The 60,948-nt window shown below is 42.2% G+C and overlaps 1 protein-coding gene across 1 annotated transcript; it reads right to left on the minus strand.

The window, feature by feature from the left end:
- Positions 1 to 22,405: 22,405 nt before the first annotated feature.
- On the minus strand, positions 22,406 to 60,745 carry LOC139223517 (E3 ubiquitin-protein ligase Midline-1-like). Its single transcript, XM_070855448.1, has 10 exons — positions 60,558 to 60,745; positions 45,659 to 46,452; positions 36,702 to 36,797; positions 31,526 to 31,633; positions 29,617 to 29,765; positions 28,900 to 29,027; positions 27,637 to 27,780; positions 24,809 to 24,970; positions 24,382 to 24,589; positions 22,406 to 24,272 (listed from the first exon to the last, which is right to left on the minus strand). The coding sequence occupies exons 2-10, from the start codon at positions 46,382 to 46,384 to the stop codon at positions 23,924 to 23,926; spliced, it is 2,070 nt and encodes a 689-aa protein (XP_070711549.1). The 5' UTR covers positions 46,385 to 46,452; positions 60,558 to 60,745; the 3' UTR covers positions 22,406 to 23,923.
- Between the last annotated feature and the right edge of the window lie 203 nt (positions 60,746 to 60,948).

Here is a 60,948-nt window from a genome sequence, read left to right on the forward strand (position 1 = left end):
GAGACAAGGTTTTCAGCTTTTGACAGCTACGAATGAGACTGGTCTCCTCTTTTCTCTCACCTCTGCTATTCATTCCTCTTATTGGGCTTTCCTTTCTGATCTGTCTCTTCCCGCCATCTCCTTTCTTCTTCGCCCGGCACAAATGACCCCGGAGGGTTGGCAGGCTGTGAGCAGAAGCTAGTCAATCAAGATTTGAGAAGAGAGGGAGAAGATCCAAGACATCATGCCGGATTTCAGACGGCGAGCGGGCAAGCGTGCGCCGGCGTGCACGTGGCCGTGTGTGCGGGTGTGCGTTGCAGCAGGGGGTTGTCAGCACAGGTTGGCCTGACACAGGAGTCGGTTTCAGAGGTTGCCTCGGAAATGAGGCAGAAACGATTCCGCTAACTCCGTTCTTAAGACAGACAGGGAAAGTGACTTTGGGGAGTTAACAACCACTCTCACAAAAGGACAGGCTGAGCCAAGTTAAAAAAGGACGTTTTATTTATTTATATACATATATTTTTTTTTTTGTTTTGTTTTTTTTTTCTTCTTCTATGAGAGTTTGGAGGAATGACCTAGACTTGGATAAAGAATTTGTAATTACCTCTGGAGCATGACGTTTATCTCATTTCGACACCTTGCCTCCATTATACATCCTGGAGACAAAGCAAATTAAAAATGCATGGTGGTCTGGCAGCTACTTAGAGTTCAGGAAGGTGCTGTTACACAAAGCACAGTTAGCAGTAAGTGAAGAAATGCAGCTTGGAATGCAGAGGCGTCCCGGTTTCTAGTTTTCGAGTGTTTTTTTTTTGTTTATGACTTCATTTCTCAGCTGATGAATGATGTTCACAGTCTGGTTTGACAATCTTATTCGGAGTCTTTACATTATTCACACGACTGATCTAAATGGAGGGTCGGATTTTTACCTGAGGTCCGAAGAGTGTCATTGGAAACGACAGGCATTCGTCTTCAAGTTAAGGAGAAATTCGGGTTTATTCCGCAGAAGCGAAAGAGGTTGAATCAAAATATGATTAAAAGCTAATTAAACACACCATTAAATCTGCAATGAATGTGGTTGCCTGTAGTGTGCAATGAGGTTCATGTATCACGCCCAGCTGTCCGGCTAAGCGTGGGCTGCTTCATTCCTCAAAGACGTGCAGCAACAGCATTCACAGAAATAGTTCCTCTTTTGATCTACTTTTTACACACATGCAAAACTGTCTTTTCTTCATCTTGTTTTTTTTTTTTTTTTGCATCACAAAGAGACAAAGAAAAGCAGTTTAACCAATTCTGTAATATCCCGGCATGTGCTGAAGTATGTTCACATTGTATTCCCTGATGATTTCCTTTTGATCATCTGCTTTATATATTATATATACGATGTATAACCTCACTTGATTCCTACTGGAATGAATCAAATAAAAATTTCGTCAGTTTATATTAGCAAAAATACATAACTAAACATTGTGTGTGCGCTCAACAGCCGCCCAGAGTGCAATTTCTCCTTGCCTCTGTCCATACCCTGTGTAGATCTATGCAGGATGTTCTGTTCTTTTGAAAAAATCATCAGATGCAGTGCAAGCTATAGTACAACTCTCCTGCTATGGAAGATGGTTACTTTTAACCCCTTGAAGGTCCTCAGAAATAATCACGTTAAAGATCCTTACACACATAAATGTGTATGCATAAAAACAAGCCATAAAAATGTTAAAAATCTTTCTTTTTTTTAAATTTTTTTTAAATAGTTTTTTAGACCAGCATCAGCCCTAATCATACATATCAAATTTTAATTAGTTTTTTAAAAAATTAACCCTTAAATTGCCATGTTTTTGTCATGATGCGCATCATTTTATGGTCTAAAATACACAAAAAATACATGAAAAAAATTGAGAACTCTGAAAAATGCACCATCTTGCAAAATTATAAGCAATATGCATGAAAAACTGATAAAATATGCTAAAAATAAAAATCATAACACACTAGAAAGTGCTGAAGACCCTCAAAGGGTTAAATGATGTACTCTTTGATTGTGCCATATTTATCTTAAATGGGTAATTCACAAACCATGCATCAAGTGTCAAAATGTAATGTCCCCAAACATATGCCAATGAGAGTCTGAATATTTGTACAGTGGGGAGTGTAGTTCCTCTTTAATTATTTTCCCCCGGAAGCACCGACACATCTGTAATTACTCTAAAGTGGCGAGAAAAATATTCTATACCTGTGAATGTAGACAGTTTGTGCTGACCGCGTTCTGATCCTCGCACAACCACAAAGTTTCCATCCCCGCACAGCCACAGCCGTCTGTCGCAGCGCCACACTCACACCGGCCAGACTTCTTGTCTTTCTATGCTGCGAGACAGTTGAAGTGAAGTGAACAAAGCGAACAAACAGTGCACGGAGAATCGCTGCAGGGTTTGCCTCAAAAGTCTTGTTCCTCCAGATCAGGAGGGATGGCTAAATCTTTCCCTAAATTCTGATCTATCGCTTTGCTCAAGTTATTTCCACGCTGACATGCTATGAGCTCTACTTTTTGTTTATAAAAGTATAAAAGTAAGCAATAAAAGCATCTATGGTGCTGACACACACATTTATGCAATAACAGCCTTTCAACATATAACATATTGCAGGCACGTTGCATTTATTAACCCTTTGAGGGTCTTCAGCACTTTCTAGTGTGTTATGATTTTTATTTTTAGCATATTTTATCAGTTTTTCATGCATATTGCTTATAATTTTGCAAGATGGTGAATTTTTCAGAGTTCTCAATTTTTTTCATGTATTTTTTGTGTATTTTAGACCATAAAATGATGCGCATCATGACAAAAACATGGCAATTTAAGGGTTAATTTTTTAAAAAACTAATTAAAATTTGATATGTATGATTAAGGCTGATGCTGGTCTAAAAAACTATTTAAAAAAAATTAAAAAAAAAGAAAGATTTTTAACATTTTTATGGCTTGTTTTTATGCATACACATTTATGTGTGTAAGGATCTTTAACGTGATTATTTCTGAGGACCTTCAAGGGGTTAAATATGAAGTCAAAACAAGAGTAAGAATCTACAGCTAAATGTTAATATCAGCATGCTAACACACACACACACACACACAGTTCAGCAGCTCCGATGTGCACCAGTGGTGCATCAGTTTGAAATTCCTTTTCAACACATTTAATGCAATGATGTGCCAGAGTCGTCCATCCGTGACCGCAAACACATTTCCACACGTCAGCCACGGCCGACGTCGTCCGTCGTGATGGACGACCTCTGCGTCGCGACCCCACGGCACGAAGACGGATATGATGCAGCTCCACTCTTTGGGTGTTTCCTGTGTTCGTGGAATGAAGCGTCGGAAGTCCACCTGGAGCATTAATGTACCATGGAAACACCTGCTAATTGGCTAAGTAAGCATAGAAATCTAAATTAATCACTTTGGAGCGCCTAATTTTGTCTAATTTCTTTTGTTAATACAAGACTAACTCATGGTTTTAACAGACATTGCAGGTTTAGTATAACATGTTCAGATAGAAACCTACCGCATATTAACTCGACGCAATTAGAACAATCTTCTAAAGTTATGCATTTGATCTATGGACTCTTTTTCCTTTGTGTGAAAGGGTTACAGCGAGCTCGCTACTCATTAGAGCTGTGGAAAAATCCTTTGGTAAACATGATGCGCTTTGTCCAGTTACCGTGCCCTTCCGTCATGGCAGCCCCTCTGGGGGAAGAAAGTTAACACGTGTAGTTTTCAAGTAGAGTAGAGGGTTCACGCACGAGGATGTATAATTACTGTCGGCATTTGGAGGCGTATTTTTGAAACACCATCTATTCTTTTGTTCTATATTGGAAAAGATACATAATGTATAAGGCCAGCTAAAGCTAATTAACTGTTATGATGGCCTTTACAGAATGTATGAATAAAATCAATAATAATGCTAAATCTTTACTTACATATTCTTCTTGTACGCATTGTGAATGTTATTAGCTGGTATATTTTGTGCGTGGCTCAGAGGGATCTTTTTAATTCACAGCACTGAATAACAAGTTCCCTGGCTCTTCCTGATTGTGTGCAACGTCTGTTTTTTTTTTGTTTTTTTTACTGCAGTTTTGCTGTAAAAGATATGAAAGAAGATGGAGGAGGTGGAGGGAGGGAGGGAGGAAATATTGCGAAACTATAAAGAGCTTTTTTAGCTTCTCAAGCAAATAATGTTGGTGTCAGCGTAATTCTAGAAACACTTCCTAAACCCATCCCAAAAGATAATGACCTGGACACACCTCTCTGTCAAGCAAAATAAAAGTACTGCTTCATCAGCCTGTTCTTTTTATTATCTGTTTTTGGCATCAAGGCGTGTTTACAAGACAGCTCCTTATTGTATTTCCTGATCTTATCCTTTGCCCCCTTTCATTTCCGTCTGGCGCCTTTCATTTAGACGCCACGACGCAGCACCTCTCTTTGCCAAGCCTCGTCAAAGCCCGGTGCTAAATATGCAGTGGACTCAAAGGTGCTCTTTACCTCCCTCTCCCCATCCCTCCATCGCTACCTCTCTCATTCTCACTCACTCGTTTCCCCCCCCTCCCCCATCTCTCCTTTCTCATCGCCTTTTCACTCAAAGCTCAAGAGCAACCGGTGCTCTCTGAGGAAATACAGGCCCTGCCAAAGAATTCATTGAATTTGTTGTACAATTGATCCCTTGGAGGCAAGCTGGGGTTGAGAGAGGGATGAGGGGATGGAGGGCTGGAGGTATGGAAGGGTCAGGAGAACAGGGAGGGTGGGTTAATGTGAAGGGCTGGTGACTGCATCAGGGGAGTCTGATTGAAAATAACACGGCAAAGTCTCAATTGGAGCAGATCCTGTTCAAATTTACTTCCCTCACCTCACCAACGCTGTGAAGTGAGCAAAATGGAAGACTGCAACAATAGAGACATTTCTTCGCTTTCCTTTTTTTTTTTTTATTTATTTCATTGCAGAGGCAAAATTAAATCTTCCACAATGATTGAAGACACAATACAGAAATAAATTAGCAACAATTGGGTAATCAAGCATGTCTTCAACCCTTTCTGACATGCTGACATTCTCAAAATAACTTAAATGTGCGAAGTGTGTTGCTAGTTCTCTGTTGTGCATTATTCCTACAACTGTGGACTGAAATGTGCAGGTGTGTAGGATAACCAGCTGGGTCCTGCACAGCGTCATGGAACGGCGATATGCTCCGTGACCCCCCCCTCTGACACTTAACCACAGGCTTTCAAGTCTGTGAACAAGAAATTAAGCAATTCTGACACGAGCGCTTTTGACATTTACAGCTGAAATCTCTGCGTTCGTGTTGGAGTAAGCGAGTATCAACAGCAGCTGAGTGTGTCTCCCATGCTCGCTCAGACACCTGCACTTCAACAGGTCTGGGATCTGCGGTGTTTGATTTTGGCACTGCCGTGTAGTCCACCTTGCATGCACAGTCATTACTTGCCAGGTATTTTTAGCCACACGAGCAGCATGGGTCTAGGGCGGCCATGTTGGTTGCTCGGTCAAGTGAAGGTTGCTCCCGCCTGCCTGAAATACCTTAACAATTACTTAATGGATAGCCATGAACTTTATCATAGAAAATCATGGTCACCAGATGATAGCTCCTACTGACTTTGGTGATGATGAGCCATGAGCCACCTTAACTAGTGGATGGATTGCCATGAAATTTGGCGTCAAGACATTTATGATTCAGATGATGAAGCAAATATTCTACCTGCTAAAAATCAGAATTTTAGCTCTGCATGCTGATGATGTAATGTAATCCACACATGTATGGTGGCAAGCACTGTTTTCCTGCATCAAGCTCTTTCTATTCACTGAAAACTCAAAATATGAGGCCTTTAAATCCTCCTTTGAGATTTGAAATCGATTTCTACTATAAGCATCAGCGACCGAAATCCAGCCTTTTGTTATAATGGAAGGGATGTGGCGACAACCTTCATGTATCTCATGCTTATCAGCGTGTCCATTGGTTAAATTCTGTACAGCTTTGTGATCGTTAGACAGTCAAAGTTGTATGTACATCCCACCATCACACACACACACACACACACACACACACTGAGAGAGAGAGAGATTCAGTGTTATTACAGTATTCAACACACAGTAATTGAAATCATAATATTCAGGTGCCTCTGACAGGATTTTTGATGGAGTTTCAGAGAATAGCAGGCTAATGGCTTCCACATAGATCTGATCATTAGAGCGAATGAAAGCTATCTTTTGTGGGGCACTGGTGATTATCCACCTGCTCCATTTTGAGCCGAAGGGAAAAAATTGAACCTCCACTTTGAATGCGCATGGCTTGTATTCATTTCGAGGTCCAGGATGTCATCAAAGAGTGCGGAGTGGTGCTTGTTCTCTTGTGGCGAGACACAAGAAAGCCAATCATATTAGCACACAAAGCATAATGGTGGCAGCTGATGAGCAATTTATACAAACACAAGTTTTTCAATACGCCACCCATCTTGGGCATGAAATTAGTTGCTTTTATGTTTTTTGTGGGGTTTTTTTCAGTGTTGCTACCATATGGACCGATGATTCACCATCATTATTATGAATGTTATTGTCACAAAGCTTCTGTAATGTTGTTACGAAAGAAAAGCCTTGAACTTATACTTGGCATTTTTTCTTAACTTCTTGCTCCTTCCCTCATCCACTATTCTTCTGGGGACCAAAGCTAATATATATATATTTTTTTTTTTTTACACTTTTTCAACATTCCTCAAGTCTGGTTTTAAAAAAAAAAAAAAAGCAAACATATCAGGGGAGATAACAAGAAGGATAGATGATCCCAACAAGAAGTGGATTTCAAAACTGAAGTTCTGAGCCTTCCAAACTCACAGCAGTCTGTGTTTGGAGAATTACCAAGACCAGCGGCTAGCAGCTTCGCTTCAAAGGCATCGAACCAGAAGGGGAGATGGTGAATAAACCTAAATTTAAGCAATGTCTTTGGCATGAAAGGGTTTTTTTTTGGGGCTTTTTTTCCCCCTTAATTGTTATAGTCTGTGCTTATTATGCTTCATGGGTATTCTAAAGGTAGCTAACTCTGGCAGGTTTTATAAGCTGCGAGGTATCCGTGGTATCCAGAGGCTGAAATCCCTCCATTTTTTTTTGGCCCTGTAGAGAGGAATATCGCAGGGCTCACGAGCTGCGCCTTCCCCATCCGCTGGGTTGATTGGAGTAGAGGAGCTGATTCCCCCTGTTTCACTCTCAGGCTGACTAGTTCTCAAAGCGCTTTGAAGTATCTCACCCAGAGCTCTGGCAATCTGCAGGAGACAGATCTCCAGACATGCTGGAAGAGGAGGAGCCGGCTGGCTGAGACGCACGCTCGGCACGCGCTCACACATGGCGACGTGCCTCGCCGTGCTTTTCTACATGAGCTCAATGACACGCGAACACACTTTTAAACCTTTTCACATGCACTTCCTCGGTCCTGAAATAATACCCGTGACTGCAGGCAGCACTTCCTACACTGAATTCACTCTCAATGAATGTGGGTGGAACTCGCAGTTCATTATGATAATAATCATCATAATGATTCAGTGTTGCATTTTTCATTTCAGCTTATTTAGAGTTTGAAAAGTTCCCGAATCACCTGAAATGACTTTTAATTGACTCCAATATGTTGCCACAGTTCAAAATCTACACTGATTCTCTGGCTTGAGTTTCACTTCCAGTCAGCCCTGGTGCAATTTAGTCCCGCTCCCCCCGGTAATAATATTACCATCATTACACAGATGACTATTCCCTCCACTTCTCAACCTGAAATGCTCCTAAAATCCCCAAATCTCTACCTTGAAATGCAGTTCCACGGTGCTGCGAGCTACACGCCCCGAGATACGATCCATCGGGGCAATAATTACATTACAATACAGAGCATAGCATATGAGGGCATTGCTTTTCTCCCTCAAAACACACTGACTCACCGGACTGAAATGTGCCTTCAGTCTGCATTACCTCCACAATATTCGTCCCCATAGAAACATCTCCAAGGATGGATAGACATGCATACGATCGCACACACCCAGAGGAAACTTTGGGTTCAATCTGAGTTTAGTATTTAAAATTTTCAGGGGACAATAGTTTAGACAATAGGACTTCAGCACAGTAGATTCATGTGCTTTTTCCATACCTGCTATAATGCATGATGCAGTTTTTTTTACAGATTTTATTGGCCAAAGGCCTCACTAGCTTTATGAGATAGGATCACTTATCCCTGTTAAAAGCATTAGCGTATGCAAGTAGCACTTCTTATGGTCAGTTGATCGGCATTGCAAAGGCGGCTACATCTCAACTACCAACTCATGATTGGATTGGATTCCACAGTAAACACAGACACAAAAAGCCACAAATTGTAAAGAAGAACAAAAAAAACCATTCCCAAACCTCAAGCTGGTCATTACAAGCATCTGCACTTTTTCTATATTGTCATATCTTTGGGTTTTTCCGCACTTGCAGAATCAAAAACGGCAAACAGAGCAGAGATTCCGCCGTTTGTGGAAGTTTAAGGCATTAGAAATACTGTGAAGCATTGTTTCTTTCAATACAAGCAACCAAGAACATACAGAGAAATTGCTTCTGTAGATGTGCTGCAATTGATTTTAAGCTCTTGGACACAAAGCATTCCAATGAGGGAAAAAAAAAAATTCAGTTTGAAGTTGAAGTGGGGGGGGAAGTACATTTATTGCTGTAAACATAGCAGAAAACCAGAAGGCATCAAAGTAAACTTGGTAGTGTGTGAGCAACATTAAAAAGGACCATTATTGCAGGAATGTGTTAACTGTTGACCATGGCTATTTAAAGACGTAAGTGCTGTGTAGGAGTTATTTTGTTGAAAGGATTTTTATCACTGGTTTGTTTAAAGCTGTTGGAGATTGCATTCACTCACTGTGGGTGTATTGGGCAGCAGCCGAGCCTTAAAGATATATAGCTTGAATGTTAAAGTTTGAATGCTGCCAGTGATCATGATAAGGCCCTGGTTGAACTACCAGAATTCCGCTTTGTCACGCTAAGTGACACAGCAAATCTAATTACATTTGGAAGCAATTATTCAAACTCACCAGTCAACTGTTGCACTGTCAGCACACATTTCCTCACAGCTTCCTGGGAATGAGTTAGAAGACTTCTAATCTTGAATATACTACTGTCTGTCCTGCTTTGAGCAGCAATTTCTCCACAAAATTATACTATCACTACAAATAACCGTCCACTGCCCTCTTTCAACTCCAAATGCACTGTGACTCGCCCGACTGCAACTCCAGCGCGCGTTTTCCTGCACGGCTTATAATCCTGCATGGCAGTATTTCAAAAGGTTTTTATTGGACAGATTGTTTGCTGATGCAAACACGCTAATGCATGAACACATACATGAGCTCAAACTGTTAGAGGACGCCCAGGGAGCATTACTATTCAAGGTGTTGCCAGAGTATTTATGCCCTTCCTCTGGTGTGCAGTTGACCCATAAAATTACTAAGCCAAATGGATATTTGACTCAAACAACACCCTTAGGATGTTTATGCCGCACTGCAAAATCAGCTTCAAATCGCCCTGGAGTAATTGCAGGGCTTTCCAAAAAAAAAAAAAAAAAAAAAAAAGAAACACACAATTACTTTTACAAGCTCCAGCGCTAACATGTCTGATTTGGGGCTGAGATATAAAGGTGCTTTGAATGTGGGATGATTTGGTGAAAAGATGGTTGGAAAAGGATCTGCGTGGTTACATAAATCCACACCTTGGGCAATGTCTTATGTTGGAACTAGAAAAGGGGGTGGGTGGAGGAAGCAAGGGCTTTGCAAGCTGTTGCACGCTGGGACAGGGAAATGATCCCAGGCATCTTGTTTGCATTGTCTTGCGTGGCCATTGTTTGTGAATGTCAGGCAGCAGCTTCCAGCTCTCAGTGTGCTGGAGAGGGTTGAAGCTTAGTACTATGACAGATACACACATGTATGGGTGCTCACATACAGATACACACACACACACAGAGTTCAGATCCTCACTGTTGCAGACGGTTAGAGAGTGGCTTACAGCTTTCCCCCAAAGCCGCAGTCTGAATTAGCTCTATTATAGCGTGTGCATCGCCCTCTGCTGGCCGACTGTACAAACTGCACCTACGCAGCTCCACTAACTGACCCACATTGTCTCATCCTCAATCCTTGCTCTGCACATTTTTGCCCTTTTTTCCTCTCATAATTGCAAGCCGAAAACATCAATAACTCCTTAATGATAAGTTCTTTTTTTGGAGATCTGGAGACCACGCGCTCTATTTAATGACACAGAAAAACATACTAAACATTGTTTATGAGAATTACTAATAAACGTGATTTGGAGCTGAAATCTGCTACAGACACTGAATCAGTACATCAGAGTCTGCAGCTGTAAAACATGTGACATTACAGTACATATTTTACAAGCTCCTCACCTGTAATTAGGGTTGTCAGAACTGTTAACGCAGTGCTATCCCTCTGAAATCCTACCAAAGTCTAATGGGATTCACTCCATTTGACTTTTGCAAATTGACTGCAAACATAAGAAACAGTACTCTGTACAATAGAGTACATTTGTTTGTGAAATACGTTTTGGCAAACAAAAGGAATATTATATTTATTCCTATTCTATATAAGAATAATAAAAAATAGTTAGCAGGATAGGTTAAAGATGAGTTAAGTCTTTTTAAAGTTTGAGAATATGACGTTCCTGCAAGTGCTTGAGGATGAGTCTTGCTTGTAAATCAGTAATTCAGAGCAGGTATCTGTTTCGTGGTAATCCTGGATCAGCTGTCCTGCTGTGTACTTGAAAAATCAATAGCTCTCTGTGGGTCAGTTAAGGAGTTCCAAGGGTCCACAGCAAAATAAGGAATTTAGGACTCAATAAGAAATATTTGAGGGATTTAAATGCCAAGATGTTGGTATTTACAAATCAAAATTTTATATTTAAATTCTCAAAATGCAAGCAAGGCACAGATACTTTAAGTTTAAGGCGTCATGTGTATGACACTACAGTTACCAAAGCCCATGCTGCAGACGACTGCATCAACCACACAACCACTTTGTGATTCAGTCCTGGTGAAAATACAAGGACCACTGAGTTTTGAGCTTATCCCTGTCACCCCTCATCTACTTCAGGCTCACCATGGTTCAATACTTACTGTGTGTAGAGAGGTATGTAATTGAATGTTACCTATACCTTTCACTGCTCACAGGATCCCAGCGAGACTGAAACTCTATCAAATGCCCCACTCACAAACAGCCTGCTTGGGTCTGATGGCATCCGGTATGAGCACCGTCCGCTTCGGGCACCACAGAATGTGAGCAGAAGGGTCACATGACCTGAATAATTTGGCTGCAAATGAGATCAACAAAGCTGCTGTGCAGTTTCTACAAATTAAGAGGTCAAATTCTTGAGTTTTAGACATGTGACCTTTTAAGTTTAAGTTTTTAGAGATGCGTTTGTGCTGGAAAAGTATTTTAGAGCTTTTTTTCCATGCAGCCCTAATGAAGGGATTTCCGCCAAACTGCCATGGCTTTTATGTGACAATAAAAACATTTGTTGCAGAGCATTCATCACCCTCCATTTGGAGCAGAATATCCTCGCTTTCAAGATTTTTAATGGTTACATTGAGGCAGGAAAGTCCTGAATTTTTCTATATCCTAGTAAATAAGGAATGGTGTTTAATAGAATGCATGAACCTTGCCAAGAACTACACATTGTCATTCACTTCCCTATCTCACCTTGCAGTTCTGGGGCATTTATTTAAGTTGAGTCAGTTATAAGGCAGGTACTTGCAAGAGGACATATTTCACTATCAAATCAATAATAGTTCCACCAAAAAGGCCTCCGTTCTCCACTTTCATAACAAGTCGGATTATATTTTTTTTTCTTTGCCATTTTTGCAAAAATGTTTTATTTGAACCAGCAGAATGACCTCTACACTTTTTACTCTCTATGCATATATGATGTTGCAAACCCTCCCGGAAGCCACTGTTGATAGTGTTAACTGTCAGTTTGAAATCCTAAATTACTATAAATAAGAAAAACAAGCTTATCCGCCACTGAGACAATTGCAACGACCTTTCCTTTTGATTTTTACCTCCTAAATGACAACTGTGATAGCGACGAAAGAAGAAAACAGCTTGCACAGTGAAGTCTGAGCTGGATTTGAGCTTTTGATGTGCACTGTTAATAGCCGTGCCTTGTTTCAACCAACATGCGCACATCATGGATTATATTTTTGCTCTCAGACTCTGCTGCAAGATGCTAGCACTACCATCACTGCTAACACGCTAAAAGAATAAAGACTTAATATGGCCACCATTTCATTCATTTTGTTTGTTGAACGTATCTTTGTGTGGGATTACTGAAACGTTCTTCAAATATGAATCAATAAATTCCTAATCTGCCACGTTAATGAATCCTAGCATGGATGACACACCTGCAAGCGACAGTAGTTAGTAAGCACAGTTCATTTGGGGGCTTTCACCAACTGTCCCAGCGCCAACAATGGCCATTGTTTGGCTTTTGTGAATTTTAATGGTACATGTAATGGCTCTATTGTGCGCGTCTGTCAGGCAAGCAGAGACGCTTGCTTTCAGTCGGCAGGACAAGAGTTTACTCAAACAGCCAGGTCAACACTCGTCCTCAGGCTCGTGCAGCTTGAGGAATTCGGGGCCCCTCGACAGCAGCGACACATCAGCTGCGATACAACAAATGCACAATGCATAGCGGTGCAGGGAGACTGTTGGAAAGCCTCTCCGAGCAGGAAAATGTCTCTGTCAGTGGAGTGGCACTGAAGTAGTTCTCGTTTTAATGGAGTACGCAAGCCACCTGGATACACTGTCTGTCAACACAATTAGCACCGAAATGTTCCTGTAATAAGTCTGTCAACTGCTACCACATAGAATTCAGCTGAGTCATCGATGATGGATTCGGAGGAAGTATGTGTTTGGTGTCAGTGTACACACTGTCAGTGTGTGTGTGTGTGTGTGTGCGTGAAATAAACAGCTGTGACGTCTTTGGATGTACTTGTGTGTGTGAGTCAGTAAGATGAAGGAGACAACGTATCCCCTTTGGATCTGCAAACACTCCCACACACACACATATACAGGGACGCATGCGACGACACACACACACACACACACACACACACACACACATCAGGCAAAGCAAAATCAAAAACCTCGCTCAGACCGGATATGAACATGATTCAAGGAGTCACCTGGGAGTGTCATTTCTAAGTATCTCCAGTGGGACTCGCCTCAGGTAATCCATAAGCAATTATTCTGGGGAGACAACAGACAGGCCTGTCATATCCGTTCTCCTCTGTGCAAACGCACTCAGGCAAGAACAAACGCTGCCACAAGCGTGTACGCACCCACACATGTGCACACCCATATACAATGTGCATCTTCCTCTCACCTTTTTTTCTCCCTCCTCCTCTCTCCTTCACACACACACACACACACACTATACACCTAATCTCACACATGCTCTTTTGCCCTTCTTGCTCACACAAACGCACCAAATCCAGGTTTTGCCTCTTTTCTCATTTTGTCTCCTTCTCATCGTTACTCACTCACGCCCACACACATGCATACAATTAAATAGAAGTTACATTTCCGTCCTACTGAGGCCTTTCCACTGACCACATTCACTCCTTCTCGATAGATTTAAAGGGGCAGAATCACCAGACAGAGGCTGGAGGAGGACAACGCAGTGGCTTTACTGTGGGGTAAAGGCAGAGAAATGTACAGAAGTCTGTTCCAGAAGTGAAAACCCATAAATCCAGGCAACCATGCAGAGGTACAGAGACTCCAGCCGAGTCCATGACACACTACAGTGATTTTACAATTTGATCTGTCATGAGACTAAGGACGTGGGCATAATGTGATCTCATCATAGGCTTTTGCATCGACACTTGGTATTAATAAGCAGATAGAACTGGTCGACCTGCCCCTGTCTCATTTGGGGGCAGGCTATGCTCAAATGGAACTAGTTGCAAGGAGTGTTAAGACCCAAAGCAAATCGAGAGGGTAGAGGCGCAGTATTATTTGAAAATGTGACGTTATCCTCAAATTCAGACGGTGTGTCCTCAAAAGGCAGTGATCGTGTCGCACTTGGTTGTAAACACGAGAAGTGACAGAAATAGTGTACAGAATGGGGGGAGAAAAGGGAGGGAGGGAGGGAGAGAGGGGGGGGTGAGGGATTCTGAAGTTATTTGACCACCTGACAGGCACCTCTGAAGAAGCATACTGGCAGCTTTAGGTGGCTGTTCAACTCGCTGGATAGATTTTTTTTCTCAAGAATGTACAGATTGCCTTTACACCTGGCTGAGATCCAATCACAATAAAGGTCACACCAGATAAGAGAACCTTGTCAAGTTTAGCTCTTCATACTGAAGTCAAAGTTTACCCCTACATGTGCTAATTCTTTTTCCTATTACTGGTGCACTTTTTCTTCTTAATTCTGATTAATTTTAGTAGCAGGTAGCATGTGTTCTTGCTGATCAGAACGAAGATATAAAAGATATTCAGATACAGATAATATGCTTATACTATGTGTAAATATTGCTGATATTGCTTACATTGAGCCTGAAACCATATAATTATAATTTTCAATAAGGAATTTGTACTAAATTTGAATGCTACACAATGAAATACTGGCTAGGTGTGGCGTTTTCCTCTACATCCTGAACCATCTAGCCCAAACCTGTTCTTAATGCTAGTAAACTGTAAGAAGAAACATTAATGAAACTGACGTCCGTCTCAAATGTTGTCACTTCAGGATCTAAAAGTTTGCTTTTCAGAAGTAACAGAACACACAAAGAAGCACAGCCTTGTTTGTTCTTCCACCTTGCCAGGTCAGAGACCCTCTCTGGTATTTTCCTTATAGAAATGAAAGGCAATGTGTTTGTGATACAAGCAGCGCTCTCCTGAATTTTAAAAGCTGACATGAAAGACACCCGAGTCCTTAGACGACCTGCGTTACACACTGCCCCACAAGGACTCCTTTAGAAAAATGTACCACTCTTAGTTTGGACTTAGTCAAGGGAGAAATGAGTAGAAATGGCTCAAACACCTAGCTAACATCCAGCCTGTGTCTGCTACCTTTTAATTCATGCCTTTATCGTTTCTCGTCGCTTGGTTGCTCCCCTCTCTTGTCTCCCTTATATTTTTTTCTTTCCAATTACTTGAGTGCACAAAAGCTCGTGCCCATTTGGAGTGCAATAAATTATCATCTCTTAATTAGACAGCGAGGCGGTAAAAGCATGTCTGTCCAAGTTTGTTTCAACCTGACAGAAGATTTTATGATTGAGAGGTGCAAACTAATTGGATTCTTGACTGGCTGTCTGGATAAAATTGCCACACTATCAAAGAGGGATTGAGTGAGTGATTGAGAAGGTGGGAGAGAGATGCAGTGTGTGAGCGAGTTGTGCTGAGAAACACAGATTATCAGAAAAGATGGAGATGGCCAAGGATGAAGGGAAATGGAAAGAAACAAAAGATAAAGGCACGTCAATATACAGCATTTAATGGCAGAGTTAAAGTGGTAAGGGTTAGGGTTAGTAGTCCAGTCATCAGCAGCAAACTCACTGCAGACGCTTACTAATGAAACAGGACTTAAAGTAACGTTACACTAAGTCTGAGCTTTAACTCCTGCAGCAGCAGAGTGTGTGTGATCACCTGTCTCCTTTCTCCCTCTGGAGCAGAAACACCTGCGAGGATCAACAAGGCCTGATGAGGAACTTCTGGAGGTTCTAGTGCAAACACAGAGAACATTAGAACCATCAGTGTTTATTTACAGTACAGTAATCTGGTACTTTTGTTCCCAAACAGGTTCACCAGCCACAATGAAACCACCAATATATCCAAAAATCACAGAGTTAAACTGCTGTGCCGTTACTATCATATATATTAGCATACGTTAGCATAGATCCTCCTCAAACAGCAGCAAAATGTAGCATCTTTAAACATGTTAGCATGGTTAGCTAGCATTAGCTAATTAGCTAACAACCGACCACTGATTTGTCCGCATTTGTGTGGCCATTGAACCTCAGACTGACCTCATTAACCAAAGCCAACTCCGCGTCTCGTTGATGTTTTCCTCCTCTCGCCCTCCAAAGACTTCATGAAGCAGAAAAAGGAGCCCTAGCGAAGCTTTCCGGTTCTTTGTAGCTGAAGGAGAAGAGCCAACTGGCCACGGGAGCCCCGAACCTTCAGCCTTCATAGAGATGGGCACACCATGCGGCCAATCACATCACAATCACAGAGTTGGATCGTACCATTATGTGAAAGTAGGAAGGGAGACACTCTGAAGACAGGTAGTGAGGTGGTACAGTCCAGGTACAGAGCCACAGAGAGACGGGGAGCATGTCGGAAAAGAGTGAACACTTGACTTTTAGTTCAAGAAGTGAACGAAAACCGTAAAAGCAGCAGCATCTGGCCTTTATTGATTTATTTCATTTGTTTGCTGTGATTCTGTGTTCAGCTGATCATTAAAAGGTTTGATTCAAATGTTAAACAATAGTAACTGTGTATTTTTTTGGTAACAGAATTGTTCTCATTGTTCCAGGAATCATTCCAGCCGTGTCATAAACACTGATTTATTGTATGTTGATGGATATAAGGATAAATGCACAATGTAAACATAGAAGAATTACGTTACGCTACAGGTGAAAATGCCAGTTTGTGGATTGTAGTCCTGGTTACCGTTGTGCTGGAGTTTGTCAAAGATGACAGGAGAGCCCACAGTTTCAGGAGTTTTCGTGTAAGTTTAGGCCCTCAAATTTATTTCAGATGCATTTCCTTGCATTTCAATAGGGTCCTCACACCGTTTGGTGCTCGGGCCCTAATTATTCTTTTAATGGTACATTTTGTGGCTTGCGGACTGAGAGTTCAACTTTTCTATTTCCTTGCTGAACTTTCCAAAACCCCTATCATTAGTAAAGTGATCATTCCTTCCCTTGGCTTTAATTGTGCCCCAGGCCGTGTCCGATCAATAGCCGAAATTGTTCATCACAAAAGCCTCTGGTGCCTCGGCGATTAGAATTCAAGGCCGGCACGTACATAACAAGTCTCTGGTTGAGATCAAAAGCAACGAAGCAGAAATAAGGGGCTTCATTCCAAAAATGTTAGCAAAAGATTCAAAATAGGTTTTGGCAAGAGAGGGTTATGGTTGAGCATTATTTTGGAGGTAGCGAGAGGTAAAGGGACTCCCGATGAAGATGCTGTGCCAGTTCTGATGATCATTATATGCCTGCTCTCCTTTCAGGGGATGGTTGGGAATGAGACCAAAGCTAATGTCGGAGTGAGGAGTCAGCCACACTTTTTTTTTCAAGAAGTTAGTGTTATTAAGTCATTAAAGAGAAAGATGAATTTGTTGTGGAAGGATTGCATTGATCAGTAACAAGCCTTAGTGGTGCTGAAAGCCAGGATGAACAGGCAACACTGGAATACCTGCTCGCTCCAAATCCCCCAACACCTAGCCTGCAATTAGCACAGACTGAGTGAGGGCTAATTGCAACCTTAAAAAGCCGACTACTCTCTTTTTGGCTTTCCAACCTCAACATTTTGAGAATAAATCCAGGCAATGAGCTCTGAGCCTCCTTGGAGGATTTTCCTGAGGTCAGCGGCAGGTTTGACTGGCCAGTTATCCTTCGTGCCACTGTGGCTACTCCACCAGCAGCCAAAAGCCCCACTCCCTTCTTAAGCCAAGTGAAGAGGGCCATTCTAGATCCAGACTAAGGCCTTAACGGACGTCAATTGTGGTGGTCATTGAGTAGCTTGACCAGAAGGTGGAAACAGTGTATCAAAGGAGGTGGTGCCAACATATAGCAGAGAGAAAAGCGTATCACCTTCTATTTACAGTCAGAGCACATGCTGATGTCTGTAGCTGCTCTCACCACCTCTTTGTTGGTGACTGACCTGAAACCTAGCAAAAAAATGCCACAAAAGCTAATAACTTTTCTATAATAATGGTAATTTTACCCTCACACTGGCAATTATTTTGTCAGAGTGGGTGTGAGGTTTCTCAAATAGTGGCTGTTTAATATGTGATGTTTAATAGTAACATGATAGCGAATTGATAACAGGCACAAACCACCAAGCGGCACGTCTGGAGGTGGTTTGGATTCAATGACTTGCTCAAGGCCACCTCAGCGGGGCAGCGGGCTTGTTGACATGGGGCGTGAAACAAAATCTGTTTCCAGCTGAAGGACAGTCTCTCGGAAATTTCAGATCCTTGAGAAAATGCTGCTGCTTCAGGAACGGAAAAACAAGTCAGCATACTTATCATTTTCCCATGTGACATACAGAGTGCAGCCTAGCCAAGTGCACAAACCAGCACCAGTCCTGCTGATATCATCTGACAACGATTCAGCCTCTAGCTAGTAAACAAGCTAGTAAAACAGTTAAAAAGTCATCAGACAGCTGGCTCTGCAACATTTCAGCCAATACGTTTAGTCTCTTTTGCTCTCCTCACTGTTCCTCAAACGTGATTGGCCAATACCACTTGGACTACAAATGGAACCCGCAATGCTTCAGATGCATGCAGTCTTGCCCCTTGCCTACAGATTTTGCTTTCATATGCAGATATCTATTTATAAAGCTCACAGTTAGACTTGTTGTTTGCATATGTTGATTACTGATGAAGTTCCTCCCTGCCAGGCCTTAATGTGAAGGAGCTCCTCATTTCATTCATTAGGCTGGGAAATGTATATATTTTTTCTATTACTTTAATCTTTTTTGATTGGTTGTATTATGTTATTGTGATAGCTTTGACTCAACCACATGCATACAGTCAGCATGAGATACACTGAGCATGTTTAATGAGGAGGTGACAGCAGGCCTTACACATGAACATCTTTTAAGAATTAAAAGGAAATGAGCAACAAGATTGTACAGTGATCTTCAAAACACTCACATTGTAACTGCCATTAAACCATATTTTAGCACATTTTCTCTGTCCATATTGTAAAATATACTCAACTGTGGTCACCAGGTGCATGTAGAGGGAAGTTCAGTCAGTCATTATGATGCCATAATCCAACGACAATCTGTGGGGTGCTCGTGTGCTAATTTTCCAGAACTCTAACAGTGACATCTGCTGGACATTTGGAGTACTCATTCCCTCATGCCTCAAGGTGGCATGGAGAAAAGCTCTTCTGCAGCCATCCACAAGTATATATGAAGAGGTGGTTAAGAAATGAACAAGACAAATATTGCTTTAAGCCAAGTTGTAGTTAAAATTAAAGAAAAAAATCTAATTTTAACCCCAAATCTTTGTATTTCTCATTAGTTATACACCATATGGGTGGCGTGGATGTGGTGTGTAATGGCTGATTATAGAAATTCATATGCACAGAATTGGTATGTTGAAAACACACGTGTAGGATTCTCATTTAAAGACCCGGTTAGACCTAGCTTTATTTAGTCTTTGTTGTTTCGGTGCTTCTGTGCCAAAATCTGTCCCATTTTCCAGATCCACTCCAGTGGGAGAAACCCCTTTGCTCATGTGTTAGGATGCTGCCATTGCCTATTTGCTTTAAACACTAAACTGTCTGCAAGCTGCTACTGATACATGCCCAAGTTTGCTTACCACACACACACACACACACACACACACACACACACACGTGTATATATTCATTAGGATAGCAAGGGTCTATAGAATGCATGCACTGCACCTCCAGGAGCACACAGGCTGTGTCATTTGGAGTCTCTATCTGTCTCTATCCCTGTGCTGTGGCTTGGCTGTAAAAACCCTCTGGGGAGTGCACAGCCTCTAGACTGCACATGCAGTGGTAGCTGCACAAACATCAACACACTGAACCAACTCTGGCCTCATATGTACAAAAGTGGGACAGTGTTTGCCTAGAGGAGAGCGAAGTGGTCTTGTGAAGGAAGGTCAGTGGTTCAAATCCTGAGACCCATGGGGAAAATTGAGTGAGCAACTTGCTAAAGTATATTCAAGGTGCCCTTGGGGCATTAAAAAAAAAATGCCTGAGCTGTTTAAGCTGCTGGACCTTCACACCAGCTCTCAAGTGTGAATACTGTGGTACGTCACTGTCTGTGAACCAAGGCTGGGTGGAAAAAAAAAACAACACACAAGCTCAGCAAGTCCGTCCCTTGATATAGGTTAATAAAATAGTTGGTCCTCCAACCTTTACGGTACATTTCATCTGAGCAGCGAAATCCCAAGACACATTAAGTTACTCTATAGATTGTTTGAAATGTCACACAAAGTCTTGCATGGGAACACATGAGGGTCAGTAAGTACATTTTACTGCTGAACTTGGCTCAAATTGTATTAACTCGGAGGAAAAGGTCAGGCTTTAGGGAGAGGAAATTTTATTTTTCCTTACACAGATGCCACCGCTTGTCAATGAATCTCAAGGCATAACCAACGGGGGATATAGGGAAGCACTATAGACACATCACTCACGGAAGGAGGCATGGCGTATGATACAGTATATGGAAAGTAGTCTCAGAGGCAAGTCTTCAGAATATAATTGCTCTCTGTGGGCATCCACATATCAAGAAATGGCAAAATTTATGCTTGGCTTACTCCTTTTAGGGAGGCACAGATGGCCTCATATTGTGACTTTGGTATCAGTGCTTTTGACAACAGCAGAGATTAGTCTAGCCGTGCTATCTTCAACATATCCTCTGTGCTACGGGCTGAAATACAGACAAACAAGCGTGCACCTCCATTGTTTGCAGACAGCAACCTGTAAATTATCTTTGTGTCCTTTTTAGTGTTTGCTCACCGGAGTGCTGGGTAAACTCATTTCGCCCGCTCACACCACTGAACCGTGCAAACAACACACACACACACACACACACACAGAGCATCATGCTAGCTGCTCGGCGATAAGACCCCGCTGAAGCCTGGCGTCTAAGAACAATCGCTCTGGGAAAATCAGGAAGCCCCCCGATGTCCGTGGGAAGTTCACATGATAAACTCAACAGCTTCCTCTTCCCAAAGGAAATTCATAAACTCAAGTGAACTCAACAAGTTGAGGTGTAAACTTTGAGTCTGACATCAGCATCTGCCTGGGTGATTCATCATGCGGACGAAAAAAGCGCAGATGCTGGTGAGTGCTTTAATGTCTTGTGCAGCATCTGTTCCCATAATAGTTGAAGTTTCTTATAATGCTGTTACACAAAGGATAATGACATTATTCTCTTATTGTGCAGTCAAGAAGATTAGAGCCTACTTTGCTTGATAAATCTAACTTAATCAAGGTGTTTAACACCAGGGGAGAGTGGTTTTGTGCCCAAGCTCCCAGCAAAGAGAAGCACGTTTCTGCTACACAAAATCATTGAATTACTGGGTGGTGAAAACTAAAAGAAAGTACTCTGAGAGGGAAAAATCAGGTAATGTGTGATGGGGAGCTGCAACTATACATGGGCTTGTTTTTGTTGTTGTTGCCTGCCAAAAACTTCAGAAAATCAGCCATCCATATACAGTTTATGTGTAGGGAAAAACATGGTGGTGGTGGGGGGGAGCAATGTTGGCATATTACCTGATAATATGTGAATTCAGTTTGCAAACAGATTCAGTTTTCCAGGGGTTGATACACTACGAGCGACCCCTTTCACATGCAAGTAGCCACTTGTTCCACTCATATAGCAGCAGCTTTAAATGTTGGATGAGTGACATAGTCTCTGATTCAAATTTGACTTTTTAACTGGGCAGAGGATATCCATGCTCGCAGCAATGAATGTAATGACTTCCTGAAGGGAACCGGTAACTTTCCAGAGACCAAAAGGCCAAAGTCGCAAACGTATTGAATTTGGGGCAGCTTGAATTTTTCTCAAAACGTGGTATTTATTTGTTGTGCGCTTCCCCAAAAAAGGAAAAAAAAGAAATGGCTCCTGACATTACACCCCGCCCTGCTTTTATGAGATCAGCTTGACATTCTCACGCTGCCGTACTGCTTCACTACATTAAAGAAAGGTGCACGCGTTAACGTGAAAAGGAACAATGTTTATTTCTGACCTTCTCATAGACATATCTCGGACGAAGGTGATGCAAGCGCTCACATCCTGTTTTCCATAAAAACGTCCAATGAGACAGAAACATGTAACACCATGGTCATAAAGTTTACATGGAAACATTAAATTATGAACTACATACTCGTATCGGATATAATGAAAACACACAGTTTGATAAACTGCCAAGGAAACAACAGAATTAATGAACAGATAGTTTTTTGTCATACATTTAAGTGTACCAGGTATTCAAACAAAGCAACATTGAGAAATACAACTAAATCTTTGTATTTACACTGAGGAGCGCCAATTTGTCACTATTTAACATTATTACATATAGAACAAAACTGAATTATAAGGTATAGAATTGATAATATCCTTTATGGGAAGTTTTGTTGGGTTTTTTTTGTTGTAGGCTGTTTTGTCCCAGCCAATGGGTGAAGAGCGATGTGCACCCTACTGACATCAACGTGAATCAAGTGAAGCAGGTGTGTTTTTTATAGAGAGAAATTCAATTTAACAATATGTTCCATGTAGGATTTGATGAAATAAGACCTCAGTGTGAAAACGACATGTTAAATTAAATATTTTGAAAGGCTAAAATGGAGAGACACCCTTTGTTAAAAGCTGATTAATGATTCTGGAGTATTGGCACAAGAGTATGTCTCACTAAACAGCCATATGCTTGTTTTTATAGAAAAGTGAGAAATAAACTACACCCAAATGTGCATTTTACCCCCTAGCTCCCACAATACCCTGGGGCTACGGCTGTAACACAACTCACATATTATGTATCACATAAAATCATAATGGCAAGACTTGTCTGGCTGCCAAAAAAGGAAATTAACACAGTAAGTCAAACAGAGCACAACACTTTCCCAGAATGAATGCATGTTAATTGCACCAAACTCAATTACATTTTTAGGCTACAAAACCATGAATAAAGTATGAACAATGTGCAAAAACAAGGTCTACCTTTTTAAGAGAATCCTGCATTTAATATTAGCATAATCCTATTTCCTCTCTGTTACTATTTAAAAATAATTCAGCATTTATTAACTTATGTAAAATTTCTGTAAAGACATATGAACAGACAGCAATGGCTACTTTGGTTCCTTTTTAATGAACGAGGGAAAGATAAAAGGGGTGATTGAGTGCATTTACAAAATATACATCTGTTTTTCTGCTCTTCCCAGCAACCATGATTGATTTCTCGTGTATGTATGCAGTCCGAGGGTACAGCATGTGTGTATGTAGTTTTAAAAGGATTTTTTTCAAAGTGCTATATCTGATTAGGTGAAAATTAGAAATTGATTTGTGGCTTGTTTCCTAGTTGCCACGGTACAAATACATGTACTCCCACCGTGGCCCAAAGTGCCTTAAAGTAGGAATTTCTGGCTCAGTTCTGTCCACTCGTCCTGGTTTCTTCTGGATCCGCTCCAGCTTAGGAGAGGTTTTCACTCTAAAGAGTCAAACAAGACATGAAGCATCTTTTTTTCTTTTTCTTTGCATATTAAATCTGCACAAGGTAATTTTGCACAAAGTGTTTCAATTATTTGGATTGTGAGAGTGATGTCACTGGGCTACTCAAATGTTCTTTTCTACCAAAAACAGCCAGTCTGTGACAGCATGAGCCAAATAACACCAAATGGGACAAGTAGCAAATGTGACACACTGGTGAGGCCAGGTTTTGTTTGGAAATAGTGCCAGCTAGCTGCTGTTAAAGAGACAGTTATTTCATTCCCTGTTTAGTCCCTGCCTCTGGGTGCACAAGTGGCCAGAATTTAATTTAAGGAGATGGAGCAGATCTGCATGAATTTAAAAGAATGGGAAACTCTTCTCTACCCAAAGATTTTCACAAATCTTGCCCGGTGCATCTTTAAGATAATTAAGACTAGTTTATGCTGATTTATTCTCGTCTGTGTCTAGTTTTCAGTCTTGGGGTTCCAGTCCCTCTAGATGGTCAGGGATGGGTAGACCAGTGAGGATCGTCAGACACTTATTCCACACGTTGAAAACAGGACACACTGGCTGGATGAATGAGACGTGAAACGTGTGCAGGTGCTGGGACCCCACGGCATCGTAGAAGGTCAGGTAGCCGGCGTCGTAGTCTAACAGGACCCCGACGCGCCGCAGGTGGGGCGAGGGCTCGATGGCCAGCTCCTTGCTGTTGTGGCGAACCACCCAGGAGTTGTTGCAGCGGCACAGCACCCAGGAGGCCGAGTTCTTGCCGATCCACTCGTGCTTGGGGGCTGATTTGTAGGCTATACCCACAGCATACCTGAAGAGGAGCGGAGGTTATCATGTGAAAATTACAAGCGTTGAACCGTCACTCAAACAAGAAGACACCCCAAAAAACGGCGGGAAATTTGCGGGCCAGTAAAACTCACCACGTGCTCCCTCCAATTAAAGCCTCCCAGTAGTGACGGCCACTGTCAATGTAGACGTTTCCCACCACGCCGTAGCTGCTCTGGCTGGTGAAACGATCCTGGCTGTGGCCTTTCTTGGACGTGGTTTCGTCCCGCTCCACAGTCAGATTATCGTGGGACACCTTCAGCTTCTTGTGGGCAGATTTGGGGTCCAGCTTGAACGGCTGGCCTGTTGGAAAAGAAGGAGAAAATGGAAAAACGTATTGAAACGTATTGAGATCTATTACAGAACAGCTAATTTATTTCCAGTTAATTAAATTTCATATTTGCCAATAAAAAAAAGAAAGAAATCCAAAGCACAGCAAGTGGAGCAGGTGGAAATCCCACAAGTTACTTTTGCGTGGGTGTTTACACATGGAGTGTTCGTTTTCAGCCGCTGACTGCTTACTGTTGGTCTTCAGAGTCCCCGGTTCACTGCTCCTGCTTCCCGCTTGGTTAATGGCCTTGACAACAAAGATGTACTTGGTGCCACTCTGCAGACCGTGCACCGTGTAGTGGTTCTGCTTGATGTTGGGAACAATCATCCAGCTCTCCAATGAGTTACACAGACCTGGAGGGACGGGGAAAGGAGGGCGAGATGAGGAGAAAGAGGCAGAGATGAGAGAGGTGGCGTGTTACGGTGGACAGTCTTCAATGAGAGATGTGCTTTATTTTAAAAAGGAGAAGAATAAGAAATGTGTGGAAAACATTAACTGTAAATGCAGGCGCTAGGAGCACAAAATATTTAGTTGAAGGTTTCCTGGAGGAGTGGTGTACAGCTCTGTGAAGGGATAGCTGTGTGAGTGTCTGGAACAGGTAAGAGGGTGTGAAAAGGCACAGGAGTAAACCATTCACACTTAGTAGGCTTCATTGCTGCACTATGCTCCCTCTGCTTGGCGTGTGTGTGCCCCTGGTGTGTGTTTTATTCAATGGCACCACCACCTAAAGGTGTGTGTGTGAGTGTGCATGGCTTTTCTATCCATTCGATAGCTTTGTTCACCTGAGGAATGTACGCAGGAACTTTGTTAAGTGAATATCCTCCATAAAGAGTGCTCTCAGTTCTCCTTTTACTGTTACAACGTCAAAATAGCGATGTGTTTTCATCATGTTCACCTTCTCCAAAGACCTACTGCATGGATCACAAGCTAGCCAAGTGAAAAAATATGAATCCATAAACAAACTCTGACTTTAAGTTTTGATCTCAAAGTGATAGGATTCTAGTTGATTTGCAATCAGCTGTGGTTGCTGGTGGAAACAGGAAGTGTGCATTGACAACTGCAGGCAGCAAAGACACCTGGGGGGGGGCTACCCTGTCAGGAAAGTAACCAAAGACGTACTTGCATGCATCCCTTTACAGTGCAGCCAAACTGAGAGGATTGGTGTCATCCAACATGGTGACAGAAATGCATATTTTCTGTGACAACAGTAAGAAATATTGGTTGTTACTGCAAAAAAGATGTAAAAACCAGACAGATATTTCTGTTTTAACTGAACAAAAAGTGGAGTTCAAACATAAGAGGACATTATTGTTAGAGCACCACCCCGTGTAAGTAAAGTTAACTGTTAAAACTTGACCATTTAAGTATTACTACTGCTAGTACAACAGCTTCTATTCCTGCTGGCACACACTCCAGGTCAATCAGCGTCAAATAAATTTGCAGATAGAAAGCAAGTTAGTCTGTCACTATCACATTAACACACATTTCCCCCAGGAAATCCAATTCAGACGGCTGCACGGCACAATTACACATCGGAGTTAAGGATGTTGTTTTTGTGTTTTTATTACATTAACATTAGAAGACTTCCATTTCTTGCATAGCGATTCATCTGAAGTGCTCCGGGGGGAATTTTCCAGCACGTGACTTAGATGCTAACAGCAGCACCTCTGACATTATCGAATGTGAAAACAGGAGGTGAGAAAAATCACAGCATCTCAGTAAAGAGAGGGAGACAGGGATGTGAAAGCAAACAGGGGGAAAAAAAAAGAGGCACAATAAATGGCACATTAGTTTAATGGCTGCTGGTTCTAACCATGTTTTGAACTGTAATGTAATGAAAAGCAAATGACAAAAGGTGTAACCTCTGGAAGAGGGGAGAAAAAATAAAAGGAGGAAGGAATGCAGAAAAGGAAGGAGGAAAAGAATGAGAGGGAGGCAGAGGATTTTTGCTGTGAGGTAAATCTATTTGAATCTGAAAAAAAAAAGACTTCAAAAGCGAATAAATGATAGACAGGGGAAATGCAGTTTGAGTGAAAGGGAGCAGGGGAGCTCGTCTTCGGATGCCCTGACCCCATTTTCTTCCTTGTAGTTGTTGCTCACTCGAGTGTGCTCGTGTGTGTGTGTGTGTGTGTGTGTGTGGGTCTCTCGTGCATGGGAGTATGCTGTATGCCTGCTGTTGTTTTACAAGACATTGTGTCACTAAGTGTGTGTCTGGGACGCTGATTCATTTTACAGCTGTCGCCTCTCCTACACCGCTTCACTGCCACTGAAACCTAAACGTCCTGCGCGCGCAGACGTTTGAACCCCACTGTGGTCTCGTCTCTCGCTGACGGCAGACACTGCCGCGCTTATCGTCGCATCTTCCTCTCCATCCATCCTGCACGAGCCACAGCCATTTGATGTGAGGGTGATAGTAACATAAAGGCTGGGGGCTTCACTTCAGGAAGTCCCACTTCCACCGCTATCTCGGCTATTCCGAAAGCACTTCAACTCCCAGCTGCCTTGGGGAAGCTAGCGGCCACCAGTAGGGCAGCATAATTGTGCTGGGCAGATTTCGGGTCAGTAAATATATCTATTGCATTTTCTGTGCTCTAAAACCTGCAGCAGCCCTCTTCATTTGCCTGAATCACCATTTCATTCTCACTTAGTCGGATGTCATGTTCTTGTTTATCATTTTCCATCTCGGTTGATTTGAGTTTTAAGATTTAAGAGTTGTTATTAATTCATGTTGCCTTGCAAAACCTGTACAGCTGTGTTGAGAAACAGCACAGCGCCAGATCTATTTGACGCACAAGATCACAAGAGATCTGAGAGTGCTGCTGAAAACGCCCAAACTTCCAATGAAACATTGCATGATTTAAGTCTCCTTCTTTGCAGCTCAAATCTGAAGATGGATTTGAAAGATTTAGAGCTGACTGCACTTGGATTGTGCTTTAAGATACATAAATCCATTGAATTTATCAGTTCAAATTTAAATTCAATCGGTTTCGAGCATTCCTTTTCAGCCACACACACTTACTGGCAATGTTAGACTGTCCGGTGAAGATGGCGTACTGGAGCTCATAGGACACCACTGTGAACTCATCGTCAGACGTCCAGTGGACAGCGATGGTGTCATAGGAGGCCGTGCACAACTCTTCCCTTATGCACGGAGCACTTGGAGCTGCAGGGGGGGAAAATGAAAGAGGAACGTCATGCAACGAGACCTCTAGCTCTTGTGTTATATTCCAACTGAGTACAGTTTTGCAAATTACGTTAGTAAAATTCAAAAAACGATATCACACTCAAATGAAGAAAGAAAATGGACATAGGAGGTTAACTGGGGCTACTGTATGAGTGCAAAGGCTGCATCACACACAGGATCGAAGATGTTTTTGAGCAATATAAGCAACGCGGGAGAGAAGTTATAAAATATTCCGATTAAAAGCGGCTCACATTAACACAGCAAATATCACAGTCCTTTCAGCAGCAACACATGTGAGTCGTTGCATAACCAGAGATGCTAGATTGGCCTTTTTAGACCCATGTATTGATTCACTTTCTAATGATTATTGTTTTACAGTGAAATAAAACACTTTTTCTATTCATGCCATGCCTTTAGCAGAGAGAGAATGGACTGAGGTAAGAAACAAAGACACAAAGGCGCAGCTTAAATTGATTGTAAAGCCACTTCCTATCTCTTTCTGTGTCTGTCACTCTCTCCCTCTCCCGAGCCTTCTGCCATGAGTGGCTGCACATAGTGGAGTGATTCAGACTGATTCACTTAGTGAAAAGGCCCTACAGCGAAGCCCTCATGCATCGCAGAGAATAAATAGGAGCCAGCCATTTTCACAGACCTTCAGATCCACTACGCGTGATGCCTTGTTTTTGTCTCCAGCGTGCTCATAATTCATGCGGTGACATTTTGATGGGCCCTTGCAAATGGGACATCGGAAATTAATGTTGAAAATTAATTTTGGAGTTAATAGGCTGGGACCTCCTCCTTCAAATGCAGTGCTTGAAGATAGCAGACTTCAAAGAAAAGAAAAAAAATGGAATTCAAAGCTGGGATGGAAACGTAATCAGAGGCAATGTTTGGTTTCGTGGTCAGCGTGACCTGAATTAAAGGGCTGGACTGTAAAGTACAAAAAGAAACAGAACATCAAGGGATTATGGTGCACATGAATTGAGATGCCCACTGATTTTGATTCAAAATGAGTCCACTGAGGGCTAAAACTGGTTTGGTTTAATCAATAAATGCTCTTCTGAGCAAAGAGACTTAGATGGAAACATGAAGCTTTACCAGTAAGGTAATCCAGATTCTCCAGCATCTTCTTCTCTCTGGCAAAATCCAGGGCAAAAGTGTCGAAGGTGTCCGTTAGGTGGATCTCAGGGATCAGCACTTGGGTAGATGCAGTTGCCATGGAGACCCTAAGATCATTACCAATCAGAAATGAGCATGTTTTCATACTTTATTTCTGCAAGTGTTGAAATCTTTAGAACAAAAGAAGGACTGAGGACCTGCAATGTGTAGAAAGAAGGAATTTTAGCATTTGCACCGGCTCATATGAGCTGATGGAATAACACAGATACGCAGTATTAACAAACTGTGCAATAGTTGCTAAATTAAATCAGAACAAAATCAGCCCCCTAATTAGTGAGTCTGTGCAGATTAGATTTTGATTGCAACACTACTTTTGTCTGAAGGACTAAAGGATAATGATTTCTTTTTATATCACTCATCTTAGTTTCTCCCGAGGATGCACATATTGGACACCGGGTTTTGTTCTCAGTTGCCAAATCAATTAGTCAGAAAGCTTAAGCAGGGAGTGGAATAAGATTAGGCTAAATAAAACATGAGTTCCCTCTCCGCTTGTCTTTGCTGTTGGGGAAGTCACAAAGATCTAAAATTGTCTCTCAACATCTATGTGTGCACTCTTTGCCCTTTCCCTAAAGCCAGAGCTTAGCTTGCTAAGCTGTATAATTTCAACACATGAGGCTGCTTTGTGGGCTGCCTGACCTCTCGTTGATGCTCTTGGCAGTCTGCAGGAAGCGAGCGTGATCGGTTTCTTTCAGGGTCTGATCGGCCTGTGTGATGAGGGCAGAGGACCTCTCGATGCACTGCTTGCAGTTGGAGATCTGTTGGGCGAGCTTCCGAAGCCTTTGCGTCTGGAAAGAGCGAAGAGAGAGGTGTGAGAGCAGTCCTGTTAGGCTGGATCAAATAATCAGACCAAGACTGCGTGGAAAGGTCGTCATACAGGTTAAGGTGTTACGGATCATTAGAGATGAGAACATAATTAGAGCTGACGACAGGAAATTACCCACAAATACAAGCTTCTATTGGTACAAGGAGATGGATGTTAACATTTCGAAGTCACTGATATGTGAAAAGGTCAAATCTAGAGTTGACTGATGTACCGAGCCATCTATTTCTTTTTAACATCTTCTTAATTGACGTGAACATTGAAGACTGTGAATTATAACAAAGGGCATGAACATGTCCACCCTCCTTAGCTTAAGTTACAAGGACTAGAAGCAGATATTTTCACTTCCATTTTGTTTCTTGTTCTATGAGAAGCCCTCCTCTCGAACTGTGTGAATAAACCAATTATGTAGATTATGAATTATACTAAAGAAAGAACAGTAACCATGCATTAAACCAACGGCTTGAGTGGGTGAAGCTTCTCCCATGTTCCTGCTGATGCTAAAGTGATTCTATTGCACGCAAATCTGGGATTTCATTCCCCCACATTTGCCCCTCGGTTTCATTCCTTCTCCTTACAGTGTGAGCAGAGATTTTAGGAGACAGATTGAGGTCAGTGGCTGGATTGAGGTCGAAGGATGTTTCATCAGCAGTTTGGCTTGTACAGTAAGAACCCCCAAACGCTGTAGTCTCAGCCCAAATTCATTTAAATTTGTCAGCATCGTGTTGAAAAATCAGATGGAAGTAGGGAAAACAGGCAGACTAACAACAGGAACTTGGCAAAAAAAAGAGCATTTTGAGTGCTATTCTGATCACGATCTAGCACTTCCACCAAAAAAAGCAATTTGTAGAAATGTTGGCCAAAAAAAAATAAATCTGTACTTTCTCTGGTGCAAAGCTAGAAGCACAGATTTCATGGTGAAAAATTCCTACTGGGTTCCAAGTCTCATTAGACACAGCTTAACAAAAATCATCCCAGTTCAGAGTACAAGTGAACGTAACCCCCCTCCTCCCCGTATGCTCTGGGATTTACTCTTGGCCAGTCTGGCTGTTTTTCCCGGCTGTTCAGAATGTTTTAAGGGTTTGTATCTTGGGCAGCTGAGCCGTTCTCCATCTGTTCGCAATATAAGGAGCAGGTCAAGTGGCTGTAATGAAATATTGCATTGGGGTCTGATGGTAGCTGAGATTGTGTCGAGTGTAGGCATTCGTTTGAATAGTGGCGAATAAAGGAGATGACATTAACAGCCAATTAACTGTAGCTTTCCATTCGGCTTGTGATAGCCTTACACGCAGATACAGATATGCCGCAGGAAGAAGGGACTTGACTTGAATGCATATGGCCGTGGCATCTGCAGACCGTGTTTGCCTCTTGATGATCATTTTACCTGCTAGAATGGTTCACAGATGGAAGAAAATATAATTTCTTTTTAATGATTTTATGGAATTATGGAAATCAGTAGCAACAAAAGCAGGGCTAAATGTGTGTGAAACATCAGTAAGGTGCATTACGCCGTTTGCGGTGGAAGAATAAAATGACAAGTGCGGCCACATAGCTTTAAAATACAAATCTGACTTTGTTCACTGGTTGCCAGACGAAAAGAATGCATGAATCAGAATCTTTTAAGAGTTAAAAGTGAGTGGATATGAAGTGAAAGATGGGTATAAAAGAGCAAAAGATGAATATAAATAAATGCTATCATACCCCTTGCCTCAGTGTTCACCTTACCTTTCCCTCCTTGATCTTGCTGCCAATGATCTGCCTCCTCTGCTGAATAATGTCAATCAGGAGATCACACTCCTCCAAGAGCTTGCCCTCCTGACGGGATGCGTTCACCTGAGAACCAATTCACAGAGTGTATTAGATAAACAATAAGGCTGATGGATGCTGGGGATTGGGGCTATATAGTAGAGGGATATATGCTTAGTGGCTCCAGATCATGTTGACGGGCGGACAGGATGCCATTTTCCTCCATCAGCCGGCCCCTGCTGTCTGAAGCAAACACTTGAGGAAGATGAGGCATATTCAGCCATTTTGTCTCCTGCTGGTTTGAGTGCTGAGTGACAAGGAAAATAGGCAGGAAGCCCTGCGGCTGTTAGGGGAGCAGACATGACACTCAGTAACATGCTGAAGGCTCAGACACAAGGGCTGCCTCTGAAATCACTGTCTGTTTGCAAGCACATATAGCGCACAATGTTTACCGTCCAAAAGTTTCGTTTTTTGTAGTATCCAACATCAGAGAAGTTCCGACGAGGGGATATTGTATTTTATAGATGCAAAAAATTACCAGTAAAGCAAAATGATGGTGATTTCTAAGTTTATTGCTCACTATAGAAGGAGTAAACTACCAGTTGTCTATTGTATAAGAATTAATGAGTGATGGAGTTGCCGTAATTCCCATGGCAGCCATTTTAAAGATATACTATACTGTTTGACTGTTTGAATCAGATATTTGGCATTTTCCAAGCTACCAGCTAATATACAAATAGGAACCAGCAAATGTGTAAGTTCCCAATGAGATTCAAGTAGCCTTTGTACAGTAGTTGCTGTTATTGAGGCTCTAACCTGAAGTGCTGTACTATTATGTCCCAGCAGGCTTTGATTTGGTAGCTTGGTGCTGTGTTCAGACCAAATAACATTTATGTCTTGACGGACCAGCTTGCGACCTTTCATGACCTTTCATGAAGCACGAGGGTGACGAGGCAGGGGTCATGTTAAAGTCAAACTAGCCAAGAGAAGGCAAAAAACACCAACATGCTAAATGGTCACATTCCGATAACAGTACATGGGGTGAAAAACAAAACACGGGCCTTAAGATGGAAACTAGGCCGCTGTCATATTTCACTGTTACACTATGCAGAACATATATTTAGTTCTGTTGCTCTGGGGTAAACATCTGCTTGGCTCAAAACCCACTGCAGGCAATTAAAGAAAAATGGTTTAATTCAGTCAGAAGGTGTTTGGGAAAGCACAGTTGATGCTGTTGATTCCATTCAGCGTCGTCCTGCCATGAGGGTCTTTAGGAGACAAATAGCATCCAACTCCATTCTCTGAGGTGTTTGTGCAAATGTTCCAACCACAGAGGGAATCAGTCTGAGCAGGCTATAAATGTTGTTCAAGTGCAATTATAAGACTGCAGTACCTAACATAATGTGTAATTTCTCATTGTGGTCATTTCCTAGCGGCCCTTTCAGCACCTTGTAAAGTGTTTTCTTCTGCTGCTGCGAAGCGATAGCACAGGGAGCAATGAAAGGGAAGTCTGCAGTGAGTGTTGCCAAGCCAACGTGAGATTGCACAGTTACTCACACACACACACACATACTGTACACTCTCTCTCTCACGCACACACACACGCATGTTGACAGGTGTTTTAATAATGACCTCATGGGGAGTCATTTGCCTCCCTTCCACAGAGCCAAACAAGGCTGGAAAGGACTTCCTCAGCATCCTCAACATTCCCTCCAAAAACCGAATTTGTGCGATTTTCAGGGATCGTGTTGCCAACAGAAACAATTTGCCACCTGGATTACATCTTGGCGTGGATGTGAGACATGGTAAGCTGGACGCCTTAGCTCTGCTGTACAGAGTTGCTGTAGCAATGCCGGCACATCTGTCTTTTCAACAGTGCTAATTGGTTTCCTCGACATCACTGTGACAGCTTTGGGGAAGCTTGAGACTTAAAACTGCTTACTCTGTAAAGAGCTTGTATATACTGTAGATCTCTTTGTGGCATTTTGAACACCAACATACTTACACAGATCTTAAAACAATGGGATTTTGGGGTAGAATCTTCCCGAAACATAGACCACAAAGACAAACCCTGAAGTTCATGTTTTTTGGATGTCAGCTCTTTTGGTCTCCAGCAGATTTTGCTGCTTCTTATTTTAGTGCACCGCTGGGTCATGAATAGTTCCTAACGACTACTAAACAACTGAGAACTGTGATTAAAGTTTGGATTTTCCTTAGTTTTCAAGTGAGGCTTGATTCGCCCTCTCTGACGTGTTATGACTGCAGGTCTCAAGAACTCACTGTGAATAGAGGTGACTTTTTCTTGTTATTGCTCATCTCACAGGAACAACCGCCCACGAGGCTGCATAGACGCACACAAGTCATTACTCACACACACACACATATGCACACACACCATCCCGCCTCGGAATGTAAGCATTCCAGTCAGAAAATGTATTTCAAAATTCAAAGGAGGACATTTTGTAGCTTAAAACACTATAATCATTACTCTGTGAGTGAAAAGTTGACAGACACACACACACACACACACACACACACACACAGACACAAACATACTAAGTTTCTGACCAGAGTACATCATGTGCCATTTAAAGATGTGGAGCGTCTAATGACTGTGGGCAGAGCCCTCTGGAGCATAAGATCAGTATGACAGATTGTACCCTGGCAGGGACATAAAGTGATTTATCAAACCGCAGAAAATACACACACACACACACACACACACACACACATACAAGAATGACTCAAAACCTCGAGGATATACAAACTTGTGGAAAGGCACATGAACCAAACTTTCTGCAGGGGGAGGTGATGTTAATTCCTAATGCCTGTTTGTGAGACATCAGAGGTCTTTCTTCTTCTGGAGCTTTTGCTACAGTATTAATTTCGAGTATCTTCTTCATCAAGATGCTTTGAATCATTTTCTTTAATGCTTTTTTTTTATAAACAAACCAATTCATTACTCAAAATGACCCCTCTTTGACTTCTTAAGATTACTAAATTGTACTCAGATTCAACACGATAACTCCGTATTTTGTGTCGTGCAAAAACCAGAAGATTCTAACAGCTACAGCATCTTGATTCAATTAGTCGCCAGCTGAAAAGGAATGCAGGGCCTATGCGGTGCATCAGCATTAGATTGTGGGCACGGTTGATCCACAGCACAAGCAGTGACTCAGAGGAACTGGATGTGATGACTTGCCTCTTTTTACGCCGACATTACCCCCGCTGTTGGAAGCAGGGGACAAAATTCACAGACAGGATGTCGAGGGGGCCTTGTCATTTATGTCATTTTGATACATACAACATCTGGTGTCTTGAAGATGTCAGAGCAGCCATCTCCAGAGAAGCTTCCAAATAGATTCATCTGATGTGAAATATTCAGAAAGCTGCTCGTGCATTTATTTTTATTTTTTTTTAGCGCTGTCACATTCCCCCTTGCAAGTGCATTTCAAACAGCTTCTTTCACTGGGTTTATATGACTTTGTGCATGTGTTTTTTTTGTTTAGTTCCATCCTCTACTTCTAATGTCTCACCTAAAGACAGTCACTGTGCACTCCATGTGCTATTTTTAGGGCTTTAGAGTGTATCGTGAATCCCTACTGTATGTGTAGTTGTGACCATAATGGGGGGGGAAAAAACAGGTCAAGCATTTTTTGCCACTTCGTTTACGCATCATTTATTCATTTCAGATTTTTAAACTGGAGTGTTTCCTTTTTTTTTGGTGCTTTTGCGGTGATTAAAAGGATCAAGGAGGGTGTTTTTTTCCCCATATAAAATTCCTGCATCATGAAAATTTCCCAAGAAACCTACATACCTGACAACTTCCTTGCGTGACGGCTAAACAAAAACATACTCGCAAAATATGCACACAGCACTTAAGCAAAAAAAAAAAATTCAAAATTAAATCTTAATAAATAACAATCCTCTTTCCTTGTGGACTGTACAAGCCTTGCCAGCCAGAGAGGCTCTGCTCTATTATTTCTAAACTAAGATGTCGCTGCCTTTTAACCCTGCGGCACTGCTTTATTTAAAGCTTCTTAGTGGGCCAGTGTAACGTGAACAGGCAGGATTAGCACAGAATTGCCTTCAGTAGAACTAAATACACACAGACATTCACACACACTGGTATTATCCTAATAATAAACATATTAAACAAAACCAGATGTTGAGTAATTGCAAAAACAATGCAACTCCTGCATGGCTCATGCCAGTTTCTGCACAAATAAAATTGTTATTGGGCTTAACTTTAAGCTGGCACAACACTTAAATAGATGCAAGCTACTGTACGATGCTAAAGCTGTATCAACTGTTGCTAAATATCCAAATTCTCACATGTATTTCACTGAAAACAGAGAAGTGCAGATACTAGAGCAGGCAAATAAAACACAGCACAGTGGCTAGAAATTAGTCCTTTCTCACATTATCATTGCATGTTAAATTCAATATTTTTTAAAAGAAAAATTTAAATGATTAAACAATTATCCTAAATAAATAAATAACTTATCCTTCTGACTTATTAATAGACTTGTTTCATACAGCATCTATGACATTAGCTGCTAACCTTAGCTATTGCACATGCTAATAGGGCTGAATATTATCAAAACACAATATGAAATTCATTTTTCATCAAAGGTAAAGCATGTCCTAACATGGCATTCTAAATAAAGCATTGTGGTGCTACAGAGATGTCCCAGCCGACAAATCATACATCACATCATCATTTTTATGTTTTTGAAATGCAAAAATTGTTTCCACTAAAATTGTGACTAATAGCGCAATTGTGATATCTGTGAGACAAAAAAAAAGCTATATTTTGCACATGCTAAGCCCTAATGCTAAGCTACGGGATGGAGGTCTCATAGGAAATGGGTCAATGGCTCAATAATAGGAGAGTAAAACATTTACTATTTAAAAAAAAAGTAAGTAAAAATATAAAAAGAATATAAAATTAGATTTTTTAAATGTACAATTATTGCAATAGGCTAATAAAAAATAAAATATAATATAAGACTCCATTACATGCATATCAAGTACTATTACACATTTGCAAAACTAGATTCACAGTGTAAATTCGAATACAGAATAAATCGAAACGATGTACTGAGCAGTCATGAAAAGGTCAGTGGTGACTCAGGCGACCACTGGGACTCACCTCCACATGCTGACAAGTCTGGATCAGTTTCCCCATAAGCGACTCCAGCTCGTTGTTCCTTTTGATCAAGTTGCTCAGGTTGGAGTCCAGGGCTTGCTGTAGCAATCACAGGAAAAAAAAAAAGACAACATAGAGAGTGAGAAAGGAAAAAGAAATGGCTGAGACACAGATGCAGAGAAACAGACAGTGCAGAGCCGTGAATCAAGGGATGAGAACATATTACACCCCTTTGGTTTCTCTGTTTTCACAAGCTAAAGAATTTGTAAGACAACCTCAGGCGCTACACTGCAAAGCAAAAAAAAAAAAAAAGTTGTGGAAAATAACTACATTCCAGAAAACAAGACAAAATGAGCCAGAATGTTTGATTCTTCAGCACAGATCCTCCAAAGAACAACAAGAACAAGCAGGTTTTCTTCTTCACAAGCATCCCCAGGAGTTGCCCACTTTTCCTCTCTTCTTTTTTTGAAGAGGTGCATTCAGTGTCCACGTACCTCTGAGCGTGGGTGATACCCCTCATCCCTGTAGTGCCTCCTCATCCTGCCCTGTACGAGCCTCCGACAGAGGATCCTACTCTAGGAAAGGATGTGACTGGGGCAGCCACTCCACTGAGCACCAAGCCATGCGCAAACCCGGCCAAGCGGCAAATTAGGCATCAAAAGCTTTCCCTATGAGGGCACGCAGCAGCGCTCCAGGCTAACAAACCGGCAAACAGGTGACGGCACGTCAGCTCTGTCCCTTAATGCTCCTCCCCCTTTTTTTTTTTTTTTTTTTTATTATTCCCTCCTCCTTTTCCCCTTGTTTCTCTATTGCTGCTTTTCATCCGCCGGGGGACAAGCTGTCTCCTTTACTTCCAAGACCGTCATATTATTGCCAAACCGAGTGTGCTTAAGCCGCTCTGATGCCACGTCTCCACTGTCGCATTCAAAGTGGTTTTCCAGCCAAATTTAAGCTCAGATTGGCTGAGATTTCCTGCAAGTCTCGAAAAACGGTGTTGAGGCCGGAAAAAGCAAATGTCAACGATGTACAGGATGCACAGGTATCCACGTTCATTGCAACTTTGGGTAAATCTGCAACTAGTTTGACTTTAATTCAAGTAAAAGAGCTAGCTAAATGCGCTACATTCCAATTGCCTGAACCTTTTAACCGCTGCAGTGTAAACAAAGCCACAGCGAGGATTAAAAATGGAGTTACCCCCAGAGGGAATATTGAATATACAACAACAGTAAACACAGCGATGGTGGGATTTGTGTGTTTTGTGTGTGTGTGAGCTGTGGTGGCACTGGGGGCTTAATGGATGGCCTTAATACGGCGATGACACACAAAAGCTAAAGCAGCATAAAGGTCTTCTCCAGGAAGAATATGACGCTGCCGTGCCACCACCATCATCATCATCATCATCATCATCATCATCATCCGTGGGGATAAAAATAAACTCCACCTATTGAAGGATGATGAGGGGGGAGAAAGGAAGCACGACAATAAGTCGGCAGCTTCGTCTCGCGCGGCAACATTCGCACAATGCAAAGAAGAAACATATTTGTAGTTACGTCAACATAAACTGTGACATGTTTACATACAGCAACATACAACGTCTCAGGGATCTAAAAAAAAATAGTATACAGCATCCGTGTTCCCAGCTAGCATTTATCTCTTGGAGCTGAGCGGCCCGTCTGCCCATCAGGTTGATCACCCGTCATTCATCCTGCTTGTTTATCCTCAGTATCTCCGTCTCCCCGTGTCTGTCTATCCTCCCTCTCTGCTGCCTGGTCGGGACAGATTTTCACCCAAAGAAAAAAAAAAAAAAAACAGAGAAAACACCAAAAGCGTCTGTGCAAAGTCAAAGTTAATCTCTGCTCTGAACCAACTAGGCTAAGCCATGTTTATCTGATGGGTTTTCAGATACATAGTAAGCCAATGGATTCAGCTCAATTTCGTGCTGACCTGCATGGCTGCAAAATCGTTTCACACTAACACCAGTGTCAGAAAATAATTAAGCACATGTACTCAAGTACAGTACAGCACACGTTTACTTGGATACTTCCATTTTATGGTATTTCTTATATTCTATTCCATTTCACATGAAAACATTTTACTCTGATGCATTTTCTCGTCACTCTACTGCATCTATTTACCTTGCGGATAAAGATTTTACAGATTACACATAAAATACAAATGCAGCTGAAGGTCTTCCTGGAGTCCCCATACGACACACAGGGTTTTAAAAGTCACGAAACACAAATTAAGATATGGAGTACAAATTTCAGCGAGAACTTTAGCTGTAAGTCAGTGACCGAATAAAGATCCTTGGCACCCTTTTTTTTTTGGTTTTAATCTAGTTTCATGTGATTCGATGCACCTGTAACTAAGACCAACGTTGTACCGACACGCCCTGGAGTACGTCAATGCAGCAAGGTGAGAAGGTGAGAAGACCATAAACCCTAACATAAACATGAAAAGATATTCCTCACAGGTGAGGCAGCCTGCCCTGCTTTAAATCCAAGTAATGACAAGGTGCTCGGTCACTAATCCACACGGTGATGTTCATCCCAGCAAAGAAAATTCTGTGATTCCACCGTGGGAGATAGGACAAGCAAGTGAAATCACTTGAAATGTAAATATACTTCTAAAAATAAGCTTTATTTTGCTAAATTATGGTCAGCTGACAGAGTCGGAGCCAGTTTTGTGAGTTTTGTTTTTTTTTTTCAAAGGAAAGCTGGTTCCCTCCACAGCGTCTGCTCTTAATCAGAGAGAAGCTGCTCTGCAGCAGCACGCTCAGATCCTCTCACGGCTTTTGCTTATACCACCCGACAAGAATCCACTCTTTGACACCGAGGCAAACTTTGCATTTGTTTCATCACCTAACGTCTCCTCATCAACTTTAAAAAATCAAAGTGGTATTGCTCTATATTCTGTGCTGTATCACTTCATTCTCCTGCTGTTTTCTACACTGTTCAGCTAAAATGTGTAATGTCATTAGTGTATGTACTGTTTATGTGTGGAAGAGTGGCTGTGGGTGTAGGCTATGAGTGTGCTAAATCACCCTGAAGCGGCGCTGATAAGCTAAGAATGTATGCGAGGGGATCACACACACACACACACACACAGATACCCAACCGTAGATGGAGACAGGTAGGCAACTAACTGAAAACTTCAGAGGAGCTTCGTCTTTTCAAGATTTGCGGTGACACTGAGCAGGATTGTGTTCTCAGGAATCCTCGCCGAAGTGCCAGAATTTCACTTCATTCTTTTCCTTGTTGCTCGTGTGTGTGTGTGTGTGTGTGTATGTGTGTGTGTGTGTGTTTGGGAGAGATCAGAGAAAACTTAGTCACAGAGGTGAAGACAGAAACAATGAGACAAGCGCAGAGAGAACAAAGGTGGGCAGTTGAACAGACACACAAATTAAAGGGGAAGTGGGCAGAGATGGGAGCTGGGATTTATTTGTTTACTGCTGCGCCTTTCACCCATGGTTTCACACATGTACACTCTATTTATCTATTATTGCTTAGTCATCATTGTTTCGAGTGCTCTGGATTTGACGGAGGGCACCGGTGTTGTTTGCCCGACTCCCGCTTTTCTAACCAGAGAGCTCATCCGTAAATTGGAAACGATACGTCTGTGAGTCAGCGGGGAAGGATGCAGAGGTGACTCCTGGAGAAAGAAAGCGGCCCGACTCAAAAAGCAACAGAGAAAAGAAGAAAGCACGGCAAAGAGAGAACATTGTATTGGGGGGGTGGGGATTGGGAAAGTGTGTGTGTTCGATGGAGAGACAAGAAAGCCCCGAGCAAAGTAAACAATCAGTGCAGTGGGAGAGAAATGAGACAGTGAGAGCTTCGCAATACACTGGAAATTCTCGGTGGCTTTTGATTGAGGAGAGAACCAGGTCTTTGTTTGAGGCCGACTCCTATTACAGACACGGGGGTAAAAGGGGGGTCGCTCGCAAAACAAATTTCACAATACCCGACTTCCCAGTACGAGTGTACTGAAAAGCCTCATGCAAGATCAAACATTGGAGTTTATTTTACTCTCATTGTTTATATCCTGCAGAGACTATTTCCTTTCCATGTGTCCGATTCAAGTACGATATTCTCTAAATCCACCGTGGGCCACCTGCGCTAAATGCCGCACAAAGTGAATAACTAGCTGGTGGAGACAGTGAACCTAGACATTAGCCTTAGGAGAGCTAAAACATACCCAATATTGGACTTAAAGACACCAGCCGGCCAGAAATACAACCATATTATTAATGCTGATCCATTTCTGCCGGATGACTAAATGTGGAGCAGCTGTGGCTCGAGTTATCCCCCTAATTGGAAGATCAGTCGTTCAGTTCCTGCATCCTCCAGTCCGCTGGGCTTCAGTGTGAAGTTAGTAATCACTAGTGAGCAGGTTTGGCACCTTTATGACTGACTTGGCTGTGCTTTTATCAAGTGATAATATGTTATTGTTGTATTTAAAGCTCGTTTCTGCTGCCCTCAAGTGGTCAAAAACATGAGTGTGCAACTTAAAGGTGCCATTATAAAGAGGCTGTAATTACATAAATATACTTTTGAGCCTTTTAGATTCATTTCTTTCAAAAAAAAAACCTTTTCATCACCTTTTCTCATTTAAAGTCTTCAGTCTGGCCCACCCACGGGTGTCGAGGTGACAAGTTTAGACAACTTACGATTTTAGCTGGTGCCACTCCTCAGTGACTCACTTTAAGGGGAGTTTGTCAAAGTCAAGGCTGAAATTTAAAGGTGAAAGTCGTCAACTTAATAGCGTGGACTATATTAAGGAGTAAATAAGTGAGTGAGTGCATTGACGATGTATAAAAGATGGATGAGACAGCTGGGGGACATGAGAGGTAAATATTGTGCTTATCAGGAAGGCTGTGAATCAAGTGTTAGGCTTTGTGTCTGTTCTTGTTTTATTGTGCTTGCTTGCGCTTGACAACCCCAAAGTATGTTGTTTCATCACTAAAGGGCAGCTGATTTAGCCAAATTGATTACAACATAAACACAACCCACCTATGATTTGAAACTAGAGCTGCACACACACACAGTACCTATCTTTCATCCTCAAGGTTCTTTCTCCTCACACCCAGAGCCAAGGACTTTAAAAGCTATTTCCAGCCGCCTTCTCAGTCAATTTCCTGTGGCGGGGGTAATTTTATCTCTGAAAAAGGATGGGTGTTCCCACAATAACCTCCACGGCTCTTATCAGACGCACCACCACTGCCACTAAAAAAAGGAAACTATTCCAATCATCTGATATTCTTTTTTTTCTTTCCTCCGCCGAGTGGGGATATCTTAAATTCCAGCAGATCAGGGCAAAAAGTGATATGCATGAAATGGTCCGGAAAATATGACCAAAATGGTTTCAACTTGTCAGACTCCAAAATGAAAGAAAAACATATCTGAGCGCATGAGAGGGGGGGGGAGAAAAAAAAAAAAAAAAAGGGGCTGCCTGTCACATCTTAAGTATTTCAAGTTTTATCCATTTGAGTTACCTGACAAACACGGGCTTCCGTGCTTATGCAGCTTTCCTCCTCTTTTAAGAAGTTCCCAAAAGTTTTCTGTCTTTATGAATTAAAAATCAAATGAGTTGTTCGGCATAAATATTGCAAAGCAGTTGCGTTGTTTCCCGTGGTAATTAGCTTAGACCTCAATTTATTTCCTAGCCTGTTTTCCTCGTAATGCTTCAACTCGGTTGTAGCTTGTAAAAATCTACCGTTAATCTAGATGAGGAACTATTACAGTGTCTAAATGTTAAAAGATTCCACGAACTGTTAACATTTCTTGTGTTTTATAAGCACAACTGCAGATGAGATGACTGTTTCTGTCAAGTTCTGTTAGCTTATGCAGTGTGTGGGTTTATTGCATGCTTTTACTGCATGTGTGCCACGACATGCTGCCACGCACGCACTAAAAGAAGAAAAAAAAAAAAAAAAAAGGGCACTGAAATGAATTAAGGATGAATTAAGGTTAAGTGAAATGACAAGACGAGGACTCTCAGAGGTCGCTGCTTTAAAACAGAATTTAGCCTGAGGGTAAAACGAGAAAAAAAAAAAAAGTAAAGGCCTTTATCTTAACTGTTATTGTATATTTTGTCCTGTTTAATGTCGTCATAACACTGAAATTGAACTGTTTCACCGTGCAACACCACTGAAATCACACAATGTAAAGTCTTAGGGTTAATTCCTCCTTTTTGAAATAAAAGAAAACTTGCATGTTGCATGTATATCCTTCCCCCCCTTCACTGCTGGGCCTAGATCCCGTGGAGGTCAGCTCGGGGCCATCGGGGTCTTAACCCACGGCTCGTATCGAACTCACGGCATGTGCCAGCTGCCTGGCGTGAGGGTTCTAAGGGTTTGACAGGTGGTCAGGTGGCCCCTTTAACTCTCAGCGGAGAAGGCGCGGTTGTTTTCCGTGTGGGAGAAAGGAGGTGCGTTTGTATTGCACAACATTAAATACATAATGTCATGCAACCTTTAATGCTGGCATGAATTCCAGGGCACATGTAGTGCATCTGAAGACACATGGTGCTCATATTAAGTTTCTACGTGACATTATGGTTGTACATCTGCTTTGCTTCCGTGGGCAATATCTTGCAACCGCCACTGCTTTGTTTTTTTTGTGTTACGGTGGATAATTAGGGCGCTGACCTGAGAGATGCCACGTGGATGAATGGAGGGAGAAGGAGAGGCGCAATGGTTAGACGACGCACTGACCTGTAGCTTTGCTGCTAATTGTTCCGCTCGGCGTAAATTTGCTGAAACACGCAAGATGAGAAGGCGCGGACACACACACACACACACACACACACACACACACACACACACACACACATCAAGGAGGACACAAGGGCATGGAGCCCATCATGGAGGCAGAATGGCCTGAATAATAAAGGGTGCCAACCAGCAGAGGGCCCATAATAATAGAGGGGACGGTACATTAGTGGCTTTTTGCAGAACCAGTGACACAATGATAATTACTAGAGGAATGTTTTTTTTCCCTTTTCTTGAAGAAGGAAAAGTGATGCAGACCCTAAAAATCAATGATTATTATCATTAACTTTGGTTGTTGGTGATTTTCTATTCTTTCACAGGTGTTGGATGTTACTATTACTTTTACTACAGCATACTATTGGTGCTCTGCTTGGTCATAGGGGGAGGATTTCATTACAGAGCTGCTATTTTCATACTGAAGACTAATGTTTCAGTACTCAGAGTACATTGAAGTCGGTTGTTGCAATTCAGTTTGTTCCATTATATAACTGATGACATGCCTCCTCTCCGAGGACGTATTACAAACTACTTCACACTCGAACATGTGTTTCCAAACGTCTGGTGAAACGAAAAAAGGCTGTTTCTCAGAGAAGTCACACCATGGCATTTCATTTTAAGACGCTTAGCAAGGCTGAATAAACACTTTCCAAGTGAGCATGCAGGTGTTGCTGAAAATGCTCTCTGGGTAAATGGCGCTTTGGAAAGAGTCGGATGTATTTTTCCCCCCCTCGCTCGATGTTATGTGACTAATGTGTGGGATAATTAGCAAAGTTTGTTTTTGTTGGATGAGTTAATCAATGCTGTGTCAGAACCTGAAAAATACTGGATTTTTTTTCCAACCAAAATGTTGAATCTTGACCCTGATAAAACTGCTTCTGCTGGATGTTTGCGGTTACATAACTGGCACCAGGAGATGTTAAAGTGCATTACTCTGTGCTAGCTAACTCATAATGGCTCCCCGGAGTCTGCATTCATCTTAGAATTCTTCTACTTTTAAGGCATTAAAAGGTTTTCCTCCAAAAATATATCGTTGATTAGTTGATCCGGTGTCAATGACATAGTATGTATCTGCTTAGATAGATGGATGCTAGTTACTTCTACATCTCAGCTGGTCAGTAAGAGCGACTAAGCCATTGCAGTTAGAGCCCGAGACCTTAAAGCATCCTACCTCATTAAATTAGACAAACACGTTTATTCTGTTTTTTTTCCTAAAACATTCATTTTTTTCCCCCTTTCATCTACTTTTAAGATTATTTTCATCCTCCGCAAACGTCTGCACGCAACCTACTAATTATTTTACTCCATTTATCAGGAGAAAAAAAATCTGCAGATAATTAATCTTAATTTCTCAGAGAAAAGCATGAAAAGCATCTCACATTTGACAAGCTGAAATAATTACTGCCAATTTAATCATTTTTTTTGCCAAATGACTAATTGAGTAATCATTACAAAAGCAGTTTGGAAACACAGCCAGTTTTATACCGTAATTTGCTTCCTAAGAATGCAGCTCAACCTGAGAAAACAGACGCCAGTTCCCACAAGTACCCAAACCTGATGTAAGTGCAATATTAAATCAGTGGAGTAGCCCTTTAAAAAGTTATTTAAGGGTATATTATTAGATTATTAGGACAGTTACTTCTGCTGCAACACGCACAACCATACTTTCTCATTACCAGCACACTCTAATAGCCATGCTCAATTAAGCACACCTAGCCCAGCAGGCGATTGGCGCTTGTTAACCTGCAACCTCATTGAAGACACCATGCCTCCTCACTAATGACACTCGCCATCTTCACTCTGTGCGCCTGCCTCAGATTACCCTCCTGGCACACTGGCATGGTGTAGTGATTATGCTAATTGCTTAATTATTCAGGAGAGATAATAAGTCAGCAGGAGATGATCAGATCGCGCTTGATAATTGAGTTAGAAACCTGGGGAAGTATAATAAGAAATTTCATACTGCAGAGCAGCATAAAATTAAAGTTTAAACTTCATTATGTGTGGTAACAATGGAGGGAATTTCTAATCTTGATCTATCTGTTGCTAGGTAAAGCTCGGTTTTGCAAAAAAAAAATATGACGTTTACAAGCGCTCTGAGGCAAATCACTCCTACAAAGCCACATTATTCACATAGCAGCAGATGTAAAGGTGCAAAGAAATAGCAGAAAAAATAATAATCTTCTGTGCCTACCCTGAGTTTTTCATAGCGGTCGCTCAGTGCTGCCACCTGGTGGTCTCTGTGCCTCCCAACCAGTTTGCACAGTGAGCAGATGAGCTGATCATCCGTGACACAGTACATGTTCACCTTCTCCTCCTCGTGCTCCAGGCACTGGAGGCCTCTCAGGTGGGAGTCCGGCATGGGCTCGATGAGCCGGTGGCCAGTAAACGGCTTCTTGTTTGGGTGCGTCGCTCGGAGGCACTCCTCGCAGTAAGACACCTCGCATGTCACACAAGTTTTGACTGCATCCTGTGGCGGGTCCTGCTCACAGAACTGGCACTGGACCGGCTCAGGGGGTGTACCTGGGCTCGACATGGCGGCGCTGACTGGGACCAGCGCCAAACGGTTGCTCCCTTCCTCGCCGGGAGAGTTGGGCCCGCTGTGGGGCGCAGGCAGTGGTAGTGGTAGAGGGAGCCCGGCTGAAGATGAGGCCCGCTGAACTCTATCAATGATATTCTGCAAGGTAACGTTTCTCTTAAGTCCTTCTAGTCCACGCTCCGGACTCAAGGAAATGACATATCTACAGGTGGGGCACTGGAAGGCGCCGATGCTCTGAACAGATTCGTTGGTGGCACAGTGGGAGATGAGGATGCGGTGGGCGCAGCCGAAGCACAGGCTGTGGGCGCAGGGGAGCAGTAGTGGGTCTTCAAAGAGCTCCAGACAGATTGGGCAGGTCAGCTCTGACTCCAGAGTGTCCATTCTGCTCAGAGGAGGCCAGGCGGGACCGGGCGCAGTGTCAGCGAAATCCAGAAGAGCCGCTCAGCCGTCTGCAGGCCAGAGACAGAGAGATAGAGGGGGTGGAAGCAGTAGGAGAGTGGAAAAAGAAAAAAGAAAGCACAGGGATTTGTGATTAAATAGTGTGAAACTGCTTACTTCTTACTGCTTTCTTGGGAGGCCTTATATCTCAATGCAGCAGACCACTAAGTGGACTTAAACAATGGTTTAGTGCTGAATGCTGGACTTTTCTAGGTCTGTGTGAAAACTTAAAATGTCTCCAAAGACCAGACGAACAGAATACTTTAAAAAGTTCAGTGTGTTTTAGCATCAGACACTGAGATCTTAAAAACCCACATCAATGATGGAATAATTACATATAGATGTGAAAGACGAAAAAACAGATAGAAACAACCACCAAGGACTCGCACAATGCATTAGTACCACACTGGATATCTGCACCGGTGGCAACAAATCTATTAAAGAATAGATAATACACACACACACACACCATCATACTGTTTGTCTGTTCCTTCTGCAGAAGAAAGAGGTTTTTAAGTTTCAACATTAAACACGCTGGTACAAAAATAAGAGATAGTGCAGAAAAGGAAAAACGATTACAGACAGAAAATGCTGGAAAGACGAAAAATATCGACACCCCAAAGAAAATGGAATGCGAGTCGCACCGAATCTTTACTTGTAGACTGACGGCCATGTTGCAGACACACTCTTGACCTCTAAGCTTTCTCACTGTCCGGTTTTTGCCCTTGTTCCAAAAAAAACACAATATTCCTACTGAGCTGTTTGTATAGCTAATGAAAATGAATATTCCACTAATAATCCTGCGTACATGCAGCCATGCATACTCCAGTTCTCAACTGGTTAACAGAGGTCTGCGCTAATGTGCAAAAGTGTCGTTTATCATGGCAAAATAGTCTTTGCATCAGGTGTGCTGGAGGGAGGGAACCAGCACTGGTTTTCATGACCTGTATCAAACTGAGACTATTATCATATTCAGAACAATAGTGGAATACTAGTGTGCATAAACTTTTTATAGCACTAACTGTATTGCCACCAGTGAGTGATAAGATATGAGTAGTGGAATAAATGCTGACCAAAGGCTGCTGGGAAGGCACTATTTGGTTTAATAGTACATCCCATATGTCGTGCAGTAGTGACAATTAAAGGTCAATCTGAACCTTCCTGCCTTCACTGAAACTCTAGAAACTGTCATTAAATGAAAATAAAGCCAAGGTCCCTGGAGAACTTTTTTCTAGCTACGAGTAAAATCTTGTTCAAATCATTTTAATACACTTTATATGTAGTTTTTAATACTCAGCACTGGTGTGGTTTGGATATCTGGTGCTGCATGCACAGCTGTAGTCAATTGGTAACTAGTAATGTCCATGTTCCCCTTCAGAGGAGCTGGATCTGCATGTCCGGTGGCTGCTGCTTATTTAGTTTGTGTGTATCTGTAATTTAAGCCAGACAACAGCTTGACTGACCAGCCTGCACTCAAAAACCACAAAAGGAAGTGGAAAGCTTATCAATCTCAGAGCTTTGGAGGAGTTTTCTACACTTAAATCACACCAGCTTTGATTAAAAGGCACCAAAAACAACCAATCCACCAAAAACAACACAGTAGTCAGTATTTCCTTTTTAATTAAAATTGTCTGGAAATATTATAGTATCACTGAGAGTGATAAGCACATCAGTGAGTCAGTAAATATCTGTTCCTGGGATCTTGATAACTTAATTTCCAATTTTATCAGTCGATCCAAAAGTTAATTTTGAGAATCGGACTCAAGAGTTCAAGCCCACTGCAGCATACAAGCTCTGATTTCTTTCTTCCTCCTTCATTGATGAACGCACTGCAGCCAGAGGGCAGTTCACGAAACAAGTCAGTCAGATTGTGGCAGCAAACGGGGGCGTCACAACTACTGGATGAAGCCAACACAAACCTTTAGACTGGATTATTGTAGGCTGAGGAAAAATGGATCACAGGAAGCAAAGAAAGTGAAATAGATAAGATGCAATCTATAGAAGATAATACAGCTCACTTAGAATAAAATGTTATTTTAGTGTACATGTATAAAAGGAAAAGCATAGTGAAACATCATGCTAAATAATCTAAATGTTATCATGCATGCAATGCAAAACAAAGCTACCTCTAATAGTAAGACCTCTAAAGATCATAATAATGACAAAAACAAGACGTGATACCTCCCGAGTCATATTGTGTGCATTTCTGATGCAGCAAAGGCAACAACTCTAAACTCTACTGTGTGGTATTTTCAGCAGATGTCACTGTTTTACTGAGCTAAAGGCCTTTGTGCATCTGAGTGGTACTGCCACGCTCAGAATATCCCTCCTTTTTGTTCTCTAGCCATCTTTATGCATGGCTTCCTTTCAGAGGATGAAAGAAAAGAGAGAGAGAGAGAGAGAGAGAGAGAGAGAGAGAGAGAGAGAGAGAGAGAGAGAGAGAGAGAGAGAAAAGTGCAGCAGATGAACTAAGGCCAGATAACATTCATTTGCAGTGCAGATGAGCTGCAGGGTCGGAAAATGGATGAAAGGGAAGATATATTTTTTTGGACATTTGTAGATTTCTCACAGTAAAATAAATGGATGTGAGTCGAGCAACTTTGGTCTCTTATTTCAAAATAAGAGCGGAGAACGCAGCAAATATGGAAGGATTTACTGGAGAGGGCAGAAACTGAGTGGGGGGGGGGCAGTGATTCAGCAATCACACGCTTCAGATGAAATGAAATGGGTGTGTGTTTGGAGGGGCTGTAAACACAGCAGATCCTTAGAGACACACACACACATTCACATTCACACTTGTGTGTGTCCCTGCTTGTCCACACACATCAGTACACACCTGTGTTCCCATAAAAACACAGCAGTTCCTCTATGGCACCAAAGAACCTCCCTCAGGCGTTTATATTTCCAGACATATTCTGTCAGTCAAGACTGAAGCTTGCTGACAGTCCGGTAAAACTTGAGGATGGTTTCAGGGAAGAGGAGGATTCAGAACAACATGATCATCTTCCTTTTGGTCAGTTGCCTGTCGTAGCAGCTGCGCATCTAAATTATTAGTTTTGGCAGCGATAAAGTTCCCATCTGAATTCAGGGCGCAAAAGTAATGCTTTGAATGCAACACTATTTATGCATCACACAATAATACTAACAAACTCACTGATGAAGGCACTGGAAGGTGAAACTATCCATTCTGCCAGTGGAGGCTATCTACTGGACCAATTTCAAAACTTTTTGTCACTTTGAACCCAAAAATATGTAAAAAATAGGGTTTAAAAATACCACAGCTATCCTTAAAATAGTTTCAATCAGCATCATTCACATCATGTTTTCTTGCAGCTACAGTCTTCTTCTTCTTCCCTGCCTTTGTTGGTGTGATACAACATATCTTGGCGCGTTACCAGCACATGTAGATCAGAGGAACAGTGTGACACCATCGACGGGGCTGTGGAATGTGCCATTGTGTGCATTCATGAGATAAACACACACAAAAAAAAAAAAGAAACCCACTCATTGGAAAAACTGTACTACAGCGCCTCCAGGGATCTAAAACTCCACAGGAAACTTTCAAGCACTGCATGATTAATCATCAGGAACAAATCTTTCAGGTGTCTTAGTAATTTTGTAGCCAGGCTTTCAGGTATGGAGACTCAAGAACCAACCACACACACACACACACACACGTAAAGGTGGGACTGAAAAGATCACTAATGGAATTTAAATGTCCTTAAAGCTGCACCAGCCAATATCTTTATACAAACAAGGGGTCAAATGGCTATGTATAATATAAAAGGGGTTGCTAATAGTGACCAAAGAGAATTATCACCCAGCTTTGCAGTTCCCCTCCGGTCTAAGGAGCGTGTTTTAACAGCTAAAATGCTTGATAATGTATTCAGGACAAATACATAGGGAGGAGAATGAATATTGGGCTTTGTTCAGTGGCCAGAAACATGACTCTAAATGAATACTAATGCTACTTTGTGTCTGCTGGATGTTTCCAATAGGTAGTGTCAGTGCTGTCTGTTTTAACTGCCCCTAAGCAGCCAAAACACAATTGATGCAGCTTTAAGTTTGATGCAGCATAACACTAAACATTGGAAACTTATGGCAAAGTTAGAGAAATAATCAATAATGAAGGTCAACCTTCAACAACTGGTTTAATACAGCCACACATTAAGCACTGTACAGAGGGAATGAATTAATCTATTAATGCAGCAAGATTGAGCCAGAAAAGTCCAGGAACATTTTCTGTAATCCGCCCCTGCGCATAGCTGTCAACCAAGTAACATAAACAGGAGAGAGCATTTTACAGAGGCAGAAAAGGTACAGAAAAAAGTTATGTGACAAAGCTGAGAAAGTTCGACGTTGATGGAGCTCTGACGGGTTGCTGCTTGACAGGAGGGAAACCTGGAGGCGCTAAAGGATAAAGAGAATAAATCCACTTCATTCTGACAAAGACAAACACCCACAGAAACTTGAATTTGTGCCCACGTGTAGACATACGCAGCCACATTAAATCCAAATTGGCAGCTGAGGCAGGGTGAAATGCCTCTCAGCACACCATAGGTGACACTGTTGAACCGCGCACTGAGGTGACAGAGCACGAAACAGAAGAAGCGGGAGGAAAGAGGAGCATCAGAGATGGGGGAATCTACAGTAGGGGGAAAGAGTGGAGGAGGAAATGGAAGTGAGAGGGAGAAAAGGGCATTGAGAGTGCAGGAGGAAACTTGTGAAATCCCTGGGATCTTGTTTATTTTCCCCACCATGTCTTTGAGCTTTGTGCTGCCACTGTGTGTGAAAGGCACCACTGAAACGTCAGTACCAATAGTCTTCAGTGGGGGGCAACACAAAGCTGAAAGAGGAGTGAAATAATCCTCTGCTGTCTTATGCCTGCTTCTTTTCCCTGCAGCTTTTTACCAAAGAGAAACAGATGCGTGCCGTATACATATGTATTTATATACTGTAGTAATTGTGTAAAAGCTGCAAACAAACTGTGTTTCTTTTTTTCCTCCTTCCCTTCAAATGGTAAACACTTCATTCCTAAAAAAAAAAATATACACCAAGTAACCTCAAAGACATTTCAGTTGGCTTTATGAAACTTGGTTGTGTTTGTACTAAGAACGTCGGGACATGGCTGTGACCCCGTAAAGATAACAAAATACAGTTAGACAGATGGTTGCATGCGTTGGAGGATCTGTGGCTGAGATGCTCATGTCCTTCCTGCATCATCTCCTTCATCTCCCTCCATATTCCTGACAGTTTTCATTGCTCTGCCTCTCTCTGTTACAGGACTGTGGACCCGAATCTAGAATGCTATGTTTTGTATTTTGAGGGACACAAAAGTCATTGCCCTTAGGCTACTGTGTTCTTTTTTTATTCATTATTATTGTTTTGGATCACAACCTGTGGTCTCCGATCCATAAATGTCACTGCATAACCTACAGTGTTCAGTCAGTATGAAATGAAAGCTCGCCTTTAAAGGATAACTTTGGGTTCAAAATGACTAGTAGGTACAATGATTGCCTCGACTGATTGTCGAGAATGGGTGGTAAACAAGCTGCAATGGCTGTAATGTAATCCCTTTGGGCCAGTTGCACCAGGTCAAAGTTCGTCCCTAAAAGTGCTTGTTTTTGCCACTGACAGGCTCATATTGTTATTCGAAGTGTCTGACAACATTATGGAAAGGATCCCTACAGAGAAAGACATGTAAGATCTTTTTTGTTTAACCAGAAATAGCCGTTCAAAGGTGGTGGTTCAAAGCTACCAGACTCCATTGGCAAAAACAGTGATTTTACATGGGAGTTGCTAGTCTACCCCTTTAGACTTTAGGTCAGGGGTGTCCAAACTTTTCACTGAGGGCCACATACAGAAAAACTAGAAGTGAGCTAAATTGCTCACTTTAATCCACTGGAGGTGGACCCCCACAGCATTAGCACCAGCACCAGCACCAGCACCAGCATCAGCATCAGCATCAGCACCAGCACCAGCACCAGCACCAGCTTCAGCACCAGCATCAGCATCAGCATCAGCATCAGCAACAGCATCAGCACCAGAGAGGGAAGCTTGAAATAGTCTGTGCTAGAGAACTGGTGCTCCAATCAACAGCCTTACCTCCACTTTATTGTCCCTCGGCGGACACCGTAGATTCCCTTGCGCTCCCCTGTCCCAGCTGGAGCTCCATCCGTCCTACCTCCACACAGCTCGTCCCATTTAAATCCCATCATGCCAACTGCACCTGGCACAGCTTCAGAAACATCCTCACCCGTCGTGGTGCTCTTTAGACCTCCGTAATGCAAAAGTGACACTGCGTCTGAAACTTTCTACACTAACTTGCTCTCTTATGTTTCCTTAATTCCGCCATTTTGGGTCACCTGTAGCACATTTCTTCTTCTATTACTCATTTTATAGAGAAGCTGCCTCGTTCAAGACAGTTACTCCACCTAGTGGTGAGACTAAGAAGTACAATACAGTCCAGTGCAGGTTCCATGTGTGGGCCGCATTACAATACATTTTTAGAATTTCCTGCGTAGTTTGGACACCCCTGCTTTAGTTAAATCCAATCTCACTCATTAAAACACTAAACATTCATTCAACATTCAACACTGTTTTACACACACAAGGACACAAAGAGACTAACCAATCCAGGCAGTGACACCCATGTTCTTCGAGGTAAAATTACTGTTTTAGTCAGTGGAGTCTGGGGAGTTTGAATAGCACGATACAGTGGCTGTTTCTTTAGGTCCTTTCCCGTAGAAATCCCCTCTGTCACACTTCCAATAACAATCTGAGCCAGTCAGTGCAGAAACACTTTGATTGCCCCAAAGGATTCTCAGCTACCAGCGGAAGCAATCTACAGGACCAGTCCCAAAACCTTTTGTACTTAACAGCCATCTCAAACCCAAAACATGTAAAAATTGTGCCCAGGTTTTAAAAATTCTGGAGTTATCCTTCAACATTTTGCAGGATGCCCACTGGCTCCTTGGGAAACAAATCAGCATGTCTATGAGAACAACTAATGAAGGACTCTAAACCCCTTTCAACTTTTGATCTGCCTTCCTGTTTATATTTGGGCAGACTCCCCATTAGTCACTGCTCTACTTCTAAATCTTTTATCAACTTTGTGTCCAAGGAGGTTGCGGCTTTCCCCTCCACTCATAGTTTAAGCTGTTAAAATTTTCATGGGGAACTCTTTCTATCCATTTTCTAAAAACTGATTCGACAAGAGCATGATGCAGACAAAAACGGGCGAGAGAGAGTCTGTGTTTTTGAAATGGGGGTAAAAATGCGAGTGGTCCCTGCAGTACTCCATAATACATGGAGCCGCTCATCACGCTGATGTACTGTTAATAATTGTTAATAAATGTGAGTCTACCCACAGTTTCCTCTGACTCTCAGATATCAGATGTCCTCTTTAATCTCGGCTTCAGCTGGAATTTCATTTCACCGCTGTTTTAGCTTTTCAGCAAAAATAAATATTTCAGCCACGCCATTCGTTTCACAAATTGAGCTGAAAAAGTTATACTCCTCCATGGCGGTGGGGAGCGACTCTGTTGCCAGATCACTTCCAGTAAATTATATGACACAAAATCGTTCAAAAAAAATAATCAAAGTAAGCAGCGAAAAGATATTCAACCGCCCCCACAAAGCACACTTGGGCGGGTGGAGGGGTCCATTTGGTGAGTTGACGTGAGCGGCTGTGGCAGTCCACGGAGCAGAACCAAGAAGTAGGTCATCCCCATTGACCTGGCTCACACAATCAGCATACACTCTGTGTGTGTGTGTGTGTGTGTGTGTGTGTAAGATTCTGCTGTTCCAATTCTCTCTTAACTCACAGGAGGCGGAAAATAGCAATGAAATTTTAGAACCAAGCGAAAGAGGGCAAAGCATCTGAAGCTGAGCGTAAACATGATGATATCTGCCTGTCAACCTTTATAAAGCTACATTTTCAGCAGCGTGTCCCCAGTGGACCTAAAACTGAAGGTCCACGTGCCTTTCAAATTAAAATTTGGACATTAAAATTCACGCTCTTTACAGCTGATTGGAAATACGTTTCTTATATATATTAAACTGACCCATAAACATCACCTACTTTCACGGAAGAGACACACGGAGAAAGAACTACCGCTCAATTATTCACATTTTTGTGAAAAAGGAAATAAATTATTGAAACTTCCTGTGAATCATTAAACACAACTCCTACGTTTTTGTGTTTTTTTTTTCCTTTTTAACAACATCAAAACCTTTCGACACCTTGTGTACCTCCAATCTGTCGAAGAATTTTAGAGGTCCCTCAACTGTTTACGGGATTTGCGCTTCAGAAAAAAAAAGAAAGAAAAAAAGAAGATAATCTGCTTTCATAGCAGCAGATAACGCACAATGGGAGATTAACCCTTGACCTCGCGGAGCCGTCGACAACAAGTTGTCTTTTCAGGGTCGTGCTTTCTGTGCCAAGGTCGCAGCAAATTTCCCGTGCAAATTCATTTTGTAAATCAATTTGCAGATGACAGAAATATAGGCTTTTATCATCTTCCACACGCTGTACAGATGCAGCCATGTGGAAAGATACTTGATATGCTCCCCCTGCCCATGTGGGGGAAATCAAAATATTTTTCTCCAGCATTTCCTTGCTAAATATTTGCCTTGGCTGCCACTTGTAGGAAGTATGTGATAAATCTTGCAATGCAGGCGCTTGGAGAAATGTACTGTGGTGCACGTCACATTGGCTTGCAGGTGTAGGTGATGAAAGTCCAATTAGGACAGAGGGAAAAGTATACTTGATGAACGTGCCCAGAGCTAGAGATAAGGCAGTCCAAACTCTACTTTAAGATGAGTGATTAAAAAAGAAAGCTCTGGCTGTCAAATTCAAAGGAGAATTGGACTTCAAAATCTCTCTCATCTCTTCACATCCCTCCTTCTCATCATGTCTCCTCTTCCTCCTTCTTGGCTCCCTTTCCTCTGGCCTGTACAGTGCGTGGCTGCATTCTCTGGATTGTTAACAACATAACAACGCTAACTGTTGCCACATACACACACACACACAGACACACACACTCAGACAGACAGCGCCTTTGTCTGATTCCAGACACCCTGCCATGTTGATCCCTAATCCGCTTCCTGCCACACTAGCTGTAACCAATCACGGCCTTTCATGTTCCGAAGCGGTCAGTCACACCTAACAGGATTGGCTGGTCGTAGTCCGGGATGCCGAGGCTATTAGTGATTATGATAAAGGGTGACATTTGTGATTGTGGGTTTTGTGACTGACTTTGTGTGTGTGTGTGTGTGTGTGTGTGTGTGTGTGTGTGTGTGTGTGGCAGGGTCTGTCGCCTTGTGTGACCCAGATTGGGTATAGTGCCGCATGTGAAATTAGATGTGATGTTTGGGGGCCGGAGATTATAAGGGACAAAAACAAGTCTGGTGTTGTCAAGGACATATTTCATCAGGGTGAATGATCTTCGCACCCATGACACACACACACACACACACACACACACACACACACACAGTGACTACAATATTAGGTGAAAAAATGTCTTGGTGTTTGTTGTAGCTTGAAAAAAGCTCCACAGTGGCAGAAATCACTGCACTGCAGCAGTTTAAAGTGCCAGTTTTTGTATCAGATAGCAAAAACTGAACTTCGAGAAACTTCAAGGTAACTTCTGTCTCACCTTTAATTTACTCACATATTCATATTGTAGTTTGTATCTATTTTCCTGTGCCACCGGTGTAAGATTAGAGTGTTACCTGGGGATTGCCATTTCCATTTGGGATGATGGAGTATTAACTGATGAGCACGTGTGTGATATATACTTTTTAAATTTAGTTAATGCCTTCTTCCATTATCACAATTACTCTATAATGCATTAATGTTGCCTCAAAATATGTGCTTAGGGTCCCCTAGGGAGAATGAAAGTGATTACATAGTAGTTATTCCCTGAAGTGCTAAATTATCTTTGCAACTCTGATTGGATAATGAAATGTTTTCAACATGAAAGCGGCCCCAGAGAGCTGGCAAAGACGAGGCATGCTTTCTGCATGTGTGAACAGAGCGCTAAATCTAAAGCATGCAGCATCTGCAGTATCCGCAGCTGAGTCATGGGACGGAGACAGATGCTCTCGTTCGAAGTGAGCCACTCAGGTGTGTGCGCTGCAAAAATATCCTTCTTATCAAGTCTTTTTTTGTGTGGTATTTTGTGGTATTTGAATCAAGTTTCATTTTTCTTTATTCCAGAGCAGCAATCTGCCTTTTTTATTTGTTTCAAAATACTACAAAATGTTTTTTTTTATAATAAAAAGGTTTAAGTAGATCTGTTGTTTGACCTGGGAGTTAGTTTGGAGTTGTATTTCCTCACCCCTTGCCTGTTTCATTGCACATGTGACCTCGGTTTAACCTCAGCATGCCTACAGTGACCCTGTTTCATGGACCACCTTGTATGTCATAACACCTAACATATGTGCAGGTTTGAAATATGCTTACAATTACACGTGCTTTTGAACCGTTGCATTTTTTTAGCATGGACGACGACTTTGTAGAGCAAAGTGAGACCTGGTCTGATCCGAAGGGAGGGAACGTCCGAAAACATGATGATATTGAACTTTTGAGAGGCCTCTCGAGCAGCGGATATTCCAAAATGATTTGATCTGACTTTTTAACATCTGCCGGTCTGCAGAAGATTAACCAAAGCCCTTGATGCATATCAAACGACTGCGACTTATCTTCAAACTCGCAATCTGTAGAGGAAAAATAACTAAAATCAAGCCATGTTTGACACCTATTAGAGGTTGTTTATCAGACAGAAAGCTCAAATAATCCGTGATTATTTGGGGTCTGAAGGAGAAACTGTAGAAAGACAGTTTTATTTAACCTGATCTCACAGAAACACATGAAATGACCACGACCTCTTAATACAGAATTGACCGCTGATGACGAAGGTCCTTTTGCTGACACTCTCCATGCTAACAAGAATAAAGACATATGAACATGAATCACAGTTTGCTCAGGTTTAGGCACCAAAACTAGTTGCTTAGGATAAGAAAAACGTGGTTTGGCTCTAAACAAGTAGGCTAATGTTCGTTATGGATACGTATGGAACTTTTACTTAAAATAAGTCTATGTTGACATGACCAGCAGCCTCCTGGATGAAAGTCCTGTGTTTGAGCCGTCCAACTACAGCACCTTCCTCCCTCTGTGGTCTTTCTTTAATCTCTATTTATGCCACGTCATGTGATCTACCACCCCCCCATCACATGACGTTGTTGAAGCTGGGAATTTGCATGTCAACCACGACAAAGAATCCGAACCTTCTGTTAGCATTGTTTCCATGTGCTGACATGTAATAACCTTCACATGATTCGGTGGTTATGAGGTCATTTTTGTCTATCAGAGCAATGTATGGGATCTATCAAAAGGTTATGAGATTGCCAAATATGATGCACAATCTGACTTTCTGCGACATTCTGCACTTAAAAAGCTGGAGCCCTGGAGCCTCCCAGCATGCACTCAGTAAAACAAAATCTGGTGTTTTCCTGCTTTCATCTCACAAATGACTCAGAAAGAAAAGTGGAGCAAGCGTGCATGGCAAATTGGACAATGGTGAAATATTTATAGGTCAAATGTTAAGTTTTGGGTAATACCACACTGGAAATTTGTAAAGCAGCCTACTGTAAAGGCTCCTGACAACTGTAAAAAAAAAAAAAAGAAAAGAAAAAGTTTGAGGAACCACTTATCCTCTCCACAGGACCGCACAAGCTGCCAAGTCTCACTGAACCGATTGTGCTCATTGTCACAAGTTTCCATAGCAACATTGCACTCTCATCTTTTTCACTTGGTGATTAAAGAACGCACTGGGGTGAATAAAATGAACTGAACTGGAGTGGAAATAGGGGGAGGATGAGAGAAAAAAAAAAAGTATTCCAGTCTGTCTTTGTCCTTTTTGAAGGATGTTTAGATAGCAATTAGCAGTTTGCCCCTCAAGCGTCTGAAGAGGGAGAGACTTCTGACGCTTTGAAGATCAAATTAACCAATTAGGGAGAGATAAGAGTCTCATGAGTTATACCTCCCTGTTTTATCATGTAAGCTACACGCTGGAGAGATAACAGGATGTTTTTGGGGCAACGTTGGTGGCCAACGCTAGCAGGAAAACATGCAAAAAAAAAAGTTTTCAGACAGAAACACCCAACAACTTTGAGTTTTTAATAAGAGCAGTAGTGCAACCCTCCCTTTCCCTTCTACCAAGGTGACAGATGGGACGAGAAATGACGATAATGCCTTTGCTATATTTGTCTGCATGGTTCCCACAGTCAATCATCAGGTTGAAAAAAAAAAAGAAGAAGAAGAATCTCAGTGCTAAGATGCTTTTCTCAAGCCCGCCCAGGCTGACAATGCCGCTAAACGTGTCAGGGGAAACAGGAAAAGAAACAATCCTATTGTTGCTATATTGGTCGGCATCGAGACAACTACAAACCAAACTTCAGACAGAGCCTTTTTGTACTTCCTACGCACTATTTCTCAAAGCAAATGTAGGATGTGGCAAACGGCACACTTGCATGGATTGGTGGAACATGAATCAAACTTTTAATGGATAAATTAAACTTTCAACGCAAAAGCACTGTGTGATTTCCACATTCACTGCAAGTCAAAACAAAAAAGGATGTGGACTCTTAGGACTAGAATCTCAGGAAGCTGTCACACATGCTTCTATTTAATGTATTTGCTCTGGTCAAAGCTACCCTCACCGTTCCTTAAATGTGTACTATAAACTGCAGTTACGGTTGGTTATAGTAGCCTCTCTTCCTTGAGTTTCCAATTGTCTCACAGATCAAGCACTGAACCTGGATTTCCTTGATCCCTGTTGCCCATGGCAGGTGAGGAGGATCAGTATTAGCTTTGAGCCTGTGGCAGCCAGCTGCCACACACACACACACACACACACACACACACACACACACACACGCTTCAGCACGCATGCACACACACACGCACAGATATGTACTAAATATGCCTCAGCACACAAGAGATGCTGTGAAATTGAATAACCTGACCTCTGGGAGGCTCATGAACATGCCGACAGAGTTGTACATATGGTGGCGCTGATGCGGAGTGTACAGCATGCACTCATGTGGATGTACAATCATGAGAGTGTGTCACATTCTCACACACACACACACACACACACAGAAAGTTTATAGAAAAAAAAAAGTGCCATCCAGCTAAATGTGTCCTCTCCCCTCTAGCTCTTAAATTAATACTGTCAAACATCCTCCCTTTTAAGTGCAAAAAAGACCAAACATTTGGGACCTTTAAAGCATCACTCACACACACACACACACACAGCACTCAACTACACACACATTTTAAGCATCCCTCAAGGCACTGTCTCCTGTCTTTATGCGTCTTGGGCTTCAAGCAGCCACCAAAACAAGCAGTGGCTCTTTGAAATTGGGTCACACAAAACAGACTCTCACACGCAACATAACCCCACCCACACACACACACACACACACACACACACACACACACACACACAGTTTTTATGATTTTTTGGTCAATGCTCAAAAGTGTCACAGTCAATACCTGTGAACCTCCTGATCCAGATTTCACAAATCACAAATCACATCCAGCTCTGCCCTTTACATAATTCTGCATTTATCAAAGTTGACTGCACATTTTTGGGGCTAAACATGGAGAAACGAACCCAAAATCAAAGTTTTTGTCAAGCTGAAGTCAAAGCAATCGGGAAGAAGCGACTCATTCCTGTGTGATAACCCTACATCACAAGGTAAAAACAGAATCCCTGTTGTAAATGTAAATTCAGCAACTGTTTTTGCTGAAGTTTCTCCTCCACCATGATACAGATGGCTCCTAAGCACTCATTGGCTGAGTCCCGAAGCCACTGCTCTATCATTATCATTCCAGTAATGCTGGCACTCAAAGCTTCCACTCCTCATTTCCACTGAGAATACAGTCTACGCTGAGATGGAGGGTGAAAGCATTCAGGAATCCCCCGGGGGACTCACAGACTTAAGTAAACTAAAAAGAAAAGAGTCTCCCACTGAGACCGTTATACAGTATGCACAAGAAAACAGAACAATCTCTTCACTCCTCCTCTTCATCCCCTCTTACCTTCCACATGATTAAAATCCCATCATCCACAAACAAAAGTGAAAAAGAGAGGAAGAGTGAGAGAGAGAGAGTTGGGGGGGGGAGAGAATGGAGGCTATCTTTGGCTCTCTCTCTCCTCTGTGGGTTGCAGCAACAGCAGCAGCAGCACTGGCAGCGGCGAGCAGCGGACTTGGGAGCCAGTGAGGATGTGGATACGTCTCCGCGGCTGTGTCATCACCTCTCATGACATGTTTCCTCCCCTGCCTGTGTAAGCCTTTCCATCCTGACCCGGCAGAGAGAGAGAGAGAGAGAGAGAGAGAGAGAGAGAGAGAGAGCAGGGACAAACTAGTGCACCGCCCCCTCTCTTTCTCCCCTCCCCTCCTCCACCTCTCTGTCCATCCCTCCCTCTCTC

Source organism: Pempheris klunzingeri, chromosome 24, assembly GCF_042242105.1.
Source record: "Pempheris klunzingeri isolate RE-2024b chromosome 24, fPemKlu1.hap1, whole genome shotgun sequence".
NCBI classification, from domain to species: Eukaryota; Metazoa; Chordata; class Actinopteri; order Acropomatiformes; family Pempheridae; genus Pempheris; species Pempheris klunzingeri.

Excerpts from the sequence above, each read along its gene's own strand:
- LOC139223517 (XM_070855448.1), bottom strand. The coding sequence starts at position 46,384 with ATGGACACTCTGGAGTCAGAGCTGACCTGCCCAATCTGTCTGGAGCTC. Across the intron at positions 24,590-24,808 it reads GGGGACTCTGAAGACCAACA|GCCAGCCGTTCAAGCTGGAC; the intron begins GTAAGCAGTCAG and ends CTTTTCCAACAG. Across the intron at positions 24,273-24,381 it reads TTAATTGGAGGGAGCACGTG|GTATGCTGTGGGTATAGCCT; the intron begins GTGAGTTTTACT and ends GCTCCTCTTCAG.